Here is a 72,089-nt window from a genome sequence, read left to right on the forward strand (position 1 = left end):
GCGTGAACGGATCGTGCAGGCATCCCGGATCGTGCAGTGTCGTCGCTAAACAGAATTGTCTACTACGTCATTATGCGCATGCGTGAACGGATCGTGCAGGCATCCCGGATCGTGTACCGACAGACCCTAATATGCTATAGACCAATTTGGAGTCGACGTCACGGGTTACGTCACTGCCGGCTGCGCGCGCATACTGGTGGCAGAAAAACAGTGGAAACAAACGTAGGAGACAATTCCTTCAAAAATGTGTTTTTGTGTTATTGAATGTCAGAATAGGAATGGCAAAAATTATGGTATTATTTCCTATGGAATACCGTCGTTGAATATGACATTTTAAGCTAAACAAGCCATTAAACGAACAGGCTTGGACTGAAGAAATCATCCGGAATACTCGTTTCTCTGTGTTTATTTTATTTCAGGTAAGGTTTTCTATACTGTTTATCACACACAAATGCAAAATAAATTATGTAACGTTAGTTAAGAACCATAATTTAGATGCTTTCTGCCACCAGTTTGGCTCCGCCCACAGAATCGCGTCACACTGTTTGCAAACAAAAAATGGTCTATTGCCTTTAGGTTACAGGTCATCTTTTAACACTGCAATTGAACCTACTTGAAATCTGGGGAAGAACAACAAAAGAAAAAACAGTACAGAGAACAAATCAGGTCTTCGCCTTGGAATTATGATGATATCTGACATTTTTGTCAAAATCGAAGGGTTGTTCACATATTTATTATGTGACAAGTATGTGATGTGTTTTTTTTTTCATTACATTGTGTACAATTTGGGATTTTTAGAGCACAAAAAAGTTTTATCTACAGAGTCAAATAGAAAGCTTGTTATCTCAAAACTCAGAATGCAGATAGAACCTTTTAATTCCAAGGCGGCGAAATTCTCAATAATCGCACTGTTTAAAGTATACATGAGACAAACTTATTTTGACTGATGCATGCTTAATAATAGACAATTTAAGACGTCAGTATTGTGTCCGTAGGACCCTGAAGGCCCCATGCTTCTTTGCACTTTGCATGTTGTTTAAAAAATGTGATTCATGTCTGTCATTTTACATTAAAACGAAGTACTGAAATGAAGCTTAGCGTCCCATTCTCTGTGGCTGAAGTGTACTGTAATACATCTAATGAAACTATTGACAAAAGGAACCGTATGGTCAAAAGTTAACTGGCTATGGGAATAGACTTTGGAGGTACTTTATCTGGACCATAGTGTGCTGTAGATGGTCTGTCAATGTTTGGATCTCCATTGCTGGCTGTGTTGATTTGATTGAACTTGCCCAGGTTTTTGATAATGTTGAAATTAGTACGAGCTGTCGCCACAAAGCTGGTCTCCAGGAGCCACCCTTCGGACTCGCACTCGGGGTCCCCTCGGCGCCACACGTTCTCCAGGGCTGTCTGGAGGTACCTAACTCCCATAAGGACCGAGAGCTGTCAGATATAAGGAATAGATAAGTGTTTAGAAGACTTCGATGCCTCATTCATGAGGCTGTTTTGATTGAAATTAAGAATTTCCGCAAAAGAAGTTAAAACAAAATAGAGAGGGAAATGGCCTAAAAACAGTGTTGGGTAAGTTACTCATATTCAATGGTGTAATTAAATTATTGTACAAATTACTCTCTCGAAAAAGTATTTAATTACTTATTACTAATTACTTTCTATATCCTACATTTACCTTAATTAGAATTGATTCAAAGATAGACATGAAACATCTTATTTAATTCATTCAAATAAATAATAAATAACTACATAAATTATTCTTATTAACTGACCAAAGTATACAAATGTGAGAAGGATACATTAAAGCATACATTTTAAAGTTAGACTTATAATTTTGATGTCATTTCCACTATTGAATATATTACATCAGATGTAACTAATTAAATTACAGAAAAAATAAGAGTAATCCCTTACTTTACTTTTTCAAGGGAAAAGTAATTAAATTACAGTAACTAATTACTTAGTAACTAGTTACACCCAACACTGCCTAAAAAGTACCTATGAATATGTACAAAATGTTTAACTAACCATACAAATATTCACCTGCCACTACATAAATAACAGCACTTTCCAAGATCATTATTGGTTAATATATTACCAATAGTGTTGTAGTACTCGAGACCGGTCTCAGTCTCAAGACCATTTTTTGATGGTCTTGGTCTTGTCGATGTCTTTTTTTTTGTTTAGTAAAGTTTGTATATGTGAAAGCAATGACTTAACTTTGTGAAACTGATAAAATGGAATCTCAAAGCAATAAAAGCAACTAACCTCAAACAGCCAGATAATCAGAACTGTGAGGCCAACTGAATGCAAGATGTCTGTGTAGTAGTCTAGCAGAGCCTGGCGACAGCCTCTTATCCACAGGTTGAGCTCCTCTGTCTGATAGTCATAATTAAAGTGGGCGGAGTCATTGGTGATTTGATACTGAATGCATGGCCGAGGAGAGTTAACATTACAGCAGCTGAAAGGAACTCCATCCATTAGATATTTCCCCTCCACATTGCTACGTAAACGACTAGTAAGAGAAGGAAAAAACATTTTAGAACGTTTACATTTTGGAAAAAAAACTTCCCAAATAGAATTGCATAAAAGACGTTTGAACAAAATACAACCAACAGAAAATGTATAACTGATTTAAAATGTTGAACAAATACCTTTTAGATTTAATTATATATAAGACTTGTATAAACTGAAACTGCAAGTGCTTCTGGAACAGTGTTTACACCTTGCAAAGTGGTCTATAAAGTGGTTAGTTCTGGTCCTTGATTCTGTTTGGTTGTGCCGTGTTCTAAGCCATCGTAAAATTCGGAAAAAAAAACAGCGGACCGCATTATATAAGTATCACTATGTTACTTCATGTTGCTGCTTCTGTGTTGCTTAAATTCAAAATTCAATTAAATTGTGACATGGCTGGATCACTTACTCCACCCCTTTCGGTCGAGACATGTCCAGGTAGCGGTTGCTGATCCACTGAATTTGAAACCAGTCTCTATGACCTTCATTACCACAACACTGGAACTGGATCTGCATTAGATCCACTGTGCGTTTCAAGAAGCAACGCCCTGGTGTGTCTGTGTCCTTGTAGTAGCGCATAGCATCATGTAGCCCCAACGTGAGCGATTCCTCCAGCTGTCCGTGCAAGCTGTAGCACATCAGGCCGCCCACGAGGATGCTCAAAGTGAAGAAAAACGTACAAATGATGTACGGAAGCATCACCAACTTCCAGCGCAAGAACTTGCTTGTGTCCACACAGTCATAGCAGATCTTTCCTCCTAAGAAGTTGATTCCACAGGCTATTAGTCCCACGGCAATGAGCATGTTTGGCACAGACTGGAGCTGGCGTTCGGCCATAAGGTCCTGTCGTTTGTTGATCTCCACTTTCAGAAAGACTCCCAAACTAAAGAGGATGATTCCTGTTACCACAGAGACCCAGTTCAGCACCCATAGAAGCTGGGCCAGTTTGTCCCTCTTGGCTTTAGTGAACTTCACAGGTAACACGGCCATATCAGATCTCTGATACTTGCTTTAGTTTCATAAAAGCTTATGGTTGATTTGGTTTGATTTGATCATAGTATAAATGTGTTATTAATAAAAAATAAGTGAGGTGGTTGTACTGTATATATTCTTTAAATCAATGGCGTGCTGAATGGTCTAATAGAAAAACACATGAATAGATGAATTCTTCTTAACTATTAGCTTCTTATGCTTAGTATCTGTCAACCAATGTAACAACTGTAGCCAAACACTAAGAATGTAGCAAATTCATTCAAAAGACATTTAATTGTGAGATGACTGGATATTAGTGAAAAGACCTACATAATTTCTTTAAGATTTTTTCCTTTTTTAAAAAGAAACTATATAACTTGGTCAAATGGGCTAAACAAAGCCATTTTATTCTGGGTTGTCATGTCTGTGAAATTTGTTGACAATGCCATTTGAGGAGATAAAAAAAAACAGTTAAAGCTGAAATGTGCTCCATTTTTTTGCAATGTACACCTGAGAAAAATAAATAAATTAATGAATAAATTAATAAAATGAAAAATGTATATAGATTGAAAGCTATATAGAATGACTAAATGACTAAATGTAAAATGCAATATAGAAAGCAACCGTATACACGTTATTATTTGCAAACTGCGTATCTTTCCAAACGTGCATCACAAATATTATGCAAGATTTGGCAGATGTATAAAAAGCTTAAACTACTCATGTCCTAGATGCTGAAAGCTCAAAATAGCAGGCAAAACAAAGTTCACGTGGATGAACACGCACAGGGCTTGTCCTTAGCCAGACTTGGTGAGTAAAGATGATCCTTATAGGAATAGTATTAAAGGGGTTTTACTCACCAATCCACATCTCAAGCAACTTTGCTCTCATTACATCTCTCTCCATTTAAGGTTATTGGTCTCTTTTTCCATCAGATGTCCTTGTTTTTAGTCCAACAGTATGTATGCATTGATTGTTGATTAAAACAGGCGTGTGTGTGTGTGTGTGTGCGCGTGCGTGTGTGTGTGCGTGCCTGTGTGTGTGTGTATGTCTGGCAGGCTCAGCTGTGACCTCTCTCATAATTCCTTTTAATCAGTAATCAGCCCAGTTGGATTTGGAAGAGACGTTCTGCCACCAGCACAAATCTCACTGGGTGTGTTTGTGAGAGTGAGAGAGAGAGAGAGAATAATGAAGGAGAAAAAGTTACAGAAGACAGAAGATGCGCTACTTAAATGTTATGCAATATTTTGTCTTGTGATAAACAATGCATTCTTTTCATATTATCTTATTTTGTAACTGTCACGGAGAGGCCCCGTGACTATACATGAACTATGCACACTGATTCATTCTCACATACATTTACATACATATACATTAACACGGTCTGTTTGCCGGTACTGACCTGTGTAATATTGTAAGGAGATGTTGAATATTGTATGTTTAAATGTGAATTGTGTGTAGTGTAATGAAAGTGTATATTGTGTTCATGTTTGGCAAGTAGTTATAGCATTAGCTTTTGCAGGTTTTGAGTTTATGTATGGCATTATCCACCATTATTCATCATTCATTCAATCATTTAGTGCACATGTAATTTGTTTTCTTACCTGCTAAATGGTACATTCCAGGGGGCGTGGCCTTGGGTTGAAAATGGCTGCTAGATGCAGCATGGTCTCCAGTGCAGTGGTGTGCTAGTGAGTGGTATGCTAGTCAGTGTGGACTCACAGTTTGATCGCATGGTTGGGGCGATTGCCTCCATGTTAATTTACAACTCATAAATGCTTACTCCAGGTATGGGTTTGCAAATGTTTCTTGTTTTATTTTACTTTGAAGTTTTTTTGCACGTGTTTTTGTTTTCATCTGGGATTCTTGCACTGCTTGGATTAAAGCCTACTTTGAAACGGGACTTACTTTGTCTTGGACATTCTTATGCCTCCAGCTGCCCGAGCTATCGCTCACAGTAATGTTGTACTTTTACATTTTATATCATATTTTCATAACTTATTTTCCTTCTTTCAAATCACAGGTAATTTGTATATGTGTGTTTACCCTAACCCATCATGTGACTATATCTATAATAGCCTTTATGTGATATTAATAAGGCATACTTATGTCTATTTATAAGACATAAATTGCACAGGTCAAGATGACTGGCAGCAATGCCAATTTTATGTCTTATGTTTACAAATCATAATTTATTCATTTTCATCAACAAAATAAATTATAGGTTTATGGGGGAAAATATTTTAGGTCTTTTAGACTTATAAATGCATTCTATTGGTTTAAAGTTGCATTTTGCATTTTAAGGTTAAATATTACATGCTTAATAATATCTAGGGTCCCGATTCCCTACAAAGAAGCTGTTAGTATGACCAAGAGCACTGCACCAGAGCTAGGATACAAGCAAATTTAATAGCGAGATGATATCTAGTGTTTCGAGAAAACTCTTGACCATTCATTCAGTGTTTGTAGAACTAGCAGATCATCAGCTTTTTTACATCAATTGCAGCTATTAAGTAGATGTACTGTATCCCAATTGCACGCAACATGGACAGCTTACCTCTATCAAATTATATTTATGAACAAAGGTATTCTAGCTTTCCTGTTGCTCAGTGGTAAGAGCATTGCGTTAACAACGCAAGGTTGTGGGTTCGACCCAGGGGATTGCACATACCTATGTAAAAATGTATAGGATAATGCAATGCAAGTCGCTTTGGATAAAAGCGTCTGCCAAATGCATAAATGTAAATGTTAATGTATTCGCCTGATAATGCTAGACAAGAATTGCTACTTGGTATTAATAGTCAGAAACAGGTGATGTTACAGTTGGGGGTGGGGGTATTATAATTCTTAGTTTTATAAAAAATTTGGTCATCAGAGTCATCAGAAACTTTAACATAAGAGAATTTGTCCAGTTATTTCATTCTGTCCGAGCACTATGTCCTCGGTAAATATACACAGTACAATTTAGAAAAGGATGGTAAAAAGTCTTACAATTTTGTCATCTGACCACTCAGTGGCAGTATTAAACCAGTCTGACCAGTATTTCCTGCACACAGCACGTCAGCTCTTTTAAATTAGCCTGCTAAAATGCATATACTGTTTACATGTTTTTTCTTATTTCTACTGTTCAAAGACTGAGCACATCGAGAGTTTTCCTGATCAGTCTTACTATAGATGTCAAAACTATTGATTGGTATTGATTGGTAGTAATACATTATGCCCCGGTTTCACAGACAAGGTTCAAGACTAGTCCCAGGCTAAAATTAATTTTCAGCTATCTTAACAGAAAAATAACTTGCCCGGACAAATCTTAAAATATGTCAGTGCCATTATTTTGTCTCAAGATGCACATCAGTAATAGTTTCTTAAGGCATTTGAATAAAAGCGGCTTAAATAGCCTAAATTAACTAAGGCATAGTCCTGGTTTAGGCTAAGCTTTGTCTATGAAACCGGGCCTATATATGTCCAGTGCCTTAAACCTAAAGTAACTTTATGCACCTTGGTCTTTGAGATTTCTATATTGTTTGTCCCAGCTGGAGCTTTTTTGATGCAATACAATATGACTTAGTGTAGTTATTAATTCCTTACATTTATATAGCGCTTTGCTGGGTACCCAAAGCCATTTACATGAGGGAATCTCCTCAACCACCACCAATGTGCAGCATCCACCTGGATGATGCGACAGCAGCCATATTGCGCCAGAACGCCAGCTTATTGGTGGAGAGGAGACAGAGTTACGAAGCCAATTAGTACATATGGGGCGGATGCCGGGGTTACACTCCTACTCTTATTCGATGGACATCTTGGGATTTTTTTTGTGGCCACAGAGAGTCAGGACATCGGCTTGACGTCTCATCCAAAGGACGGTGCTTTTTACAGTATAGTGTCCCCGTCACTGTATTGGGGCATTAGGACCCACATGTGAGCACACCCAGCTGGTCTCACTAACACATTTTCCAGCAGCAACCTGTTTTTTCCCAGGAGGTCTCACATCCAGGTACTGACCAGGCTCTACCCTGCTTAGCTCCAGCGGGCAAACAGTCTTGGGCTATAGGGTTATATTGGGTGATATGACAGTTTTCCAGTGGTTATACCTAATGCATTGATGACATACAGATTACTGCTGATGTATGATACTGTATGATGTACAGCTGATGTTGAGGAGCTGTAAATTAAAAACATAGTGAATGAAGTTATGTCCACAATTTAACACCTCACCCCAATGCAAAAGCACTAGAGAAATTTAATCATGGGCTTTATTGGCTGTTTATTTATTTCTATTCCAGCCACAGGTTAGCTTTAGGATATTGGTTCTATCACTCCATCCAAACACACTTTGATGAGGTGAAGAGGAATATGACCTTTTATTTCATATTACATCCATACATCAACAGAAAGTTGAAGGTTTTAAGTTCCAGACAAAATCATCCACCACCCCTTTCCCTCAACAACTCTTTTCCCAATGTTTAAATGTACGAACAGGTGTTTACTGCGCATTTGTAGGCCTACTGTATATTCAGTGACTCCCGTTGACTCCCATGATTAGTGGACTTTACAAATGAAATGGCCTGGGATATAGGCCACCAGATGTTCCATGATTCCAAGATCTATACAATAACAAGAACATCTTGAATAATAGAACATCTCAATAATAAAGATCTCATAAATATCTTCTTTAGATCATCTCATGCACTTGTGATCTCAAACAGACCTTTTTAAAGGCTGTCACAGAGGAAGGCAGGTTGTCACATATGGTTTAATTTGTATTTATTTATTTTGCTTTATATTTTACAATACAAGTAAATAAAGCTAGAGTGTTTTATTAGCACAGGTTTCACCCTTTTCTATAAACTAAACTGATCTGTTAGGCATTAATTTAATTATATTTTAATACAATACATTAAAACATGGTGTAAATTTTTTGAAGCATCCGTCCGAAATAACTTAATAATCCACATAAACTGCAGATAGTTCGTGTTTTGAGTCAATACGTTTGTCATATAAATGCCATCAGGGCTTTGCTATGTTGTGCTGTGCGCCTCTGCTGTAGAGTCGAACTGCGCAGTGCCACAGCGCGAGGCGGACTGGCACTACAACCGAAATAAAAAATGGCAATGGGTAATTTTATATTTGCGCAATGCATCCTTTATTTTTTAGCCTTCTTGTTTGGCTTCGTAGCCATGGTACCTCTCTCAGAAAACACTGATGATTTTCGGGGTAAATGCTTGCTTTTTACACGAGGTATGTGGCAGAACGAGAACATCACGGTGTCAAAGCAGCGCTTCATCATTGAGGAATGGGGACCACAGTCCTCCTGCAGTTTCATCACTGCTGTCGGCATCGCGTCTCTCATCCTATCCGCTGTCCAAGCTTGGAGGTTGCTGTTCTTCATCTGTAAAGGCCTCGATGAGTGAGTGGCCATTTACATCATGTGTATGCTGTGTCTCACGTGTACAGTACAGACATGTGTCAGTGATGCTCTTTGACTGTGAATGGTTGCAGTTATGCCATACAGTACTACCACATTACAAATTTGTTACTTGTTCAGTAACATAATACAGGGTAATATAATGTCATTTGTTATCTTATAATGTGTGACGTGATTTACACAATGTTTTACAACCTAAAGTGGAATTGGGCTGGTACATTTTAATGGATTAGTCAAAGTTTCAAGTCATGGATCTCCCTCATGTCTAAATATTGCATACTGACTGGTGAGAATAGACTAAACTCCAATCGTTTGCCTTCTGTTCTTTCTGTTACTTTTAATGATAAGCGTTAATTTATCTAATTAAAACTAAACCTTAGGAATGAAAGCTTCTATAATTTCTTAAATGTAAAAAGGTTTTAAATGTAAATGTAATCAGCTGTTTACAATTTGTGTGCTCAAAACGTGGAGGGAACATGGGTTTTAAGTTAATTTATCCCAATTTCAGCAACACACTGTAAAACATATTTATTGTTTGAACATACAAATTAGGTTCCCAGGTGCCTTAAAATTTTGTAGTTAATTCAACTTAAAAATATTAGTTAAAATAACAATTTTGCATCGAATTCAGTAAACATTTATATTTTTACGTTGAATTAACAAAACATTTTAAGGCAGCCGGGTAACTTAACAACAAATCAATTTTTACAGTGTAGTCGATATTTTAAATAGTTTGAGTGACTAAAGTTCAGTTTAAAGTTCAATAAATTAAAGTGACTTCAGTTCAGCCAATTTGTTCAATGTTATATAGCCTACAGTATATGAGATATGATTGTTTTGTACATATATAACCGACTACAGTACCAGTCAGTAATCAGAACTTTTATAGGGTCATGTAACCATCCATACCCACTGCTAAGCCCATTACAACAGTGTGCCACCATCCATGTACAATATGTTAAAGAGCATCTTAAAGGTACAATGTGTAATTTTTTGGAGAATCTATTGACAGAATTGCAATTAACTATGTCTTCAGAGGTATATAAAGACCTTACACAATGAAATGTTGTGTTTTTATTACTTTAGAATGAGCTGTTTCATCTACATACACCACGGGTCCTTTAACATGGAATTCACCATGTTGCTTCTACAGTAGCCAAACAGACAATCTACTCTAAAGAGCCTGTTTTGTAAATACGTTATCTCTTTTGACAACATCTTAGTCTTGTGTCAGGCACCACAGTGCTTCGAAAGGGACAGATGGAGTGAGCCATTGGTTGCAATTTGCAACCTCACCGCTAGATGCCGCTAAATTTCATACACTGGACCTTTACAATTCGAAATTATTTTGTTTAATTCGTGAGAGATAGGCTGGTTTAGAACAACATGAGGATAATTCATCAGTAAATCATGACATAATGTCTAATGTTGTCTTTTAAATGTATAGAAGGCTTCATATTTAAGCTTTATATCCTCTTTGTGTTTATTTAATCCTCTTTATGTACAGTGGCTTGCAAAAGTGTTCAACCCCCTTCATTTTATTCACATTTTGTTATGCTGTTGCCTTATCTTAAACTACTTAAAAAAAATTTTTTTTTACATTAATCTACACTCCATGCACAATAATGACAAAACAAAAAAAATGATTTTTGACAGCTTTGCAAATTTATTAAAAATAAAAAACAAAAATAAGTACATTGCATAAGTATTCACACCCTTTTCTGGGACACTTGAAATTTTGCTCAGAAGCATTAGTTTAGCTTGTTAATGTTTATACACTTCGAGTGGAGTTAACCTGTGCCAAATTCAATTGAATAAGTATGATTTGGAGCGGCACATACCTCTCTATAAAGGGTGCAACAGCTGAAAATGCATATCAAAGTAAAAACCAAGACATGAGGTCAAAAAATTGCCAGTAGAGCTTTGAGACAGGATTGTATCAAGGCACAGATCTGGGGAAGACTTCTGAAAAAAATCTGCTGTATTGAAGGTTCACAGAAGCATGTAGCCTCCATTTATCCTCAATGAAAGAGGTTTGGAACCACCAGATCTCTTACTTGAGCTGACCTCCTGTCCAAACTGAGCCATCGATGAGGAAGGGTCTTGGTTAGAGCGGTGACCAAGAAGCTGATGATCACTCTGGTTGAGCTCCATGATCATATATGGAGATGGGAGAAACTTACAGAAGGACAAACATCACTGCAACACTCCACCAATCTGGGCTTTATGGCTTAGTGGCCAGACTCAAACCTTTGCTCAGTGAAGACACATGGAAACTTGAAATATGCAAAAACATACTTCAACGAATCTTTCAAACTGTCAGAAACAAGATATTCTGGTCTGATGAATCTCAGATTCATGCATCATGTCTGGAGAAAAACAAGCACTGCTCAACACCTGTACAATACCGTCTTAACAGTAAAGTGTAGTGGAAACAGCATCATGATGTGAGGGTGTTTTTCAGCTTCAGGGACTGTACACAAAATACGGAGATAATGATCATGAAAACCTAGCCCAGAACATTCAGAACCTCGGACAGGGCAGAAGGTTCATTCTCCAACATGACAATGATCCTAAGCACACAACTAAAACAATGCAAGAGTGGCTTATGGACAACTCTGTCTATGTCCTTGAGTGGCCCAGCTAGTGCTTGAACCCAACTGAACATCTCTGTAGAAACCTGAAAATGTTTGTCTACTGATGATCTCCATCCAACCTGACAGAGTTTGAGAGGATCTGAGGAGAAGAATGACAGAAAATTGCCAAATGCAGATGTGAAAAGCCTTTCACATCATACCCAAAAAGATTTGAGTTTGTAAAGGTGCTTTAACCATTTTCTGAGTTAAGGGTGTGAATACTTATGCAATGTACTTATTTTTGTTTTTTATTTTTAATAAATTTGCAAAACTGTCAAAAATCAGTTTTTTGTTTTGTTGTTATTGTGCATGGAGTGTAGATTAATGTAAAAAAATAATCATTTAAAGTAGTTTAAGATAAGGCAGCAGTATAACAAAACGTCAATAAAACGAAGGGGGTTGAACACTTTTGCAAGCCACTGTAGCTCAATCTTCAATGCCTACCTGAACCTGCTCATCAGCATATTCACAGTGTTCGAGGTGTTCCTGTCCAGCACAATAGTCAGTGTGGGCTTCAATCTATGGTGTGATGCCATCACAGAAGGAGGCAGTATGCAAAGCAGGTGAGCATGATGGTGAAATATTGAAGAGTTCAGGTACTGCAATACACTTAAAAAAAACATAATTTTACGGTCAAAACCCGTCAAATTACAGAAAATTACTACGCAGTCTATTTTTGAAATATGGTAAAAAAAATTGTTTGGGCCAGTCAGAGAAGTGTTTTGTGACACTGAAACTGATCAGGGTCTTCATGGTTCAGTTCACTACAATGACTGTTAAATTCACTGCTGCATTGAAATTTAGATGTCGGGAAAAAGTATTTGAATTATGTCTAATATGGATGACTGTTCATTTCTAGCTGTGAGGATCTTCAGGACACTGATCTTGAACTAGGATTGTACAACTCAGCTTTTTATGACCAGTTTGCCATAGCACAGGTTGGTCAGTTAAAATATGTATGATTCATTTTCAGCTGCATGAGCATTTTATGTTGGCTTGACAAATCCAAGACAAAATGCCTAAAAACTTGCCACAGACCTTTATACTGCTTCGGGTTGCAGAGCATTTTCTAACCGGGACTAAAAGTCTTCTCCAAACTGTTTAATTACGCAAGGCTTCAAAACCTTTAAACATCAAATATCTCTTCAAACTGTCTAAATATTCAAACTATATGAATTTCAAAGCTTTCTCAAGCCAACATTCAAACACTGATGAAGTTGAATAAACTTTTCCTCGTTTGGTTACTGTTGTCATGCTTCTCTTTAGTTTGGGTTATGGGCAGCCTGGCTAACCTGGCTCGGCATCACCGTCATGGCCTTTCTGAAGGTCTACCATAACTACCGTCAAGAAGATCTGGTTGACAGCTTGATCAATGAGAAAGAGTTTCTACTTGGATGCTTCTCTGATGCGGTAGACAGCAAAAGTGGCATGATATGATTGAAACAACATAGATGTTACTATTGATAATAACTGGAGTGTTACAGAGTGCTGATTCTAGACCAGGGGTCACCAACTAGCGGACGAATGCGGACCGCGAGATGCGTCCGTCAGGACCTCAAAGCCTTTTGACATAATAAATAAATGAACGCCACATTATATTCTAATGCAATCAAATTTATACCAGGCACATCAAGGTCCGCTCAGTAGCAGTTTGGGTCCTACGGCACCACGGACAGTTAACATATGCGGCGCGCACTGTTGCTACGTTCAGACGTCGATGAGTGAAGAGAGCCGAGACATAGAGACAGACTCGCTGCACAGCGTGCAGACGTAGCTCTCAGTGACTGAAAAACAATGTCCTTTTCAAAAGTTAGAAAAGTTGACGCCGAAAACCATGTTTTCTGAGATGAATGGCTCGAGAGCTTTGCATTTATTCTTACTGCATCGACATGCACGAGACTGGTTTGTGTCATTTGCTCGGAGTCTGTTGAGGTTGTCAAAAGCGGAAACCTTAAACGGCATTATGAAATTAGACAGAGACACTTTGAAGAAACATGCCCGCAGCAGTCCGAGGTAAGGACACGGAAAATATATTAGCTCAAAGCCCAGTAGTAGCGTTCTACACGGGTCCTCCCTCACTCACTTACCGCCCAACAACCAGCATATGAATGTTCACTAAAATACAGTGGATCTTAGGAAAACATAACAAGCCCTTTACTGATGGGAAAATAGTAAAAGAGTGCATGGAGGCTGCGTGTGAAACACTTTTAGAAGGAAAATAAAGACATGAACTAAAAGAAAATATTAAACAAACTTGCAAATTCAGCTGCAACAGCCACAAGAAGAGCTGAAATGTTATCAGAGGATGATCAGTCACAACTTGATGCTGCTATTTGTTCATCTCAGTTCAGCAGAAAACAACACTTTAGTTTTCTTTTAAAGTTGTTAATGTTGAAATGAATTTATATTAAGTGCAGGTTTAGAGATTAGGGCATTTTGCACATTTTCCTTGATTATATTGTTGTCAGACATTGTAATGCCATCGTATAGATATGAAAAGACATGTTTATTTCTTTGGTCTGCCAAAAACCATAAATTCATGTTTTTAGGTATTTAATTGTCCGGACCTCGGCTGGTAAGGAGGGTTCGTTTACTGGACCTCAAGCGATTTTAGTTGAAGACTCCTGTTCTAGACAAACGAGATGTTTCGTTGACATATAAATCACACCCGCACATCAGTTGAGCTCAACTCAAACCAAATGCTCCTAGAAATGCTACTTCTACATCTACAATAGCGAATATTTCTAGAAATGCATGTGCACTTGTTTTGAGATACACATTTACAAATAGAGGTTACCACAACATTTTTATTAAGATGCTGAAAACTACTGGTTTTACTCTATGGTGTGTCTACAGTACATACCTGTTAGAATGAATCCTTTGTGACATACAATCAAAGTCCATTATACTGTAATGTATTGACAATTGTGTATGTAACAAAATGACTCTCGTAAAGCCTTCTAAAAGAGAAAAAAGACAAGCTTCCAGTTTTCCTTTCCATTTGTACACATTAGCTGAGGAGTTAGACTCTGTACATTATAGAGCTCAGGTAACACCACAGACACATAAACTATTTCAGGTGATGTGTGTGATCCATGTATGAAATTATTTACTGTATGTTTCCTTTCTGTCATTTAGTTGAATAGCTGTTCCTTTCCAGTTTTGCTTCTTCATGTAAGAAAAAATATAACAATATTTCCCTTTCTGTCGGTCTCTCGACGTTGTGTCGAACCGACAGATTGGGGTCGTCTTGAGAACCTATCATCTTCTGAGTATTTTGAAAAGGCCAATGAAAATTGGCGAATGAAATTTGCATGCTGGACTCCTCCCCGGATGTCCAGGTATAAGAGGGAATCCGGCGTGCTCATTCATTCACCGTTTGTTCTTCAGAGCCTGTGCATCTGATGAGTGACACAGCGATCTTCAGTGATCAATATTCTGCTGGAATCTACGACGTGGTGCAGCGGACGGTCCCTTCCTGCAGTGACTCTCCCCTGGGCGTCTCGGCAGTTCCAGAGGTGTTCGAGCAAATTTCCTTTTCTAAAAGAGCAAATTTCTCCAGCGTGGCTTGTCCCGCTGTTCTCATGGGTGAAACACACTCATCGAGGAGGGGGACGGACACGATGCCTGCTTCCAGTACGCTGGGGCAGACGTTGTGGATGCGTCCTGCCCGCACTGCGGGCGGTGACGATTCAGACGTTGCGTCACGGGTGGCTGTGTTCCCACGGGACTCAGCCACTACCTCGTTTGCTACGGCTAGCAGCGAGGGTGATATGAGGATTACTGTGAGCGATAATCCGCCAGCCGCTGGCTCACGGACCGTTCGCACCTCGTCTCGCTCGTCTGATCGTCCCCCAGGAGACGGTCCCACCGTTTTACTCCTCAATCACATATTCGGACACGATGCGTGAAGATGAGGTCTTGCAGCATCGGGGGGGTGACGTACTGCCATCCAACTCCGACGATTCCTTGGGCTCCCTCCCTCGGGGGGTCGAGCCCAGGAAGAAGCGGGCATTGAAATGTCAGCCATGCTTTCCCGGGCCACCGTGAGTGTTGGGTTGCAGTGCACGCACTGCCTCTCCCAGCTCTCGCGGCTGGCTACATGGCGCCTTGGGTCTGAGCGCGGCTCCAAGCCGCGCCCGCCCCCAGTGCCATGTTTACCGGAGGTGCATGAGGAACTTAGTAAGACCTGGAAACGCCCCCTTTCCGGCACGTTTCACGTCAAACAAAGTTCTGTCACCCTCTCTTCCCTTGAGGTTGCGACAGCTAGAGGATACGTCGATGTCCCCCAGGTGGAGTGTGCCGCCGTGGTGCACCCGTGCCCGTAGGCGGCGGCTACCTGGGGGGGGGGCTCGACCTAGACTCCCGTCCAAAGCATGTGCGGTCTCGACATCTCTGGTGTCGGGAGCTTACATTGCGATGGACCAAGCTGTCTCCTCTCTCCACGCTATGGCTCCTGCCAGGCCAGGGCGTTGAGAGAACTCCACGGGGGTAAGACCGACCCAGCGCTTATGCAGGAACTCTGTGCCGCCACCGCCCTCGTTCTACGGGCGACCAAGGTGACCACGCGGGCCCTGGGTCGGACGATGTCCACATTTATGGTCCATGAGAAACTCCTCTGTCCGAACCTTGTGCAGATGAGTACGCCGAGAAGGTCCGCTTTCTCGACGCACCCGTCTCGCAAGGAGGGGGCTGGTTGGTGTTACTGTCGAGCCGCAGTTCTCGACAGTAAAGAAGCAGTCCTCCCGTGCCGCGATTCGGCTGCCTCGGCCGTCAAGTCCCGTGCACCGTCTGCTTCCCAGCAGCCCTGGTCCTCTTCAACGCCCTCAAGTTCTGGCGCCCCCCCCCACAGGCGGCCCCCTGGAGGAGACAGCGAAGAGGAGACCATCGCCTCATCAGCAGCGGCGGAAGTCGCCCTCATGGGAAGACCTCAGGGAGATTGAGGCTACTATTGGGCCCGACCCCAGCAACATCGCTGGGAAATCGGATAGGGACGGATCCTGCCCCGTCTCACCATCTGCTAGCGCCCACTTACTCTCAAAAGAGAGTCTCCTCTCTCTCTGGGTTATCACAGCTGCTCCCACCCTCGGCACAAGAGTGGATGGCAACTCGACGTTGCGTCACGGCGAAGCGCAATGTCGAGTATAAACACCAGCCCTCAGCACTCTCAGTCAGACAGTGCGTTGAGCTGCGTAGTCGCCAGGCAGGAAAAACAGCAGAGCCGATCTCCTCCCTGGGGGCCCTCCCCCGGCAAGGAATCCGTACTGCTAGCCATCGAACCTCCCCCCTGGGGGGACGATGAAGAAGATCAAACCTTTAGCCCCCCTGTCACAGTTCTGGGAGCCTGGCCGGGTTCCCAGACTGTCAGGCTGACTAGGGAAGACGATCCGTCTCGGCTACGCGATCCAGTCGCCCGCCCAAGTTCAGGGCATCGTATTTCCTCAGTCAGAGGCTAGGATGCTCCCGTACTTTGGGCCGAGGTCGCCACCCTTCTGGCGAAGGGAGCGATCGAGCCCGTCCACCAGCCGAGATGTTCAACGGGTGTTGCAGCCCGTACTTCATTGTCCCCAAGAAAGGCAGGGGGCTGCGCCCTATCTTGGATCTGTGTGTTCTGAAAAGGCACCTACACAAGCTGCCTTTCAGGATGATCACGCAGAACCGCATCCTGACGTCCGCCAGGTGTCAGGACTGGTTCATGGCAATCGATCTGAAGGACACGTACTTTCATGTCTCGATCCTCCCTCGACATTGGCCGTTTCTACGGTTCGCGTTCGAGGGACGGGCATATCAGTACAGGGTCCTCCCCTTTGGTCTGTCCCTGTCTTCACGAGTCTTTATGAAGGTCGTGGAAGCCACCCTCCTTCCCCTTAGGGAAGGAGGTGTGCGGGTACTAAACTATCTCAATGACTGGCTCAGCTTGGCGCACTCTCGAGATCTGTTGTGTACACACAGGGACCTGGTGCTCCGGCACCTAGATCGGTTGGGGCTACAGGTCAACTGAGAAGAGCAAGCTCTCCCCGGTGCAGAGCATTCTCTTTCTCGGTATGGATCTCGACTCTGTCCTCATGAGCGGCCCCGCCCATCGGGGGGCGCGAGACCCGCGACGAGGAAGCCCGCACCCACGCGGCCTCCCGGAGGCAGTTCGACTGACTTCAGAGCGCGCCCGATCAGTGTTGAACTGCCTGAATCTCTCAGGCAGTCAGTGGTCCCCCTGAAACTATTTCAGAGGCTCCCGGGATACATGGCATCCTCGGCGGGGGTGGTCCCCCTCGGGTAGATGCACATACGACCGCTCCAACACTGGCTACAGAGTCAGGTTCCTTGGAGAGCGTGGCACACCGGCAGCAGGCGTAGGGTCATCACGCTTTTCTGCCGACGCACCCTAACCCCTTGGTCTCCCATGACCTTCTTGCGGACAAGGGTCCCCTGAGGGCAGGGGCCAGGCACGTCATGGTGCGACGGATGCCTCCCTGCAGGGTTGGGGTGCCGTGTGCAACGGGCACGCAGTGTCGGGGCGGTGGACGGGCCCCCGCCTGCGTTGGCATATCAACTGCCTAGAGTTGTTGGCTGTGCTACTTGCACTGAGGAGGCTACTACCTCTTGTGCATGGACAAGCACGTGCTGGTCCGGTCGGAAAGCACAACTGCCGTGGCGTATATCTATCGCGCTCACGGCAGCTAACACGACTCGCCCGACGCCTCCTTCTTTGGAGTCAGCAGGCGATCAGCTCCCTGCGAGCCACACACATCCCAGGCATCCTGAACCAGACAGCCGATGCGCTCTCTCGTCAGTTGACGCCTCGCGGAGAGTGGCGACTCCATCCCCGCGCAGTCCGGCTCATTTGGGAGCAGTTCGGCCAGGCACAGGTGGTCCTGTTTGCCTCCCCGGACTCCACCCATTGTCCGCTTGGTACTCCCTGACCGAGGCACCCCTCGGCACAGATGCCCTTGCGCACAGCTGGCCGCGGGACAAGCGGAAGTATGCCTTCCCCCCAGTGAGCCTCATTGCACAGGTCCTGTGCAATGCCAGGGAAAAGGAGCATCAAGTGGTAAAAGTTACGCCCCATTGGCCTAACCAGGACTTGGTTCTCGGAGCTAAGGCTCTGACAACAACCCCCCCCTGGCCACTCCCCCTGGCAAAGATCCTGCTTCCCCAGGGGAAGGCACGTTACGGCATCCCAGGCAGAACCTGGACTCCATGTCTGGACGGGACGAGGAGATCCTGAGTCTGGTTGGGACGTCACTCAGGCTAGGGCCTCGGCCACTGGGCGGCTATACGCCCATAAGTGGCGCCTCTTCTCATCCTGGTGCTCTTCTCGGCGAGAAGACCCGCTGAGTTGCTCGATCGGGAACGGGCTGTCCCTTCCTCAAGAGAAACTGGGGAGTAACCTCTCCCCCTCCACACTGGGAGTGTATGTAGCCGCTACGGCCGCTCATAATGACCCAGTTGCTGGGTAGCCTCTGGGATGGCACGACCTGGTCATTAGGTTCCTAAGGGGCGCGAGAAGGCGACCACCTTATCCGTGCTCCGTACCCTCTTGCGACCTAGGAGCCCCTTCGAGCCTCTCGGAGCTGCCGCTCTTTCTCACTCTCGATAAAGACGGCTCTCTCCTGATGGCGCTCACCTCCAAGAGGGTAGGGGACCTGCAAGCACCCTCCGTGTCCACAGATTGCCTAGAACTCGGGCCCAGGGATTCTCACGTTATCTTGAGACCCCACCCCGGCTATGTGCCCAAAGTTCCCACCACTCTCCCGAGAGACCAGGTGGTGAACCTGCAAGCGCTCCCCACCGGGGAGGAAGACCCAACCTATCCGTGTTGTGTCCAGTACGCGCACTGCGCCTCTACTTGGACTGCACGCAGAGCCCAGAAGCTCTGAGCAGCTCTTTGTCTGTTTCGGAGGTCAGCAGAAGGGAGGGCTGTCTCCAAACAGAGGCTGGCGCACTGTGGATGCCGTTGTTATGGCATACCGATCTCAATTCGCCCCTGCCCGTTGGGAGTGAGGCACACTCCTCATGGGCACTGGCTCAGGGCGCCTCTCTAGCAGACATCTGCAGAGCTGCGGGTTGGGCTATGCCCAACAACTCTGTGAGGTTCTAATACCTACGCGCGGAACCAGTGTCAGCCCGCGTCCTGCATGGCAATGTGTAGGACCGGCAGCCGGTAGGGCGTACACCTGCGAAAGCCCTTCCCCCTTCCTCTAGGGGGATCAGCGGCTATTACGCCTCCCCTCTTTCCCCCACTGGGTAAAGAACAGGCATTTTATCCATCACTAGCACCTTCCTCGGGGCAGGCTGGGCAGAGCAGCCCTGCCCCCTTAGGCCGGGGAACACATAGCTCTAACCGGACCTACTGCTCCAGACATGGTAACCCCCCCTCCGTGGGCTGTTCCGTCTGATGTATCCTCATGAATGGTTCCCACCTCGGCAACCCATGACCTCCCTAGGTGGACTCCCACCTTGCGGTTAACTCCTGCAGTCCGCACATTTTCCCATGAGTTCTCCCCTGATGGTGAGACCATCTGGTGTCTCCACTAATTCCTCCCTACGGTAGGTAGTGGTCTCTGCAGCGTTTTTCCCCCAGGGGGGAATAATGCTTACCCAGTGGCCCTTACAGTGCCGGGCGGCTTCTCGCTGGTTAGAGAACTAAGGCCTCCGCCCATGACGACCGGTGGCAGGGGCTTCCCATCTTTTCACAAAAGCTCTGGGCCCCCTACAGTACCTCTCCACTGGACGGTCACAATTTCGTGTTAGCGCCTACGTCTGAATCGCCCAGGCCAGTCAACGTCGCTCCGCTAGAGATTGTGACGCCGCTCAGTGCTGTGGCATCTTCCATAGGAACCCCAATCTGTCGGTTCGACACAACGTCGAGAGACCAACAGAAAGGGAACGTCTTGGTTACGGATGCAACCTCAGTTCCCTGATGGAGGGAACGAGACGTTGTGTCCTTTACGCCGGCTTCCCTCTTATACCCAGACATCCGGGGAGGAGTCCGGCATGCAAATTTCATTCGCCAATTTTCATTGGCCTTTTCAAAATACTCAGAAGATGATAGGTTCTCAAGACGAACCCCAATCTGTCGGTTCGACACAACGTCTCGTTCCCTCCATCAGGGAACTGAGGTTACATCCGTAACCAAGACGTTATGACTGTGATCCTTCCTACTCTACATGTAAAGGAACTTCTATATTCTTGCATGCACATTTATGTTAAAACTGACAGAAAAAATTCTCTAAAGCTATTCAAGTAAGATAAATCTCCACATTAACAGCAAACTTAAATTAAATTTCCCTTTCAAAAATGTACTGTGATATGGCACTGAAATCATGTACCATGGTATTAATCGGGTATGATAGTACTTTTTTATCAATGGTGTAAGATTTCCAATGTAATAATATGATTTGCTGAGTTTACTTGCTGCTCTAGATAGAATCATCAATGAGGTCTATGATTTTTTCATTTTTTAAACAAATGTTGCGCATGCTGCAATAGAATTTGATGTATGTCTCTTTGGTTAAAGCATCATCTGCTAACTTATGTTCCAATGCTAATGAATATTTGTGTGTAAATCATACTGTATACAGTATATCCTGTTTCTGTAACACACAAGCTGACATCTTTCTCTGATCGTACATTTTTTGTGCATAATTTTATTTTTGTGGTGTGAACACATCACACATCACAAGTTTTGGTATTATGAGTTATTCATTTATTTGTGATAAGCGCTTTTATTACAGCAGCTTAAACGGTAATGATGATGATAATGAAACAAAACAAGGAATAAAATTATATTTATTGATCATAAAATGAAATGCAAAAAAAGTGTTTAAGTTAGTCATCATTTATGTAACATAAACGTGTTACTTGGTGTGCCTGTGGATTGTATTGATAGACATTTCTTTTAAATCAAGAAAATAGTTATAATAAAATTTCTAAAAGAACCTCTATTAAATGTTAACAAATAGAACAAAAAGTGTGGCGATATCTCCACCCAGTGTAATTTTATTGCTTTAAGGATCAGCTATTCCCGACCATCAGAATTGCAACATATTGCAATAGTGAATTGTTTCACTAATTTCAGTGTGCTATACAGACAAAGACTGTGAATGATGAGATGTACAATAAACTGTCACACATTCTGGCCATATAACAAGATATTTGTTATGTGTCTGACATATTCAATTGATTTTAGCTACCAAGTAGCTCAAAGTGTTTTAATGCAGGCCACAGCAGGTTTGTTACTCAAAGTGTGCACAAATCCACAATTTAGAAACACATCAGATGTGAAGTTCAGTTTAACAGTTGTTGAAAATAAAATCTTAAGGGTGCACTTTATAGTGTATTTGAACAATACTTTAAAATAATGTATTTTTTTATTAAAAATGATGGTTTATGCCATGATTAGATCACATGCACAGCTGATCTTTTTATTTAAATATAGTCTTTGGTGAGAGTATAAAGTCCAAGACGACTGTTACTATACATGACAGAAACAAACAGTCTCAAAATGTAACCTTAACAGTATTTACAGTTCCTCTTTAACCCTTTTAAATGGGATTTCATATGTTTTCTAATTCTTATGTAACAAAATATTACAGAGCTGGAGATTATGAGACAGCCATAAAGTTTAGTATTTTTGCAAATCACTTAAAACTTTAATGTGATTAATGTACAAGATTAAGCACATGTCAACTTAAATGTGTGCATCTATAGAAATTATAAACGTATGAACACAATAATACAAAAATCAAAGACCAGATGTTGTTTCATAGAAAATGCTCGCCTGAAGACTACAAAAATAGCAATAAGTGCTGATATCAAGAATAAAAAATGAAAGAGTAAAAAAGATAAAGAAAATTCTTATAAAACATAGTTCAACAAAAGAGCGTACCATTATGTACTTATATGCTTGTACGGGTTCATGTAAAATAGAAACTTATATTGCGAGCACAAAAAGCAGTCAACTTTTTTAAATGGCATTCTTTCTTTTGCCAGTTAATCTGGCAGTGCATGACACAAAATATGGCCAACTCATCCTTGAAACAGTTTTTATCTCTGTTGAGAGATGATTGAAAAGATGAAAACATTTGTGCTTAAAGTTATAGCTTTGCCCTTCATTTAAACTTGTGTAGATACATGTTAAAGGTGTAGTCATTGTGCCACTTCTTCTCTTTTTTACATATGAATATACTCATTAACAATGTTTGGTGTCATTCTGTACATACGTACATATTTTATAAGTGCATAAAATGCATATTTGTATTCAAAAACGGATTACTAGTAAAATAAATAGCATTGTCTTGCATTCCACAGAGACATTCAACATCATTATGTATGTACAGAAAAATGCATTAAAAGCAAAGCGGGAGTGAATGAATATTATATATAATGTATGTATAAAAAAATCTTACAAATACATTAGTTCCTACATAGAGAATGCAGAATGCATATATAAAGCCCGGCTGATTTTGGGGTTCAGTAAAGTGCTGATTTTTTGTGTACATAGAGAAGACTAATGCGGATGTGATTCTGAACTCCTCCGTGAGTTTCTCTCACAATATATTATTAAATCTAGTTTTGAAATAACTTTTTAATCCTGTAATTGAATTGTAAAAGGTTCATTACGCATGTTTCATTAGTGTATCAGTAAAGAACTAAAAACAGCCCTTCCGGCTTAGCTATTTATATAAATAACAAACAAAGTCACTGTGGTACATGGAAAGTGTGCCTTTGAAATCAACCACTTTTTAATATAAAAAATTCTTTGCAGTAAGGTTAATAGGCCCCTTTTTTTCTAGCATTCATTTTAGGAATTGTGCAAAAATGAGAAGAACAGCATTTGCCACTGTAGGTGTTGCAACCATGCACCTATACATTCTATCAGCACATGCGATGTCTATGTGTCCAAATGGCTTTTTTGGCCTTAATACTGAACTATTAATGACTTTACACATGGAAATATGCATGAAAGCACTGTTACATGTATAATACATGCATATGCTGTCTACAGCGGGGGTGTCAAGCAAGGTTTGGATTGAAACACTGCAGGACAGGGGCCCTAAAGTAGCAGGGTCTGACATCTCTGTACTACAGTATTTTTTATTATACATTTCTTTTCACATTTAATTATTAAAGGGAATTTTTTCTTCCAAAACTGATCCACCAATATATCAGTCGGGCTCTAATTCAGATGAACCTAAATCAGAAGTATGTTATGTTATGTATCCACAGTAAAGCCTATTATATAATTCTGGGAGTGATGAAGGTTTCCATTAATATTCCTGCACATTCTATGGACGACGACTAAGAAATGCATTCTGAATGCCCAGAACTGCTACAAAGACAGAGATCTGGAAATATACATACGATTTGGTATAATGAGGATGTGACATTAGCTATGCCACCATAAACTCGACCTGATTTTGCCAAGTGGTTGATGTCCTCAGGGCAACACATTTTTTTGACCTAAGGACAATATTTTTATAAATAAAACCTAAACCCACACCAAACCCCAACCCTAACCATAACTTACCCCTAAAATCAGAGGGAAACGATAAGTGAAAGACAATGGTCTAGAAGCACCTAATCCTGGTTGTAAGATTAAATTTAAAATAAACTGTACATTTATTTCTCAAATCTGATTGGTTGATTTAAATGTTGTCCCAGGGTCAACATGATGTTGCCCTAAGGACATCAACCACTTGGCAAAATCAGGATAGCCACCACCATAAAGGGTAAAAATGCGCACCAGTTTAATGGTGCTGAAAAGCAACAAAAGAGTTGGATGTTAAACATCCTTACGGAAATGGACTGATGGCCAGTCTTATAATAACATTGAAAATGATAATCAGGAGCAATACAAAAACAAGCAGTTGTCCTCACCTATTATGTTTTTGCTGTCACAAAGTGACAATTTCGATACTAAGCCTGCGTTTAGAGTGGCTGCTGCCCCTGTGGTCAGTTATGGTCATTGCATGGTCAACCAGATCCAGCAGCCCCAGACTATCTGCTTGAATTGCAGCAGGTACACAGCCAGTGCTGTCTGCAGCTCCTCGCAGGCACGCTGTGGTCTCCGCCGATCTGTGCAGTACAGCGCAAGACCCAGTGCAGAGAGCATAAGGAAAAGGCCGGTGAGCAGGGCCAGGTGCAGGTGGTTCTGGGGGGTGTCATACACTGTGAAACACAAAGTCCAAAAACACTAAAGATCTGATGACTGGAAAATGACTGGAAATAATCACAAAAAAATGCGGACAGATTTTTCTTGTTTTGAATAAGAGAAAGTTAAAAGCATACTACAAATGTAAACTGCAGCAAAATACTATAATGCAGTATCTCAAGCTACATGCAAAATAAATGAATAAAATTCATGGCTTCATGATTAAAAAATACTAAAGGGAAGTTCACCAAGGAATGAAAATCCTGTCATGAATTATTTACCCTCATGTTGTACCACAGCCATAAAACGTTTCTGAGATAACATGGACAACAACACAACTACAAGTGTGCAAATTTTTTGGAGGATCTATTGACAGATATGCAATATAGGCCTATGCAATATACTGTAATATATATTACTATGTCTTCAGATGTGTATAAAGACTTTACACAATGAAGCGTTATGTTTTTATTGCCTTAGAATAAGCCATTTCCATCTACATACACCGAGGGTCCCCTTATATAATGCAGAATTTTGCTTACATGTTGTTTCTACGGTAGCCCTAAAAATGGACAAACTACTCAACAGAGTGCGTTTCGTAAATACATTATCTCCTTTGGCAACGAAGTGAAAACGTGACAACATCTTAGTCCTGTGCAGCCACCCAGAGTCGGCACCAGGGTGCACAAAGTGAGGGGGCTGCTATGTTTAGTGGGGGGGGGGGGCAGGGTTTAGGGGTTTAGAATGGGCTGGTGTCCCGAAATTTCATCCTACCCGTCCGATTATCCTACCAGGTATGCGCACATCAATGTTACGTCATTTTCTTGCGCTATAAAATCATCCTACTTGTTTATTTTATACTGCTACAGGAATCTGATTGAATCATTGTTAAATGAACGTCATATGCCCATCCCCAACTAGAGATTACGCCAGCTACATCGGAAAATCCCGTGCCATCCTCCTGCGAGAGCCTGCGGACTGACTGACCATCCCAGCTCCATCCAAGGCAATTCCATCACCACCCAAGAAAAAGGCGACCATCTGACCGGCCCAGCTCAGACAATTCCATCCCCAACCAAGAGCAAAGACGGACTACTTGTCACATTAATGCTAAATTTACAATACTTTGTATTTAATGCTAAATTTACATCAAAATGACAGCAGTTTGAAGTTATAGCTGCACTCAGTGACTTTGATTGGAGGTTGCTGGGTGGGTGTTTGTAGGGAGTGGGGGGGCTTTGGGGCGTTTCATTTGTTGGGACTGTGTGGGTCTGGTCTGGTTGGTCTTGTTTTGTGGTCGATGTCAGACAACAGAGGAGTAAAGTTAATTATGCCATTACTATTTATCCCTGGTTGTTCCTCTGTTGTCTGTTGTTGATCGCGGAATGGGACCGGGTTGGACCTGTGCGGTTTCGGCGGGTGGGGCTTCCTGGGTCGCGGCTCGTGGGCTCTCCCTGTTCTTCGTGGACGTTGCTCGGTGGCTTTGGTCGGGGTCACTGAGTCCAGCTATGACACGTCAGAGGAGATCTGGCCCTCCCTGCTGAACCTGGTTTCTCCCGAGGTTTTTTTCTCTCCATTTATTCATCATTGGAGTTTGGGTTCCTCGCCACAGCAGTGCAGTGTTGGCTTGCTCACCGGGAGACTGCATTTATTTATTTATTATTTATTTATTAGATATTATTTATTATAATGATCTTGCTTGGTCTATAAACACCATGCACTGCGCTGTGTTTTACCTTTCTGTGTTTTTCTTATTTGCTCCTGTAAAGCTGCTTTGGAACAATGCACATTGTGAAAAGCGCTATATAAATAAAATTGAATTGAATTAAATCATTCTAGGCCTACATATTTATTTAGTACTTGTAGTACAATTATAGGGTATTGCGCTGTAAATTAATCATACATGTTTCTTTTATGCTGGTAGGATAATCTGACAGGGTATTTACGATGTAAATTTATTTAATGTGTTCATTTTCAACTGGTAGGACTATCTGACAGGGTATTTTGCATTGTAAAATCATCATACCTGTTTATTTTGTCGATGTGGTTTAGATTATAGTAGAGATGCACCGATTGCAATTTTCTTTGCTGATTCCGATTTTATTACAAGCGAAACCTGCCGATTCCGATTTTTGCCGATCCCGATTTTCTATCCACAAACTATAATTGACAGTGTACTGTATATAAAACCATATTAACTTTTCTTCAATACACATTTTTTTTATTTTCATTGAATAAATGATTGAACATTACAATGAATTTTTTAATAATTGTAATAATTTTTTAATAATTTTTTAATATCAACTTGGAGGAGAGCAAATGTTGTATGACATTTTGACAAAAAGAACTAGAAATACACCGATCATAGCCTACATAAATTCAGCGGAAGTTAATAAATGAAGATTATTAATTTAGATGTATATAGAGAAAAAAAATATAGAAAAATGTCAAAAGCAGGCTTTAAAGAAAAAGTGACAGAAAAAGTATACAGGGGACTGTTCCCCAGTAGAGCTTTATGTCTAACAAAACGATCGCATCATTATAACAACACTAAAGAGCGAGCTCTTGCTTTCTGATAGACAGACTGTATCTCCACTTGTCACCGTCTGCATAATAATGCCCGTTTCTTGTTAAGCAAAACGTTGCCGCTGGACGCAAGCAGCCCTTTAGCTTGTGGTTTAACAACACATGAAAGTACAGCACAAGACAATGTCTTTAAATCTGTTAACGAATAAATACATTATTTTTTACCCTCTGCTCTTGTTGTTTCTTTAATAAATATAAACCAAATTCATTCTCCAAATGTTTTTTTAAAATGATTTCGTCTTTTATCATTTTAAAATGAGGGGGCACAGTGACAGTGAGTGAGCCATTGGTTGCAATTCGGAACCTCACTGCTAGATGGCGCTAAATTTCACTGTCCTTTACATTTTTATGAAGTGATGAGAATACTTTTTGTGCACAAAAAAAACGACTTTATTCAACAATCTTCTCTCTAGTCTCTTCCATGTCAGTCTCCAACATGCATTCACAAGAGCACACAATGCACGTTGATGTCCATGGGAGGGTCAAAAAGCTGTCGGATTTTATTTAAAATATCTTAATTTGTTTTCTGAAGATGAACAATAGTCTTATGGGTGTGGAACTACTAACTTTTAAACTGATAAAACAATAATTCAGTAATATGGGTTTTACATGGCAAGTAATAAATATAATCTTTGTAAATTCTTAGCACCACTTATAAACCTTTCTGTGTCCCATATTGCATGCAAAAGAATTAAAAAAAAATGTTTCATGCATTTTAGTGACACACCACACTGTTCAACACATTTCTCGTTAAATTGACTTACCTCCTAAACAGTCATAGTACGGAATGTCTAGAAACCCACATAAAAAAGTAAATAATGAGGTTCCGGTTTAACATTTCACTTTTCTTTCAATTACATCAGAAAGAAGCTTCAATGATTGAACTTGATAAATTTGTGTAAAAATTGGCTTTCAAATCCAAATTGTATGTTGGAGAAAAGCTGATTTAAAATATCTTATAGTTTTTACTCCAAAAACTCCAAAGAGCACAGACATTTTGATTGTTTAAAAACACCCGTTTTGGAACACCGGGAACACTGCGCCACTTTTCTTGGGAAAAAGACAGGAAAATAGACTATAAGAGTATGAATTTTTATTGATATTGGGTTTGGTAAAGGCCTTTCAGCAGAAAGTTAACAACTCCAGAGGGAAAGACAAAGTGCACTGATGCATACTGTATAAACAGAAGCGGACAGACATCCTAAATTACCTTCCTTAAATTCCTTAAATTAAATTCCTTGTTTCATTAACATAACAGTCTTGTTGGCACAGACTGCACACTGCCTTATTTGCATGTATAATTAATCTGGCGAGTAAATCACTTAGGCATGTTTGTGCATCTTAGTTTTTGTGCATGTTTCAACAGACCTCAATGGGAACATCTTATACAAGCCACTCCAGTTTAATTAACTTTTTTTTTAAGCGCATGCTCTTAATAATGCAAAAATCCGCTTTACAGAAGTGTTAAAGACACCCGGGCGGTTTGAGAGACTGCTAAAGCATACTGTTTAACTCTCACCATGAACAGTGATCTCCGGCTCCCTGAAGCGAACTCGCCTCTCAGATTTTCGTCTACGCAGGGATTCTGACTCTACATTGCTCACGCTGGACCTTTTCAGGATAGAGGTGGGCGGCTTTTCAGGTATGATCTAAAAGAAGCCGCAGACAAGAAAAAAGATTTTGGCTTTTAGAATGTTTAACAGAGACCATATTAAGTAATACTGCAGATACTAAACTTATGGTCCCTAAATTAAAAAAAAATACGAGAGAATTTTCATTTTCCTCAAAAGCACTTACCTTGGTTTTAGCAGTGTCGTGTTGTATGTACGCTTCTTTTCTGTGTTGCAGCTCAGAGTGTCTGTCCTTATGGCTATGAGAGATGCCACTCAGAGCATCGCTGAACGATTCAGTGGCAGAGAATCTCTTTGAAAGAGTCGACACACACTCACCCAACGAATCTGGAAAAGAAACATCGCTCAACAATCTGCCAAACAACACACCTGACATTATATCATGTCAGCAAAAATAGTTTTAGCAACACAAATATAAAGAAACTACTGGAAGAATAATTTAACCCTGAAACCATGACGTCCTTTCAGAATGCAGACTCAGCAGATGAGTTCAACATTCCTGACACAGTGCTGCCCCATACACAACATTTTTCATAATCCGGTAATATAAAAGATGATGCAGAGCAGTCCCTCCTTACAGAACACTAGCAAAGCATTTCTGCTCACAAAAATGCCATGGCCTCAAACTGCCAAAGTAACGATATTGCTTTTCTGCCTAAGATCTAAATATGCAATAATCGGTGGACAGAAAGATTGCACTAGGAATATATGCTTACTCATTCATGGGCATTTTACTTAGTGGGCAAAAATATTCTACAGAAATATGTACAGCTATGCTTAAAGGTGAAGCAATTGGGTTCAGGATGCTTTACTTCTTCGGTGAGTGTAGGCTGCTAAAGAAACATTCACTGGAAAGCTGCAAGTGAGTATATTGATATGATATGATCATAACATAAAAGACTATCAAATGTGGCTGGCGTGTAAAGATTGGATGTGAACTGCAATGCAGTATATAGACAAATCAACAAAAGTTAAAGGAAATCTGATTTACTTTTCAGACATGCCCCAATTGTCTAAAATTAATGTTAATATCACTATTTTAAATTACATTGAGGACTATACACAAGGAGAATGTTTTTGTACTGAATAACAGCACAGTTATAATCACTTACACCCGAATCCCAGCCAATATTCACTTGTTCATGTGATTTTTTTAATGTCATAAATGGAAAATGTATTTTTTCAAGTAATTAAGACTGTGAGTAAAAGAAAACATTATATGAATGCCCATTGTGTCATTTGTTGTGTAGTTTAAATGGTAAAGCACTAATACCACCAAGGGTTTGATTTGCAAGAACTGCAGGTGCTGATAAAAAAAGTACAAAAAGTTCTTGAAATAAAAGCTTCTAAAAATTGTGTCTTACTTGTATATTCTGTTTTGCCAATCTCTGCATAGACGGTGGCTAGCAGCTCCAGACTCTGGACTGTGATGGGATGATCATTCCCAAAAGCCCGCTGGTGGATTTTAGTGGCCTAAATAAAAACAATTGGAAAAGATTACACATGTTCAATTAATTTTCTTACACTGCTTTGTTAAAAAACAACATGTAGCATAAATACTTAAAAAAACGTGAACATACCTTACCACTGTATTCTAATGCAAGGTGGGGTCTGAAAACAATGAAGAGTGACAAAGATGTTAGGAATGACACTTCGTTCATCTAAACATTTTTTTTAAATCATTGGTTGTAATGCAATAAAAAATTTCACATGTTATTATTAGCATAATTATTATACATTTGTATATTTTTATGATTTTGTATATTTATATGTTTTATAAGCATAACCACTTCACATTAAATTCAGACAAAAATGACTTATTTTAACAATGTGGTCAAAAGTCGTGAACATTTTTTTTATTATAGATATTGGTTCTGGTTGTGTGTGTAACACTGGAAATGTAAGGTCAATTTCAGAGCTTTCAGGTAATTTAACACATTTTGGGTAAGGTAAAGTTCAATGTAGTGTTTATCACATTCAGAATTGGTTTGACCACTATGACATTATGAATAAAACCAATATGCCTGCTGCACAATATTTAGTGTACATGTGTTAGAGAAACGCATGCAAGTGTTGTACATTATTATCAGCAAATCTATATAATTGATTGTGCCCTGGGGACACAGTTGACCATTTTCCATTACCAGGAAGAATGAAAGCGTGGGAGTATGTATTTTTAGAACAAATCCCAGGATCACATTTGTCCACATAATATACTAGATTAATATTTAATATTGATATTGTCTGATCAAAAGTAATCTATCTTTCGAAATTGATAAAAAACAGGTGTTTTTGCCAATCTAACTTTAATTTCAAAATTATAATATAGGCTGTGATAATAATAAATCCTCAGAATAATTCATTAAAGTAAAGTATGTAAAATGGTTCTCTAAAACACTTCACTGAATGAACTCGAATTGGTCAATAGTGTCATGGCTGTCCGCTATTACTCAATAACTACCACACAACCAGGGATTACATGACATCAAACTGCTCACACGGGTTCCACATAATAAAATAATAACAAATTATGAATATTTTGTGTCCATTGACTTACTTGGCAAGAAGCCATCAACAAAATATTGTACAGTCAGCTGCCCGTTATCGCAAAACAAACCTTTTCAAGCCCTGTTCAGCCCATGAGGGTTTATTTTGTGATAGCAATCGGCTGACCTTCATAACCATTGAGCTGGTATCAGTCAGATTGTTTGTTATATAATGTCAAATTTTCTCATCATGTGGCAGGTGATGTGTAAAATAGTCATGCCCGGATATCTAAACCTCTGTTAAAAACCTTTTGTAGTTTGACTTTGAAGAAATGGTCTGTGGAATGTGGTCTATAAATTATAATTCAGCATAAAGTCAGCATGGTGTTCTGTGCATACGTAAAATTAAAACTCCACAAATAGTAGGCCCTATATGTGTAATATGGTAGTGTGTTAATGTGAACAAATCCTTCCTCTCATAAGTCATGCCACATCTTGCCAACTGTCACAGAAGCTATAAAGCAAATCCACAATTGTAATAGACAAAAGCATGTCGAATCACGTCGACTCCAGAAGTAATACATGCTTTATCTAAATAATTTGTGACTCACAGTATCATAGTTTATTCTGTCCTGTTGTAAAAGTACTATTTTTGCTGCATTTTCTTATATGTTGTAAAAAGTAGAGCACATAGCATAAAGCCACATTTGATCCCACTAGCCTGGCACCTTTGCTTAATTTGAACACACAGAAATAGTTTGTGATATAGTCCTTTCAGAATGCACCAGCAATAGACCACTTCAGCCAGGCTCAGTGAGGCATACCGATACATTACAGTGCCCATCATGACAAATCTAGGCACACGTGTGCTGTGATTTCAACTGAGGTGCCTAATGGAGGTAATGGAAATGTGTCGCCCATGCCAAAGATATGGCTTTGTGATCAGCTCACTTCTGTTTGGCTGGAGTTGTTGGCATGTGGATGAATATGATGCCATTTGGTGAGGGGTGCTTAATGAGAATTTGCATAGCCATTTCAGAATTAATTTTAGTCACTGTGTGGTCTGTAAGACCAATTACAACAGCGATAATTTGGATAAAATTATTATTGGACAGAAGAGGACACAAAATTTACATGAATATTGTTGCGATAAAACACAAAATATAAAAAATTACAGACACTGCAGACAGCACAATTTTCAAGTCAAACATTAAGCAAAATTAAATCTGCATTACATGCATTATGGATGTGACAAAACCGGACACAGTTTTTGAGAGATGTCATACTTTGTAGGATTTCTGTGAATTAAAATTCACAAACAAAGAAGCAATATACCCAACAAATGGAGAGTGGACAGCTCTTCATACATCAGAACATAAAATAGTTAGAAAAATGAACCATCCACAAAAATACCCTTTGCTACATTTGATTACATGTATTAGTACATAAAAATTATATTGCTTACATTACAATGATGACACCTATATTATAATTTTATGTAATTTTGTCGCTTGAATAGATCATGTTGTATTAGTCAAAACATGTCAGTGTTGTTATAATGGTTCTGTTTTAATTAATAATGACGAGGTGTTGGTTTTCACTGTTTGGTACTGTCCTCAGTGGACATCTGATCAGACACGACATGATAAAGCTCTCAGCTACAAGAACGCTTCCTGTTCCAACACTAAAAGATTTAAGATGCAAAACCACTTCCTACAGTGTGAAGCATGAAATACATTTTATGTAAAAATATCAGACTTCTCAAATTAAATATACGTTCACACTTATTCATTTAGCAGATGCTTTATATCCATGGATTTAATCCCTACAATTTGTATCTAAATTTCAATCAACTAACTATATTCAGTTTCATGATTATTGAATGGACAATGCATTTGTTCTTAAATATATGTTGAAAGCTTTCTGTTTCTTTCAGCCTAATAATTGTAAAATAGATCATCATCAAAAAGCATCAAAAAATGCTTTCCTTTACAAAACGTCAAAAGGAATTTATACTGGCATCCTATGGTATGTTATTAAAGAGATTTTTGGCAACAGCTCTTTTGAATCATGTTAACAAGGGGTTGAATGTGCAATAAATTAAACCGTGACTGACCGCTGTCCTAGTTGGATGACAGATGTTGAAGAACTACCCTCTTCAGGTTTCCAGAGTTACTTGACCCGAAGACTTTAAATGATTACATGCAAATAGTGTGGCTACCACCACAATGCATTGTTCGCCGAAACATTATCTTATTAGGGCAGCAATAAAACAATCTCGTTCTCATTCAAGTTTAATATCCCCCTCTTTCCCGTGGCACCAACAAGCGGTCTCCTTCTCTGAGACAATCAGGTTAAATGCTTTAAGTTCCCAACCAATGCCAACAGATGAACATAAATGTTCTCAAGTGTATGCGGTAGTGGTCTCATCATGTTAAGCCCCTGGAGGAAAGACAACACCTGAGTCAGAGTGTCCCAATAACACATGACACCTTGAAACTCACGTACTGTAACACAAGTCACCTTTCCCTAACTCTCTTTTTATCGGAGTGCCGACTGGTTCAGGATGTAAATTCCTATAATGCAGCAATACAAAACCTTACAATTTCATAATACCCAGAAAATTCAATGATTGTAATTAATAAAACCTACAATGTAAATTGAAAACCTGCAGTTGTTACCTTAGGAACTGATCTGACTATGCTGGTGTACACCTATTGTAATAAAACGTTCATTCAATCAGGTTCATTAAAATAATATAAACTGATATTTAATATTACTTTAAATACAAAAATAGCCCAATATAGATAAAAAAAACATATAAATGTCAGCACGAATGTTCTGTATAGACCCCCTGTATATTATTTGCCAAATCACACAAGAGTGTCATAACATGCACTTGTTAGTTGTCCTAACAATTGTTTCCCCTTATTTCTAACATTTTGTTAAGTTCATTAAATGAGTTTCTCCTATATAGGCTTATTTCTTACATGTACATACCATTTGTTTGGCCAACTGAAATAGTTTTAAAGGACAAATAAAATGTGACAAAACAACAAGTAAGATTTACTTACTACTTTTTTTGTGTAAATTTGCATTTTTTTACTTTAAAGTAAATTTTACTATAAAAAACTGTGTGCAAAAACTTGACACAAAAAATCAAGTAAAATTGTTTACCTAAAATCTAGATTCATTGAATAGTTGACTTTTGTCTGGATGTATGCTAGTGCGTGTACTCAACATCTATACTGTATGTGGTGGAATATTGAGGATAGAAAAAAAATAATTAAATAATAAATTAATAAATGTAATAAAAAAGCCAATTTAAGACTGTTTTAAACAATGTGTTTAAAACCAATATTAAAAATAATTCTGTGCAATTGTACATTTTGTGTTCATTTTGACTTAACTGAGATACTGTATACTGTAGTTCTTCTAACAAATTCCCTGTGTCACAACTACATTGCAGTACACTTTGATACTAAAATTAGCATAAATAACAACATACTTCTTTAATTTAAGCAAACAACTTAGTAAAAACAGCATGCAGTGCCACATGTTGGCAACGTATAGTCGTTTTCACAGTCAATACCTCTTGCTCATAATGCAGAGCTGAGCCAGTCTCTCAAGGTCCTGGGCCTGTGAAGTCTGTTCTGATAACTCATCTTGAGACAAACATCCTGATGTGCCCAGAGCTCCGTCTTCATGAGACCCTGATTCAAGTAAAGTCTGTCAGAAACTTCACAGGTAGAGACTCATATACAGACAGAAAATAAAAGAGAGAGAGAGAGAGGGAGGGAGAGGGAGAGAGGGAGAGAGAGGGGGAGGTTCAGAGAGAACAAAAGACAGGTGACCATTGCTGCCACGCCCTTAAATTCAAATACTCATACAAGAAAATGCAAACATATGAAAAGCAGAAGCTTTGCTACACCATAATCCTTTAACTAAAAACTTAAGGTACAAACAAAGCACTCAACAACAACCTAGAATACAGGTTACAATCGATATCAAAAGCTAAATGTAAACCAATATTTTTATACATATTTAAATGATATACAGCAGTTTTCACAGAAATTTTACAGCACCATCAGACAGAAAAGCTTACCTTAAAATATTATGTATAAATAGTGTCATTCTGAATATTAAAAATATTAAAATTGTGCAGCACGATAACAAAACCACACTTTCAAACACAACCTTTCAATAAATAATACAGTAGATTGTTATGTTTTAAAGAGCTAATAATATTTATTAAAAGTGCATTTTGGAAATGTTTATGTTTCACATGTAAGCAGAATATGTTATTGATATGAACTACTGTATGCAATCTACATACAGTATACTGTATATATCGTACTGATATATACCATGGTTAACGGCAGAAATTGGTTTAAAGTCACTTCATATTGACTCAGTAAAGCTTTATCATCATTTGTTTTCTGAACATAATACATTCTTCTGTTGCAATGCTATACAATATTACTCAACTTGGCATATCCCAAGTGCATTCTGGGAAGAGTATGGTTTCAGGCATGAGGGAGAAAATCACGCCAGCATTCTAGCAAAGCGCTGAATCAGTCAGCGTTTCCATGGTACTCAACAGCTCTTTAATGGGGTAATGTATAGCGTGGTCATTTATCTCCCTGAGCCCTGTTTTCTCTGCCCATGCTAGAGCACTGTGCTACCTAGGCAAAATGTAGACAGCCAGAGGTACGGCAGACGTCTGCCACGCAGTAGATTGATGTGTCTTCATCTATGGATACTGGTGCATGTCAGGGCAAATAAAGATGGACCTCTGTTACAGTAAATAGATCACTGCTCCCGCAGCCCTAAACCCTTGCAAAATATTTTACTTGTGGTATTATTTGTCTTTGTCTGTATTAAATGTGAATAGTGCCTGTTTAGGTCGCTTGGATGTTCTAGATGTTGCTCAATTTCCAAGTTGCTGTTTTTACTCAATGTGTTGATACAGTAGGTGTTGCGAGGATGTTATCTATACATTCCTGTTCCGTATCAAGTCTGAATACTTGTTTACAAATTATTGGTTTCAAAGAATGTGTGATATGATGCATGGCTTGTGAGACAAAGTTTAGTCCTTTAATAAATTTGGAAAATACTTTAAACGGATAGTGTACGCAAACGTCATTCCACACCATTCCAAACATTTGTATTTTCTTCATCATTGATGGACCCCCAAAATACATTCTACTGACTATAAATAACTTTGCAACTACATTTACTCTCCTAACCCTATACCCAACCTCAATCCAAACCTTATAATCTATTTATACTGAAACAATGACAAAAGGACAACCACTGTCAAAAAAATATTTCAACAATGTACCCAAGCTGTCACTGGGGCAGTAACCTTTCAAAATGTACAGTATCATTTAGATACAGATATGTATACATTTGGTACCAATATGTCCTCTGAAGTACAGGTGCAGAGGTTTACGTTTTGAAAGGGTACTGCCCCAGTGAAAGCTTGGGTACATTTTTGACCATTTTGTCTGACTGTAATAATGGATGACTAAGCAACCAACACTCTAATTATAAGCTTACATATTAATATATTTCCTCAAACTCAAAGTACTAAGTTCTATCATTTCAACCATTTTTACATATTGTATTCAACACAGATCTGATGAAAAAGCCTTTTTGATAAGAATTTTGAGTGTAATTTGTCCTTGTGAAAGACAAACAACTTTGCTACCTAAGGGTTCAACTTTGTTCATCCATAAAACAGCAAATGTCCCAGGGATCCACAGACAACTTTTAAACTTCAACTTCAAATTGTAATACACTTTGATCAAAGGGACATGTGTCCACTGAAACGCACCATAAAACGAAGCATGTAGGTAAAGCCATAAAAAGTGGACCTGCCTGTGCTGCCCTGCAGCGAGGTGAGCTCAATCAATGCCACTTCGTAGAACATCTTCTCCGCCTGAATGAACTGCAGCGCTTTCCCATCTGATTTTATATGGGTGAAGGATTAGACATGCTTGTCACCAGAAATAGCCTCTTGTTATGATCACAACACCATTCAAGCTCAGTGAAATTCTGATTTGTTCAGCTGCTAAGCATCACCCGATATAACAGAAAATAAGATACTAAAGTAGAGATGCACCGATTGCAATTTTCTTTGCCGATTTTATTACAAGTGAAACCTGCCGATTCCGATTTTCTATCCACAAACTATAATTGACAGTATACTGTATATAAAACCATATTAACTTTTCTTAAATACACATTTTTTTTATTTTCATTCAATAAATGATTAAACATTACAATTTCCCCAAATTTCCCTAAATGCAGTTCTCCAAGCTGCATTAAATTACAGAATCTTCTCTTTCCCAAACAACTCTTAAATTGAAGAACTCTATGACTGAAAATAAGTACAAATAATAAAATATAACTAAACATGTCACTTAATTTACCTTTTTCATTTTTGTACTCATCTCACAAAAGTCTAAGATAACAATAAAATACTTCAACTTTATTCTCGTCTGTTTCCGTTTATGAAACTAACATTGCTTTATTTCATTTTTTCTGAAATGTAAAATAAATTGTCTTTATCTTGTGTCTGTAGTATTAAAAGAAGTGGGTTGATTTTTGCTGCAACTTCAATAAAAGAGTTAAAAATCTTATGAGTGAATTCTACTCTAAAGATGTATATGTATTTGCAGTTTTTTGTGTTAGTAAAGAACTCAATCAGATATATATCACATATATTGGTTGATTTATTCATTTTTTTATATTTTGGATTTTTAAAAACAAGTAGAAGTCGTGTTGAATGTCATTTTACCTAGGTGAAATGACCACAGTTTTACCGTAAGACAAGCAATCAGGTTGAGGAATTTACGTTTGTTTTACACAGAGTGAACGACTTCTACATAAGTTTAGCATGTTTCAGAGTTTAGCATGATGCTAATAGCATCACTGTTCGCATACATACCCCATGTAGACGGAGCAGCGAGAGATGAACTAGTCTGTACAGTACACGATGCGAGTACACGATGCGTGTGCACGCGCGTGCAGTCAGCGGATGAGAGATGCGCGTCAGTCAGCAGAGAATCGCGGTCCGGTGGACCCACATGCGAGTATAAACGAGCCGTGAAAGACAGGCTGTGCGCGCGAACGTTTACATGTTACCTTGCGGCTTTGAGTGTACTGACGGCTGTGACGTTCTTGCCCGCATCACGGGAAACAGAAGATCGGCTTGGAATCTGCGAGACGTGAGAGTGACCGGCCGGTCACCGGTCGGGCCGATCATACGAAAAACCGGCCGATTCCGATCTCTGGCCGGTCAATTGGTGCACCTCTATACTAAAGGTGTTCACTGAACATTTAATGTATCGCCTGAACAGAAAACAAGGGAAGGTTCAAATCCATATAACAGCTTAAGGCCTGTGTGCTATTTTGATTGCTTTGTGTCTGTGTCACCCTCTCATATTTATCTCTATAGAAAGACACAAAGCTTGTGGTGGTGCTATAAATAGACGTCAACTATTTTTTTACACGTGTCATTACAGAACCTTGGTCAGAAAGGAAATGTGCTTAAAATAGACAATGGCATACATAAATTTTTTATATGCAGTGGCTCTATTTTGGAAACATAAAGCTCACCTGGAACCCATTTGAAAAGATGTGACAAATGTGCTTTACATGAACTCATAACAGAAACGTAATATTTATATGTCGACTGTGATATTATTTCCAGCTGCTTTGTTTTATTTGTGCGCTTTTGTACGTTGGACTGTAGCTTTTAAACTTGCAAACTTTCCCTCGAATGAGCAGCTTATTCCCAGGAGTCCTGGGCTTATTTTTAGATCTCAGCTGGGTGAGGAACATATGAATTTGCTGACTAACAGGATCAGATGGAAAGTTATAAATCTGTTTGTGGTGCATGCGATAAGAACCCTTGAATAAATATGGTAGGAAAAATGCATCCTGCATTGATTTTGTAATAAATTTCGTCTTTTAATGCAGCCTTTCCTTCCTCTCTCTACTCAATTTGATTAAACGCCACTGTGCTTGTGCTTCACATTCTAGAAATATTGTTTAATATATTCATGATACCAGAAACTCTCTTACTGCTGAGTGAGGTCAGCAAACTCAAAACTGTCCACTCCACGTGTGCGAATGAGGCGTGTTCATAAAATACCGTCCAACAATGTAATTTATATCAGTTTTAATATAAAGTATGACCTTTGAGGACCATGATACATAAAATGTATTCTCTGTTAAAATACAGTTTTGTTATGTAACATGATCCCTACACGTTTCTGCTGATTGTTTTCTTATGTTAGCAAACATTAATCCAATCATCGCAAAAAATTATGAAAGTAACATACATTACAGGTAGGGGAACGTGGTTTTGCAATGCATTGTGGAACATTTTTATTAATTATGTTATAATAATTATTCCTCAGTCGCATTATAGGACAACAAAACATGTTAAATATAAAGGACTATAACCCCAGGTAATGGGTAATACAGACACATTTGTAAGGTAATTTTTTCTTACACTTACAGTATAATGACGGAAAAGGTTGTACTGTATTTTAATAGTTTACACTTTACAAACTCTAAAAGGTGCAGTGGCTATTTCACATTAACTGTAAAAAACTAATTTCACAGAATTTTCACATGTTTTTGAAACGCGGTAAATGTTAAATTACAGAAATAAACTGCAAATTTACAAGTTGGGTGTAAAATAATTTTTTTTTAGAGTATATTTACAGTGTTGTGTCTGTACATACATTTTGATTTGGTCCTCTTGTAAACCAAAGCAAATTTTGTATTTGTAAACTGCTGTGAATGTAGATTTTGAAATTGGGTCATCACAAAAACAATATTATGCTCAATATTTATTTATACACATTTTTGACAGTCCTTTTATTCCAAATGGAGCTGAACACAAAAAAAGTATTGTGTGTGTAAAAATGTGTTTTGTGGATGAACATTGCCTTTGTAAGTGATGTTAACATGTTAACAAAGTATGACGTTAAGTCTCTATACTTTTGATATAATGACTGGCGCTTTCATTTCCCTTGCACTTCCTGCCATCACATCCGTAAGGCAACCATGTTCTTTTCTAAATGGATTTTTTATAATCCCAAAAAATCCATTTCATTGAGCTAAATTTATTTTAAACATTTAATTAAACATGCTTGACATGTATTTTCCGAGTATCATCCACGTAAATGTTTTTCTTGTTCATCTTTCCAGTTCATGAGTATGTCAATCACAGTATAATCACAGACAGTTTATTCCCAAACTGTATTCTGAGAAAAAAGACAGGATGAATGTATTCTTTTGATCTTTTTAGCACTGAAGTGCGCACCGACTGATAAATTATGATATACTGTATATGCAATTTTAGAAATATGAAATATTATTGTGGCTTTACAGACGATTATTTGTTCCAAGATTGTGTGCACCGGGTATGGGATAGAGGGTAGTTTTAGAAAAATACTGAAAGTGAGCTGGTTGACAGCTTTAAATCGGGCTACATTGAGCTACTTATGGTTCACCCAAAAATGAAAATTCTGTCATCATTTACTTAACCTCATGTCATTTCATACCTGCATGACTTACTTTTTTCTGCAGAACACAGCAGAAGATATGCTGAAGAATGACCATACCCCAACAACAGTCCCCACTGACTTCCAATGTACGGACACAAAACTACTGAGACAAATATTCTATAGTATTCCAAAGAGAAAAGAGTCATATACAGGTTTTGAATGACATGAGGGTGAATAAAAGATAACAGAATCACATTGTTTCGCCTGACCTACTACTTTAAGATATTAAGATTGGTGCTTAACCTAATTCAACATGCAGAAATAGTTTATTTGCATACATTTTCAGATTACCTCATGGCTGAAGGGAAGCTAAAACATTCCATTCCTTTTGATTTCATACATTCAATTTGCTTTAGTTTGTATTACCCCCATTCAAATAACTCATTCTAATGTCTTCTCTCATGCATTGATAAAACAGACGTAATTAAATTGCTTTTTTAATTAAATGATAAAATCTACACACATTATTTCTCTTTCATGTAATTACAAAGAAATCACATTTTTCTTAAGGCCCACCGCTATTTACCAGCACACTCTCAGTGTAGATATCAGAGAAAACATGCTTAAACCAATTCACATGTAATTGGCTTTTAACTGAAAAAGAGGTCACCAATGATCTTGGTTAATGGCTAAGGTTGGGTAAATGACCCATTTTACGTGGAGCTAAACCCATTTTGAACCCATTTAAACGCTACACCTTTGTAATTGAGAGGCCCGTTCTTTAAGGTTGTATGTATGTCATGTAACACTAGCCTTGTTGTTAACTGTAGTCTACGGTATAGATGAGTAATGACAGTGGGGCACATGCTGGATCTATACAGGATAATTAAATGTGACGCTCCTCAGTCGACTTAATATACAGTAAATGCCTACAAATCCTCTTAGCAGAATGACCACACACGTACTATAAGGCTTCAGCTGTATAGTCCCTGCAAACTTTCCAGAGCCTAACTTTGATATAAAAAAACTGTTGTTCATTTTTCCTACTTGTAAACATAGCTTTGTAGACCACTTATTGTTAACACATTAGACATAATGCTAATGTTCTCTCATTGTAAGTGTCTGCTAAATGAATACATGTAATGCAAATATTCATTACATATAGGGAGCAAAAGTTGAAAGGATACAATTCTTCTCATCAATGTAGAGTTCAGCAATCTGTACAGAGAAAATAAAAAATCAGACAAAACCAAACCTGAATGGCTACACAGAGAAGATAATTAAGCTAAATGATTTGCAAAATGCACATTTCAATTCATCTTATACATATTGCACAGAAATACATTCATTTCAAGAGAGTTTTCAATCTGTCTCTAAGATATTTCAGTGAGTGCACATAGGTTTATATGGACGTTAAAGTTGTGTTGACAAATTTTGCTGTTTTGTTGCACTGTCTATGGACATTTTAACACCATTTTATTGTTGTGGTACAATAAATCTGGGTAGGTGGGGTTTTTTAAAGTAGACTTCATGGGTTGTTCATGATTCTTGTCAGAGTCAAAGGTTTGGCTATGTGAAACTGCTTTTATCATTCATTATAATGCTAACGATTTTTTCTACTGACATTATTTCATAGTTTTTCATCTTAAATATGGGAAGTTGACAAATAAACCGTGTCCTATGGTGTGACATAGTAAAAGTTGAGACAAAAATGGCAATTTATGCTTTTTAATATTATACATATTATGTAAAATAATATATTATTTTTATTATTTATTTATTTTTTCCTGTCACACCATTGGACACATGGTACAGTTTATTTGTCAATTACCCATATGTGACCCTGGACAACAAAACCAGTCTTATGGGTCAATTTTTCGAAATTGAGATTTGTACATCATCTGAAATCTGAATTAAGCTTTCTATTGATGTATGGGTTGTTAGGATGGGACAATATCTGGCGGAGATACAACCGTTTAAAACTCTGGAATCTGAGGGTGCAAAAAATAAAATAATTGAGAAAATTGCCCTTGAAGTTGTTAATCAGGGGCACTGTAGCAGGCCATCCACTCACAAAAATAAAGTTTTTATATATTTACGGTTTGAAATTTACAAAATATCCTCATGCAACATTAGGATACTTAATATCCTAATGATTTTTGGCATAAAAGAAAAATCGATAATTTTGACCCGTACAATGTTATTTTTGGCTTTTACTAAAAATGTTCCCGTGCTGCTTAAGACTTGTTTTGTGATCCAGGGTCACATATTATATAATATAGCTGAATGCTTGTGATAAATATGAGTGAATTCGAAATATATTTTTTTGGCGGCTAATTTCGAAACAGCTCTGTCTGGCCATTTTCATACCACACATTCCAATACTCTTGTGTAAGAGCCACTGTTTATGTTCTTGACAATTCCTGGGACACTTGAGGGTTTTGGAGAAAGTGCAGAGATACCCACAGTGTGTAATCCGAGCCAAGAGTTTTTTATATGACTTACTTTCAACAAGTTACAATCATGATGAGACCTGAAAAGGAACTATTTATGGAAACACTAAGAGAAAGCAAGATGTATTGGGGTTCAGAGTTTTATGATAAACTGATCTGATGTTTTACGGAAACAGACATCAACACCAGTCAACACAACAGTAAACAAAAGTGTAAGCCCACATTAACTCAAGCAGATCTCATGCTCTGCACTGGCAAACGAATGCAGGGCTCTAGAGTGCACATGCGACCTTATTTCTCAATGGTGCGACTAAAAAAAATCTGAGGTCGCACCGGTGCAACCAGCCGTTCGAGGGAGAAAAAAAGTCTCCGCAACTCTGAAAGTCTCCCTGTGATTCAACAACAGACACACATTAGGCCCATATCGTGGTCTAAACCAATCAGAGATAGTGAAGGGCGGACCCCCCTCTGATTGGCCGTGGTCCAGATTTTCCTGAGGTCGCGTTAAACGAAAATTCCCCGTCACTGACTGATTTTTTTACCAGTGACGGAAAAATCTGAAGGCCGTCCGTCCGTCATTTTTACGGATTACAATGAGGGCAATTTGTAACTCCCCGTTTCCCTTCATTAGAGCGTGATATGCTCGCGAAGGGGCGTGCGTGTTTTTACCTGTCATTGTTACCCACTAGACATATGTGAGGCGATCTGGGAAAACCCGTCGGATGTCGCGCTGGGACGCGGGAAAGACAGTTCACCTATCAAAGTAAACTACATAACATGAAGAATGAAGGAATATCAATGTACATTTCCCGCCAGTCCTGTGTAAACTACGGCATGCAAAGTTTTTTATACAATGTTTTCGTGAGATGACAGAGCTCCCCGTCTGCAGCACCGGGAGTTATCCGATCGCAAAACATACAAGGGATGATCAAAAGTCCAGACACTATGCACATGATAAACCAGGTAAAACTTGCTTCACTGCTTATTAGTTGTTATCCGTAATGTTTGCTTTCCTTGTGTAGTGATAATGGCAGAGCTCTCGTTCTTTAAGTGTGCCCGCACCATTTTCCTTACTTTCGTTTTATTCAAACGGTTTTGTACAGTATTTTTATAGACTTCAACACTGGGAAATGTTTTTTTTATGAAATTGTTATTAGAGTAAGACTTTTACTACTCTAAAGTGACGTTTACTTGTGATACTGGAGTGCTATTTTATTTTCATCACTTAACTTTAAACCCGTTTTCCTCCAAATTCCGTTCCTGAAAATCATAGCGCTTCAGCCGACCTCAGCCATAACTTTTGTTACATACACAAGGTATGAGCAAAATAAAAACTGATTTGGAAAGGGCTTGAATATGGTATCGAAAACTGTAATATATAAATTTGCACCATGTGTTGGGTTTTCCCAGATCGAATCACATATGTACATAAACTTTAAAACATTATATATATAGATTAATATAATCAACAACGGCTTTATTGGGCATTCAGTTGTATTAAAATACAACAAGTTCCGAGTCGCAAGTACAGCGTGATGACGTCATGAACATACTAATTACCACTTAATGCCACCTTGCACCATAGTGATTGGTAATATTTTTTTTTTTTGTTTTTTTACGAGCCTGTCATTCAAAATGACGGACAATAAAAAAGTCTAGCGCAACCTCTGGTGTGTACGTGTGAAAATGCGTGTGCTGCAGTCAGACAGAGAGGGGAGGAGCCTATAGGCCCGTCAGTTAAACAGAGTGGATGTAGCCGCGGATGATGAGAGAAGATGAAAAGAACGATTCACAACTTTTTCGTGAATAATGTTAAGTTAAGGCCTGATCCGTCCGATAATCATAAGCAATGCTCTGACACGGAGCCATCAACCTCCCAGGTTATGTCAAGCCCTGGTCCATTTATCTTGAGATGTTTTAAGTTTAAATTTCAGTTCATTGAAGCTCTTTAAGCACCAACACTTTTTCAGTAAGTTACCTTTCTTGTAGAATTGTGCTTCAAATAAAGAACTTTATGTTGACCAGATTGTTAGTTAATCATTTACAAGTCAATTTTGCCTATATGGACAGCGATAAAAAAAAAGTGAACTGGTAAAACTGCGGTGTTAAATGCGCTGCGGTCGAAAATTTGGGTGCACCTAACTTTTGTGCCGGTGCACCTAAGAAAAAAAGTTAGGCGCACCAGTGCAACCAGTGTAAAAAGTTAGTCTAGAGCCCTGGAATGTGCTAATCTGTTTTAACCCACAATCTTTGCATAAAGGTGGACGTGTGTTTGATCTGTCTGCTCAGGAACAGATACGCTATAAATGTTTGAGAATACATTTACCAGCGTAAAATATGCATTAACTGAATCAGGCTGGTTTTAGGTTAGTATGTCACTGCATCATTAAGAACACACATGCATGACTGAGAAATGCATGCAGATCTTTCTGCAAGAGTATCTCTAGCCTAGTGATCACCAACCCTGCTCCTGGAGATCGACCGTCCTGCAGACTGCAGCTCCAACCCTGCTTCAGCACACCTGTTTGTAATTATCAAGCAAACCTGAACACCTTGATTAGATAGTTCAGGTGTGTTTGATTGGGGTTGGAGCTGAAATCTTCAGGACGGTCGATCTCCAGGAGCAGGGTTGGTGACCACTGCCCGGGGTCTAGCCGAATGTATGCAACACATTCATATTGCACATGCAGATACAAAAAATGACATTTAAAGGCCATTGTAATCATTATTATGCCATAATGCATCTTTATGGAGCTCCATCCTGCAGATTCAGGGCTCACCTGATGCAGGCAGTTGGGTAGTGAGTGGAAGCTCTCCACATGTGTGAGGCCCAGCAGAGAGCTCAGAAAGCAGTGCAGAGCAGCTTGGGAGTCTCCTTCCTGCTGGAGCTGCCTGCCTAATTCAAACAAACCCTCGCGGCTCCCGTTCAGCATCCCGCGCCTGGGATGGCCCGCCAGAGAGACCCGCTCAGCGTGTTCACGTGCCAGACAGCCACAGCACTTACGTCTCCCATCTGAGCTGCAGTACAGGTATTAAGAAGTAGTCGGTCCGGAGAGATGGAGCACCACAGAGAATGTTAAAAACGACAGTGGGGGTGTGGAGAAAGGGCAAAAATAGAGATCCGTCGCTGCAACATCAAAACAGGAAAAGCTCACAGCTTCTCCTCTCACGTGCTGTAAGAGTCAGAGAGGGATTGTGGGGGGAGCATAGGAGACTGCATCGCTCAGTCCCCGCCCACACAGCGTCGCAAAGAGCAGAGGAGGAAGTCGGGATTTACTCTTTGAGTGACACTGTTCACAGCCAATTGTTTTGATGCTAATTTTCAGAAGGATAAACGAGAATTTATTAGCTTGGTTTAATAAGAAATAGAACTGGTAGATAGAAGATTAGAAGATAATACTCTGGATGTTATTTTATTGGTGCTTGTAGGGTTTTTGTTTATACTGTATGCATTCAAAACATTCATTATGCATTGTATTACTCAGTCTTCTGTTACATAGGCCTATAGCCTGTTATCAATAATATTTGACACACACACAATGGGATCAGAAAATGTCATTTTGCCACTATAGATTTTAAATAAAGTGGCAATAGATTGTTTTAGAAAAGTACTTGTTTTTGGACACTTCAGTTTTTATTTGGAAACAATAGTTTCATAATGTGATGAACTACATGTGCTTTGATAGCACTAGTAAGAAATTTGGAGTAAATCACTTGATATGTTTACAAAAAAATCTGTAAAGGTATGGCAATTTCCGAAATAGAAAATAGATTCAGGTCTAAAAAGACCATTTATCATATATGATAAACCTTTAACGTGTAGCCACAATTTACTCTAATTATGCGATTTCCAGTTATTTATGATATTATACTATTATAGTTTTAAATACTTCAAAGAATGCGATTGAAGAGTTGAAAAGTTAAACATTATATATCTTTTAAAATGAACATCACCTACCAGGGCTACATGTCTAAACATACTTTTACTGTCTAAACAAGGACATCTAATATTTATTTGAAGGGTGCGGTGACTTCACATGTTTGCTGTTCTCTCATTCTCTAGTTATAAACGTTGTGCTTGAGTCATTATGTCCCTAAAACTGAAGCTGTTTATTACACTTGTGCCCACAAACTTGATTTGCTTCCCTTGTATCTAATAGATACAAACCAGTTCACAACGTCACCAAAATAATTTAGTTGCCATGATTTTACTTAAAAAATGTTTGGTCAACTATGCAAACTATCTAATTTGTGACGTAAATTGTGTAAATTCTTTTGAAGAGTACATTACATTTGTTAGCACATAACACAAATAACACTTACTCCATGTGAGCTGTTATTTACATTTTAATGGTCCCCTTCTTTTCACGTACTAATATTTACATGTTTTGGAAAGGCATTTCAATAATTTGGTTTAACCTAGTTACACTGTAGTTTCTTTTATGTTTGCCGTGTGTGAACTTTCAGATTTTTAGGTAGAATTCTAGAATTGCTAAACACTTAATATTGTTTAGCACTGGGGATGTACTGTACTCAGGGTCGCAACTAGAATGGCCATGGACAAATTTTACCCAGCCCCCATATACTGAGCACAGGACTGTCCACCCCAACAATGGCCCTGACACATAAGCCCTTTAACTGACTGCAAAATAATAACTGCAAAATAATTGTGTGTGCTTGGTTATAGACAGGTAGTGTAAGTAAAGTATATTTAGCATATGTTTTAGCTCTAGTAATATACAAATAAAATGAATCTCATTTTGGAACTTATCTATTTGACTTTTTTAAATTAAATGTAGCCTTATAATGATGATTCATGCATAGATTGTTGTTGCATATGTCTGTGAAGTGCCTATCTTCAAAATGATAGTCTTAACATCTGAAAAAAATCTATGTTTAGCAATCAAAGAACTCTTTTAATCAAGAAACCCATATTTTCAAATTAAAATTTTAATATGTAATTTTCTAAAGAAATATTGTGACTTACCTTAATGTTTTACGTCTGTCTTTACATTTTAAATGCTTGGCTTCAGTCAATACATGTAAAGTTACCAATTTCCTGAACTGTTGTACCCTCTGGTGGATATCATAAAAATCACACGTACATTAACAAATACAAATAAATAATAAAATGAAACGCATTATTTAAGATCATGACACACCTGTCTTAAAATCATCAAAAATGCCTTTTTCATGTAGATTAAAAAGTTTACATAATAAAATATAAGTTTTGGCAAGATATTTGCAAGATTCTCATACAAGGCACAAGGAAATGACCAATTAGCATACTAGAGGTCAAATATGACATTACAGATGCATCACTGTAGAAAATAAAGTACCATTTGGGAATTGGTTCTGTTTAAGATCAAATTCTACACAGTTTAGCTGGCACGTGTAGTGCCCAACCTAAAGACACATCAGCGATATCTTCAAAAACTCTCTTAAAGGAAAGGAAACACATGTGAGAGGCAAAAAATCATTTGTAATTGTTATTTTCCTATGAATCTTTCTTTTCTACCACTGTGTGGTGTCTCCATTAGGTCTGTCTCTTTGATTTAGAAAGCAAAAAAGTGGAACACAGCTGTCCACCAGCATCAGTCATATCATGTCACGCATATCATCAACCACCAGAACTAAATGGTAGCAAAAACAAATTTGTTTCCCTATTTGACTACATCAGATGCAAAATCATTATTGTCTGACACCTGGTGCTTGTCTTGTCTTTTCATTCTTTCACAGGCGGCCTAAACTGCATGAAATCATTAGGCCGATTATGTGAACTACACGCTTGGATTACTTTTAAAAAGTAATCCGATTAACGCAATGTTGAGCTGCTTGACTGAAAAATACTTTTTTGGCATAGCTGCTTGAGATGCATAAAACTTCACATTCACAGAGCACTTACACTTATACAGAGCCTGCAGTGTAAGCAGATTATGGCTTTACCAAGTGCTAATGTGGCTGTAATTAACTAATTGTTAACTAATAGCACCTTAAAGTGTAAACTGTAAAGTGTTGTAAAGTGTTACCGATTTTGCTTAAAAAACTTTGGAACATTTAGAAGTGAAGACTTTGACCACACCAGCAGACTTTGACCACACCAGCATAAGCCTTATTATTTATTTTTTTATTAACTTTTACATTTGACAAACACTATACATTTAAGAAAATAAAAATAAACCAAAGCTAATATATTTTGCTATAAGAACAATTAAATGAGATTAAATTGGATCATTTAATGGAAAGCCAATGCATATTATAGAACTATTAGAACTCATTTGATGTGACCTTATTTATCAGTCGTTTAATCTCTGATGAGTTTTAACAAAGAAACACCTGCAGCCTTGTTCACATTCTCCTTTTTTAATCATTCCCGCCTCCTTCATTCATTTGCGTCATTTTGCAGGTGGACTGACCCAGCATTTCAGATTTTGTCTTGTAAAACTGACCAAGTGGAAATTTAATGATGTCGATATAAAAGGCTGGATTTGTAGCAATTTGTGGATTTACAGAAAGGAACTCTGTAATGAATCCAAAGAGGAGTCTGCCAGGATATACAGGTGCATTTACAGTATAAAGACCAGATTCAACAAATTCAACCCAGCTGAGCGGCTCGTTCCTTTTATAATAGAGAACAAGTTCTTTTCACTGGCTGGATCACATATTGTCATTTATTGGCAAACGGTGAATGCATCGTTGAATGCATTACTTACAAATGAGTGTATTCGTGTTTAATTATCATGGTCTTACTGACAAGGTTTGGCACACCATGTCCACACCGAATCTCTATCTGAAACCGACACAGGTGAGCCAATCATTTTATCAACATAGTTCCCCATGTGTTCCGTTGAGCATCTCCCAACATAGCCATATTATTAAGGTGTGGTATCCGATCACACATTTTTTCATATTAACAGACTATATGTTATTTTCTTAAAGTGATAGTTTACCCCAAAATTAAAATTCTGTCATAATTTACTCACCCTGAGGGTGTTCCAAGAAAGATATTTGGAAGAATGTCAGTAACCAAACAGATCTCATTCTCCATTGACTCCCATAGTATTTATTTTCCCTACCATGGAGGACGAGATCTGTTTGGTTATTGACATTCTTCCAAATATCTTTATTTGTGTTCAGCAGAACAAATAAATATATACAGGTTTGGAACAACCTGAGGGTGAGTAAACGATGTCAGAATTTAAATTTTTGGTTGAAATATCCCTTTAACATCTCTGTTCCCCTATGAACAATCAATCATCAATCTTGTATTGCCATAGCTGTATGGGATCAGAATTGTTGCAATATTCTGAATAAATAAACTATGATCCGCAAATAAATATAGAGAGTTTCACAAACATTTTTAAAATCCACATATGCACAAAAAGTGAACCATAAATATATGTTAGACGTTCCACAAAAAGAAATGGAATTCACAAATAAATACAATGAGATTTGCAAATAAAAAATATTTACTAATTTATTTCAATGGCATTTATTTGTAGATCACTTTCTGCACATTTGTGGATCGCTTTCTGCACATTCGTGGATCGCTTTCTGTGCATTTGTGAATCGCTGCACGCATTTGTGGATCAGTGCACGCATTTGTGGATGGCTCTCTGTGCATTTGTGGATTTTGAAACATTTCTAACGTCAAAACGCGCACACAATCCACAAATAGGTGGACTCCGCCCACTATCTACGCAAGCCAATCGGGTAACTTCCGCCTTCGTTGTCCAATAGGGCACGTTCTAACTTCAGCCAATCACGTTTTGTTCTGCACTAAGATTCAGGGAGCTAACATGGCGTCTAGTGGCGGTCTAAAATGCGTGATATACTAAGAAATGTGAATGGCCTCTTCTTTATACTACTCAGTAATGATTGTTTGTGTTTATATGCATTGTCCTTATGTTAGTAACAAACGACTGAAATGTTTATGACTTGATAACAGCGTGCACGGACTGGGGTGGACAATCCCGGTGACTGGGGACTGATTTGGTCTGCTGCAAGCCAGCCGTTTTATTGTCTTTATGTATCAAAGTGATAAATTACGATTTTGGCATTCGAGAAAATATAATGTGTTTCCCCGATACTGCATGGGTAAGCAGCTCGCGCCGCACACTCAGCGTGGCGTGGAGTTTCAAGGTGCGCAGCGTTTGCATTGCAATGCGCACTGCAGCTGTCGGTGTAGGCTACTACCAGTATAACGATGGCAGAATTAACGTGGGGGGATATCATCAGCACTGTGAATTTCTGTGTCATTCATAATTCAAAATAAAACGTAATTTAATCAGTCATCTCTGTTTATCCCATTCCTTTATGATCTCTACTGCTGTGGCTAAACTGTTCTGTATAGGCTACTGTCTAACTCTTTGCCATGACAAAAATGATCACTGTAAGAAACACTACCCATAACATTAACAATAGTAAGCGTTGTCTTTATAGTGGTAGCAGCGTAAGTAGGCTATATTGCAAGATGACCATGTGGGACAATTCTGTCCACAATTCCCCACACAGAAATACTGTAGTAGTATAATACATTTACTATCATATGAACAGCTCATATAAAGTTTCCCATAATAACGCAAAGAACATACATCAGAATTAGAAGGAGCTTTATTGCCCAAATGTGCTCTACGCACGAGGAATTTGTCTTAGTGACAGAAGCTGCCAGTGCACATACAGTTGAAAGTGACAAGTGACGAGACACAGGTAACAAAATATAAAAAAATAAATATGTAATAGACATTACACATATGAAAAAAAACAATATATGTCAAAAGAGCAGCGGATGCTATATTGTGTGCATGTGCTACATACTGTATATACAAGTTATAAGGTGCTTTATACAAATTGTGTAAGGGAATGGGATTGCTGTATGATATATTAAATCAGTAACACATGTATAATAAATAAATATGAGTATAAGTGAGTAGTTTAGTATTGCACATATTTATTGAACAGTGGGGAGAACATAACTGTTCAACTGATCATGGGGTAGATGGCCTGAGGGAAGAAACTTTATTTGGATGTTTTGGTGCTCAGTGCTCTGTAGCGCCCAGACGGCAGCAGTTCAAAGAGAAAGTGTGCTGGGTGTGAGGGGTCCAGAGAGATTTTGCGAGCCCTTTTACTCGCTCACTCTGGATGAGTACAGTTCTTGCAGTGGGAAGGGTAGTACCAGCGATTCGCTCAACAGTCCGAAATATCCGCTGTAGTCTTCGGAGGTCTCGGGTGTTTGTATGTGTCCCGAGCATGTAAACTGAAATTGAGAGAGAATATGTCGCCTCTAAATGCAGCAAGTTTTAAATGACTTCATCGATCAATACAAAGTTACAATGGTAGAGAACTTTAATAAACTTGATCGCTTAGCAACCTTCAAAACAAGTCTTGTACGTCTCTTGATGTACACGACGTGGAGGAGCGATTTTTTTATTAACAGACTGATTTGACCCTACCTGAGCATGCTTGTTTTTTCTAAACAAAAACATGTAAAACAAAATAATTGCCTTTTGTATTGCAGTTAAAGTAGCCTAGTAAAAACAGGCTACTGACACATTTTTTATTAAAACAGCGCATCGTTCTGTTATAATTTTTATTAAGGTGAACAAAAAAAAGTGGACTGTGAAATTAACGGTAAAAACTGGTAGCTATGTGACAGAAATCTACTGTAAAAAATACAGAGAAAATGTTATTTGGTTTACGGAACACAAAAAAGTGGACTGTGAAATTAACGGTAAAAACTGGTAGCTATGTGACAGAAATCTACTGTAAAAAATACAGAGAAAATGTTATTTGGTTTACGGAACACAAAAAAGTGGACTGTGAAATTAACGGTAAAAACTGGTAGCTATATGACAGAAATCTACTGTAAAAAATACAGAGAAAATGTTATTTGGTTTACGGAACACAAAAAAGTGGACTGTGAAATTAACGGTAAAAACTGGTAGCTATGTGACAGAAATCTACTGTAAAAAATACGGTAGAAATGTTTATCAGTTCACGGCACATTTAAGAGTGAGCTGTATAATATACGGTAAAGAACTGGCAGCTGTGGTTGCCAGAAATCCACTGTAAAAAATACAGTAGAAATGTTTACGACAAATTACAACACACTTAAAGTGAACTGTAAAATGTATCATATTTGCATCCGGACTGGTATAAAAGTCTCTCAAACCTTAAATCCCAGAATAACAACAAACAATTAGGACACTTTTTGCAAGGCTACAATTTTATTTAAATATCAAAAAAGTTGTAAAGACACATTTTAACCAACCATATTTCTCCTTCTTAAACAGTTCAAGACTTGCCAACCAAACATTTTGAATAATTAACAGCAGAGCATTTTATTATTTGTTGGAGAATGTTAATGCAAAACATAAAAATCGAATGCATACGGATAAAGTATACAAATATGAAAAAGCATTCCAATTTTAACTTTTTTACAGCATAAAGAACTTTCTGTTTTTATTATAGGCACACATGCAATAGTTTGTTGGCTGCTTAAACAGGTGAAGTACCATATAAACTAAAAGCACAGAAACGTATTCAAGCCTTAAAATAGATTCATAAGATGAATCAACACTTAAATTATATTCAACACAAAGTTTGAGCATCAAGCCAGTGACTATTAGCATTGTACTGCAAAACAAATCTGCACAACTTGAAGTGAACTGAAATACTGTAAACATCAAAAAGGAAAAAGGCCAAAGTCCTACCAGGTTAAGGTAGTAAAACATTGTCAGTATCAATGTAATCTTTAGGCATCCAACTGTCAAAAAAGGTTTTTTCCAACCTTAATCTGCTCTCTATTCATAGTCCGCAAGGTCTGCTATGAGTGTAAGAACTCTGGGATTCACTGGAAGCTGTTTTTTGTTTTTCCTCCATTCAACTTTGGTGCCCTTCTCTGGGTTTATGCCAAAGAAGCACCTTACAAAGAGAAGTAAATGAATGCCATTGTTGCTCACAAACAAAACAGCATTGCAAAATTCAGACTTTTAACAAGTAACACAGCCTATGAATCTTGCATTTATAATGCATTGTAAGGACATAGTTAATGCATTCCATTGCAGCCATAATGCCTTATTAAAAACCTATGTTGTATAATTTGATAAGTAACTGCAACAACAGTTAAAATACATTTTAATAGCTATTTGTGTTTTAACTTTTAAGAGTATAATATGATAACACAAGATGAACATAGTTATATTTTAATATAAGTTTCTTGTACTTTGAGCAACAAAAGAAGATAGACAATGTCAAATTGTGATGCTTTTAATGCACAACTATGGAGTTTATCATTTTAAATTATAATTACCATATTGCTCAAAGGTATAACAACAAGTAGGTATCATAATCTATTTTAACTGTTGTTATAATTATTCTTCACTGACTATTTATAAGTTTTTTAGTAAGGCAATATGCCTGTATTGTATTGTTTTAAAACTATGCTTATAATGAATTATAAATGCAGGGTTTGTGGAAAGCGTTTAGAGTAATAAGGTGGTAAGCAAATAATGGTAATGTTTAATTTTTTGGGTGAACTTTTAAACAATTTCATACTAAGACATAGTTTGGTGGCTACCTTTGCAGGAACTCCAGAGTAGAACCCAGCTCCAAAGGATAATGAATGTTAAAGCAGTAGTAACTGCCAAACATTATGCAGATTGCTGAGATGAATGTAGAAATGTGTGCAGTTGTAATCCGTTGGTCGATGCTTAACATTAACAGCTTTGATGTGTAGCACGAAGAGCCTAAAGACAAAAATAAATAAAAATTATTTTTAAGGTTTAATCTCAGTGTGTTGGCATTCATTTTATGTACTTTATTGAGCTAATCCTTTAAAAAGTCATTCAGACATTGCAACTGTAAATGAACTTTAACGATAACCTTCTTTATTAAAGTTATAATTTGAAACAAAATGTTATTCATTCAAACTTACCACAGACAATGATGCAGGGTGTTGCTGGTAACTTGTCTAGCTCTACATCTTCGACAGAGCAACACTCTTCCACATAATGAAACATCATCTCCTCCTTATCATCAAAGTAGGCAAGCAGGAGCAGCACCATGTCTTTGAAATCTTCAGAACAGCCCTCAATTTGACCCCTCATAACTTCAAGCTTTGCAGAAGCTTGCAGTACTTGCTTCTTCCTGTCTCCACCAACAGTTTTAAGAAAGTTTAGGAGCCGCTGTCCCTTTTTATCCAAGCTGTTGAGGAACATCTCCTTCAGATCAATTCCAGTTAGCTGCTTGAAGTGTGCACACATACCAAACTCTTGGAATAAAAAAGGCCAGTTCTCACAAAGCTGTTGCATGCTTGTACCCTTGTTTATGTCTTGGCGTTGTGTGTAGTATGTTGCTTTTAAAAGGGTGCCAACTACTTCTGGGTCAACAGTTGTTGTTTTAGACATCATCTTCATTTGTTGTCGTTTATCCAACTGGCTCTCTTCAGTCTCATTGAGCGGCAAAAATTTCAATTCCCAACTCACACATCCGTAAGTGTCTTGAACGGCTGCCTTTTTTTCAGCAGGAATCTCATCTGTGTCAGAGTCTTCGGTTCTGCTGCGTTTCTTGACTTTTGGCACATAGGATCTTTTTACATTTTCTACACGATTCTGAAACTGTTTCACCAGCGAATGATACCCTGTACCAACTATATCACCTTCGATAACATCCTGCAACGATGTTGGGTATTTTGCCACCATCTTCTTGGCAATGGCTGTTGAACTTTGTTTACTGGGACAGTCACATATCTTCAACATTTCAGAAACCACAATTCTGACCATCTCTCTTCGTAACCGAGGACTTAGTCTCTTCTTTCTTTCTAAACATTGAGAGATTTCTTCTGGAAGCTTCTGCCATGGAATTTTGAAATTGTCTGCCCAGTCTGAAGCAACTTTGGAAGCCGTGACAAGAAGTGATGAGGATGAGGAACACAAAGTTACATGATTGCCACTGCTTTCTGCAGAACTTGATGGGCTGTCAGTACTTTGGTCTACAGAGACAGAGGACAATATGTACCCTTAATTGAACACTTATGAAACTAGATTAAAAACTCATACATTATAAAGTCATGTGATGAAATGTACTTACTATTCTGGCTCCAGACAGATACCAGTCTTCTGGCCTGAATGGGTCGTAATACTGGAAGGAGATCGGTTTCTTGAACATACTGAAAATCTGCAGGTGTTGTTACTCCAAGCGAGTTCAGCGTCTCCACAACTGATTGCAGCACCGAAGATGAAAGATCCTTCAGTACCTCAGCAACTGCACTGGTTACAATCCTTTGCTGTGATTCATCCATGACTAAAAATGAAATACAAAATGAATTTGCTACATCACAAATGCATTAATATGTGTGCTGTTTAGTTACACAAATAAACAGTGAAATATTGTGAATCACAAATATCACATTTAGATTTGTATGACTTTCATTTTAACATTGATTATAAACACAATCTAATGCTACAACAATGCTGAACTTGTAATGAGCTAATGTGACACTACACTGTGTTTCAGTGGAACTACTCTACATCCTTGCATCATGTAAGATGTCAGTGGGTAAGAGTCAGGCAAGTCCTCAAAGTTCAAACACTCCACCCTTTCACTGGTGTCTCTTAGCGAGTACAAATGATACTCAGAAAGAAAGTCTGCAATGAAAACTTTTGTCAGTAAATCAACTCGCTCTCCTGTGATAAACATGAGCAAAAGTTCACCAAATTCCACTATGTCATCATTTTTAATGACAACCAGTTGGCCTTTCTTGAATACAGTTCCTTTATACTGTATTTCTACAGAAACCTTTGTTTGTGTTTCACTGAAGCTGAACTGACTAACGGCATTTTTGACTGCTTCACTGTAAAGCTCAGAACAAAATGGAGAACTCCCTTTCATTTGCAATACTGGGGGACAAGACCCAGCTGTCAAATAGGCCTGATACAACTGATGTCTCTCTGAAAGGGTGTGACACAAGTTCTTGAAATTCTTTAAATGTCTGGTACATCTTTTGAAGTAACTATGCTTACTTTCAAATCTGATTGTCCATAATCTGATCAATGGACCAAATTTGAGTATCAGACCTGGATAGTGTCTCAGATAATGATGTTTGGGTCTCAGATTCACTTCTGGAAAGGCTGCTTTTCTGGACTCCAAGTATTCTTGGATTAGAACATCCAAATAAGCAACCTGTGACACTGATATTTTCTGAGCGCAAATCAGTTCTACAATGTCCTTTAGCTGAAGTGTTAGTTGCCAAACTTCATCTGCAGGATCCAACACTCTGTCACCAAGTATAACTGGTAGAAGCCTTAAAAAATTCCAATTTTGAATGGCCTGACCTGTCAGCTTAAGTCCATGGGGACTGACCTCGCAAGGTTTTGAGGAAGCATCAGAGCCACTATATTTGAACTGACTAATTCGGCGGTTAAGAATTGGGTAAGTAAACCACTTTTTCTTAACAAAATACTTGAGGTAAAGGGCAACATCATAAGACAACACGCCTTCAAAAAGATCGTGGCCAAGGCAAGGTGGCAAGCCAGGTTGGCACACTTTAAAGTTATTCAAAGAATTAAAAACTGAATTGAACTTTACACCTTGAACTTCTGTAGCACCTTCTGTCTGTAACTGCTTAACGGCAGAATCATATCTCTCAACAGTGCGTAGTGGACCACAAAAATTTGGGTCAACACTCTGAAATTCCTCTTTCGTAACCAGACAGTACCTGCAAAAATACTTGGACTGACTAAAGTTTTCCAAGAATCCACCAATGGAGTGTGATCCTAAATTATCTCCAGCAATGGAGTAAAGACTGCCTTTTATAACAGACTGATCTGACAACGCAATCCTGTTTTCCTCAAGATCTTTCAGGTCTGCTATTAGCTGTGAGAAAACACTTTCACTGCCAAAGTCTTTAAAGTTCTTCTCTCTGCACAGCATAACCAGCTGCATATGATCTGTGTTTGACCTAAGGTGAGCTGGCAAATTAACAAGAGAGAAGTAAACGGCCAGAATTTTGTGCTTCTTACGTGCAGAGCCTAAAGGGTTAACCACCTCAAAGGCATCCTGATAGAGCAGTAGCTGAAGGCTTGGGTTGCCTTGAGAGAGGTCTCTGCATTTGAGTATTTGGCCATCTGTGCAATCACAAAGAATGTCAGTGGAATTTCTTTCAGACAGGTGCATTGAAATGTAATTCTTCCCAAAATCTGAATTTAACAAACTCTTCAATGTCTGTTTCACAGGTACATAGTATGCAAATTGCTCTTTCCGATTCTCATCTCTACCTAAAAGTATTCTTTTTGGTTCAACATAGCTGAATACTTTTTTAAAGGCCTGACTCCTTGAGTACTCTGTTCGCATAGGCCCCTTATGACACATAGAAAACAAGTCTGATTCTTTCACAGTAGCAAATATTTTAGAAATAGTTTCCTCAGGTAATGACAAATCATCCTGCAAAAGTGAATGAAGTTTACTAAAAGTATATGTTTGTCCCAATTCGTGAATATTTTGCATCTCACCTACAATATTCTGGATTGTAGAAGCTGGGAGAAGAAACTGTCCTTGTAATTTCAGATAAAATAAGCTTACATTTCTTAAATACAAGTCATCAAAATTTTGACATGTGCCTAATTCAATTTCTGACTCACCTGTATTTGCAGCCATGTCAGAAGCTGTAGGACATTGTTCAGTTGAAACCGATGTAATCTCTGGTGCAGAATGTCGATGCAAATGATCGATGCTGTCAAATGAACAGTTCCTGTGCTTCCTAGACATATGGGAGGTAAAAGAAGACATGATCTGAAAAACCCTTTTGCACCCTTTCACTGGACAGTTAACTGCACGACCTTCCTTCATATGTTTCTTTAAATGAGCAACAAGACCAGGCACATCACTACACTGATGACCACAAAGTGCAAAATTGTATGTCAAGGCTGTATCAGTTACTCCATATGCAGGCACAGTAGATGTAGAGGTGTTATGGCAACGATAAAAGTGACTCTTAAATACTTCATATTTGGAAAACGACTGTTTGCAATCAACTGCTGCACATTTGAAAATTGCATGTGGTTCATTGCGATGCAGTCTGCTGTGCAAAACATAGTCTCTCAGACTTTGCACTGTTAAGCTGCAAAAGCTGCAAGTGTACATTTTAATGCATATTACAGGGTGATTCACACTTAACTGAACTCTGAGCTTAAACTGTCCCTTAAAAATGCAGGCTATCTGTTTGACAAGAAATCTTCTCCTCCATTGTTACAGCAACACAGACTGCTATTTTGCATCCCAAAATGTTTCAAAATAAAGAACACAACCAAAGACTGCATTGACTTAGTTAACAAATAAGTAATACAATTATTACACTTACAAAATGTGTTTTTATGTGCTCAATGAGATTTCGTGTGGTTCATATTTAAATTTCAGCAGATAACAGCAATATATTATTTTGCTTTCATGTGACTGTTTCAGAAAGACCGCCAAAACAGCAAGGCAGCTGGCTGATAGAAAATAAGCGCCGATTGGACAACTGACCAAGGAAATAAAAATTGAACTTTGCAATGTGAATCTACGCTTTTTAAAATAGTTTTATATGATACAACATCATATAAACAGTAACAAAAATTGTATATAAAAAAAACTAAACGCTTTAAAACACAACAGAGTATACAAATATCTACGACAATTATTGCACAAAATATGTTTTCATGTGCTCACCTACGAGATTTCGCGTGGAACACTTTTTAATTTAAGCAGTTAACAGCGGCATATTATTTTTCTTCCCTGTGACTGTTCCAGAAAGACCGCCAAATCAACAAGCCTGCCCGCGCACGCCATGCAACGTCCTGAGCACTGATTGGACACGTCAAAAAGGACAAGATATTACACTATAAAAAAATATTATTCGAAATAAAACTCCTCTATATTATTCAATGTCGTTGCACCGAGTGACAACTGAAAGGCCAAAGACATAAAGTATGATGCAACGTCATGTATGATGCACAAGCACAACTTGACCAGTAAGTTAACCTCCGACGTTAATGTAAATTTAGCCTCAAATAGACTTTTGCAGCACAACAGACTGCTAAATTGTGTCCCAGAACGTTTAAAAACCAAGCGAATTACTGCACAATTAATGTGTAAGGTTACATATCAAAAGGGTAAAACGTTACAAACTACAAAGCCAACAGATACACGTTTTAACGACATGAAAAATACCAAATGGTTTAAAACAAAACAGCATATTAAATTAACCAAGACAATTATTAGACTTTTACCTTATATGTGCCCTCCAGAGAGATTTCGCATGGATAATTTTTAAATTTAAGCAGTTAACAGCGGCATATCATTCTTCTTCCCTGTGACTGTTCCAGAAAGACCGCCAAATCAACAAGCCTGCCCGTGCACGCCATGCAACGTCCTGAGCACTGATTGGACATGGACACGTCAAACATCAATAACGGAAGGACAAGATATTCAATTATAAGAATATTCCTATTCGAAATAAACTCCTCTATATTATTCAATGTCGTTGCACCGAGTGGACAACTGAAAGGCCAAAGACATAAAAGTATGATGCAACTTCATATATGACGCACAAGCACAACTTGAACAATAACCTTAGACGTTAATATAAATTTAGCCTCAAATACACTGTTGCAGCACAACATGTGTAAGGTTAGGCCATATATTAAAAGGGTAACGTTAAAACGCTATAAACTACAAAGCCAACAGGCACATAAGACTTCAGGACAGAAACAAACAAAAAAACGCTTTTCTGAAATAAAGCGTATTAATTTTATGCAAAGTCGTGGCACTGATTGGACAACCATAGTAGTTTCTTTCTGTAAATAGAAACAAAAATGCTTACTTGTTACACTTGAATTGCCCTTTTTAAGTACAATAAAAGTATCAAAGGCTGTACATTTTAATTGTTGAATTTAATAACGATCATTAAAGATCATTTTAAAACATTAATGAGGAGTCTGAATCTAAAGAAGTAATTACAATTTAAATAATGTAATCATTTAATGTTAAGGGAGAGACTGGAGTTTGTGTTGATTGTACAAAAACATACTTCTAACAGCATACATCTGTAGAAAACATGGTGATTTTCTGTTTATTCTGTTTGTGTTCGTCACTGTTGTTTTAAGGAGTTTTTACGGTATAATAACATTTTATTTACAAAGCAATCATGTAAAACCTATCAAGTGTTCTTGTATTTACGTGAACAGCATTTAACTGTTAATTAAATGGTAATTTCATGTATTATAATTTACAGTTTTTTACCTTCGCAATTTTACATTTTTTCACCGTTAAATCCACTGACATTTTTTACAGTGCGCAATGCATGCTTTTGTTTTCATATGTTCATGTTTTCTTATATTTAACTTCAGCTGATGGGCTATACCTTGGTTCTTGCGTCTCATTCTTCAGTGTTCTGCATTTACCAATAAATAGACTAAAAGCACTTTTTCAGTTTTAAATTTAGATCTTTATCATTTAAAAACCAACAATGTATGCTAACCCCATTTAGGAGATTTTTTAGGCCTATTTGGCACTGAATATAGAAGGAATGCGTTTATAATATAGCAAACCGCGCTATTGAACTATAAAAAAGCCAATATCACTGCAAGGAAAATTCCTTCATCGTGACAGCGCTACGTTCCCGACTACATTACAGTACATTACACGTCACATGTCTTTGGGATGTGTGTGAACGCACGCACAGGTTCCAGGAAATCACTGGCAGTGTGAACCAAAATCAACCGATCCCGTCATCCCGGGACAAATCTTCCGCATATTTTCCGGGATCTCTGTATGAAAAGGGCTTTACTGAAATGCCATGTAATATCCAGTGCCTTTTGTGCATTTGCATGGAGAACCCATTAATTTGTACAATTAGCTTCAATTCATTTTTATTTGGCAATTTCATATTTTGCTTCATACTTTTTTCATCGAAGAGAAAAGTTGTGTTGCCTCCCTTGCGTTCTTATTGCCCCCGTTGTTTTTTATTTGCCAATAAATAAATGAAATAAACAGTATTTTAAAGATGTCCTATGTGTCATTTAAAAGGCAGCAATATATACATAATTATAACCCAACAATATTGATTTATTTAGCACCAGGAAAAATGGAGACTTATATCGTAACATGCTATAAGAGCACTGCCACAACCCTTTTTATTAACTACAGTAAATTGATTATCTGCAGTTGTATACCAATATTTACTATGGTAAGGTTCGAAAACACAAATTTTACTAGGCCTACGTCGTTTACTTTTGGGGTTGCTGTGTGAATTTGAGAATATATTGTGTGCACAAGATCATAGTCAAAGGATCGACAACCTTTGTTGTGGCAAGAGTTAAGACAGTATACAGAACAGTTTAACCACAGCAGAGATCATTCAGGAATGGGATAAACAGAGATGACTGATTAAATTACGTTTTATTTTGAATTATGAATGACATAGAAATTCACAGTGCTGATGATTTCCGCAAGGTTAATTCTGCCATCGTTATACTGGTAGTAGCCTACACCGACAGCTGCAGTGCGCATTGCAATGCAAACGCTGCGCACCTTGAAACTCCACGCCACGCTGAGTGTGCGGCGCGAACTAGCTGCTTACCCATGCAGTATCGGGGAAACAGATAATATTTTATCGAATGCCAAAATCGGAATTTATCACTTTGGTACATAAAGACAATAAAACGGCTGGCTTGCAGCAGACCAAATCAGTCACCGGGATTGTCCACCCCAGTCCGTGCACGCTGTTATCAAGTCATAAACATTTCAGTCGTTTGTTACTAACATACGGACAATGCATATAAACACAAACAATCATTACTGAGTATAGTATAAAGAAGAGGCCATTCACATTTCTTAGTTTATCACGCATTTTAGGCCGCCATGTTAGCTCCCTGAATCTTAGTGCAGAACAAAACGTGATTGGCTGAAGTTAGAACGTTGCCCTATTGGACAACGAAGGCGGAAGTTACCCGATTGGCTTGCGTAGATAGTGGGCGGAGTCCACCTATTTGTGGATTGTGTGCGCGTTTTGACGTTAGAAATGTTTCAAAATCCACAAATGCACAGAGAGCCATCCACAAATGCGTGCACTGATCCACAAATGCGTGCAGCGATTCACAAATGCACAGAAAGCGATCCACAAATGTGCAGAAAGTGATCTACAAATAAATGCCATTGAAATAAATTTGTAAATATTTTTTATTTCCAAATCTCATTGTATTTATTTGTGAATTCCATTTCTTTTTGTGGAACATCTAACATATATTTATGGTTCGCTTTTTGTGCATATGTGGATTTAAAAAATGTTTGTGAAACTCTCTATATTTATTTGCGGATCATAGTTTATTTATTCAGAATATTGCAACAATTCTGATCCCATGTAGCTGGTATTCAAATACATGTACTGTAGGTACTTTAAATGTAAGTACAACTTAACATACACCTAATATGAAGTAGCACCCCGTGGCTTTTAAATCCAACCCTTACATCCCTACTTTTTAGTGTGATGTACAGTGAGTATAAAAATAATTTATCCCCTTTGACTTTTTACTGTGTTCAAACCTAGAAGCTTGACTTATTACATTGAGGATTTTATCTCCTTATCAGACATTTTACTAAATGCATTAAACAAAATGACAGAGAGTAATTGAATAGGATGTTTCAGACCCTGAAGGTAACACCATATTTGTAATCAACTAAAGTACCAATTCGCTGTCATTTTCCTTGTTTTTCTTAGCAAAATTGCATTTTAGAATCAAATGTGCTCAAGACTGGACCACTTTAAGACATTAAGCTTTTATATTTTAAGCCACATAGCATAGTGACTTCTGAATGTCATGCTCTGCTGGAACAGAAAGCATTTCTAAGTCCCTGTACACTTTTCCTCCAGGAGTTTCTGCATCCATCAATGTTCCCTTCTATCTCAATGATTTCTTCAGTCCTTATTGTAAACACGTATCCCCAAAGCACAATACTGCACCACCATGCTTCAAATGTAAAATCTGTGTGATGAGTTAGTTTCAAGGGGTTTCATACCCCACAAGATTTGGGAGTACTGTGAAAACTGTGTGTGTATCATGTTGTATGTTCCATCTTTTGCCATATCAAAGAACATTTTCACAGTAGCCAAAGGCATCCTGGTGGTCTAACACAGATGGACTGTTCTGATAAATTTATGGTTGTTTCACATTTTTTACTGTTTATTTATGCACAGGTGCATGTGCATTCCAGTCAAGTACCAAGAGCTGTATCTGAAATCAAAGAGAGATTTTGGTGCTCACTGCTCAGTTAGCCAGTCAGTCAGTCAATAACTTGGTATTAATAATAAGTTGGTATAAAAGAGATCTCTGGTATAATTGCCTACCTTGTTTTTAACATTGAAAGAAATGGGTTGAGTACATATGCATTTAAGTTTGATTATATTTTTTATTAGTGTGTATTTTTGTAGTTCATGTTAAGCACGTGGTATTTTGAGATTCCAAACCTCACCAGTCCTCAGTAGAGAAGAATGAACTTCAAAGCTGAGTGACACATCCAGTATTGCTTTCAACTGGGACATCTTTTACCAGAGAAAACCCTGTTAAAAGTGATGAATCAAATAAACTAAATTACTACAGCCCTCATATGCTGGTTTTGCTTTGATCAATGAATCCTAAATGGAGGACAAATTAGATAACACTCAAACAACTTATTTTCTTTAAAGTGGCTCATACATCGGAAAGCCTTTCAATTGCTGCGGGAATTAACTCTCACTGCAATTGGGTTGTAATAATGTTTTTTTTTAGCTTGAGGGAAATTTCATAATCTTATTGGATGACATTCAAAAGCAATCTGAGTTTAATCAAAATTACCCACCTGCCTACTCAATTACCATTAAGCAGAATCAATAAAAAAAAACATGTTGTCATATTGCACAGGAATCGTTCTGCGATCATTGTGCATACATGAACAGATTTGTAGATTTTTTTGTCAAACTGAAACAGGCATGTCGTAATTCATAATTCAACCAGGAGGGTGTAATAGGTAAAGACTGTAGCGTTTGATTCTATGGGCAGGGATATCACCCTGTAAACTTTCACAGGCTTTTTTGGTTCTTTTTTAATCATGTGAGGATGGGTGGATGTTAAATTTAATTAAGCAGAAAATTTGGTCAGAGCTTTCTCTGTCTAAAATGGTGCTTCTGGATTTAACAACCTAGAAAAAGTCTTGCTCAGTCATTATACATGTGAGCAGTTCAGCTCTGCGCCCAGGCCAACAGGACAGCTTCAAGCCAATGAGTAAACAGTTGAAAACAGTGTGTTTATTGATCCTGCAGGGCTTGCCATTTCATTTCCTCCAACCTTTTTAATGGTTTAAAACACAAGAGATGGAAACTTTATAGATCTGCATTGTAGAAAAGTCATCAGGTCAATAAATTGAGCTGATCAAGCAATATATGCATTATGTTTTAGATTACTTGAGGTAAAAAGAAATTGTGTTTACAATTTTGTTGGTGTGGATTAGTGCTGTAAAATACAGTGTGTTTGTTTTGCATTATTCTTTTATTTTAATTTAAATAGTAAAACTCAACTTGTAAAACTGTTACTGACCTTTTCAAGGCAGCTTTTAAATTATCAATAAAAGAACTCATTTGGAGGAAAAGGGTAGCATGACCTCATTGTAACACGTTTCATCTTCATGTTCGTTCAGATATTTAGTTTTACAGTCTTAGATGTGCACTGCTGACTTTTGACCCCAAAACAAAGGCTGACATTCTCCTCTTGCTCGCTTTATTTTTTCCCAAAAAAGCAGGGGAAATGCATACTGATAACTATCATGTTACTAAAATGTTACTGTCAGATAATGTTCCTTTATGTTCTGTAAAGGAAACACAGACTAGCAGGCTGGCAAAGCTTGAACAAAAAAACCTGACAAGACCAATAGGGAACATCATCACAGCCCTTTAATTTGTACCCTTCAATTTGTCATCATAACAGGGGAAACATATTCTGATGGCTGTGGATGTTACTGTAGGATACTGTTTTCCATGTGTTCCATTAGAATGAAAGTTTTATCAAAAGGCTAACAGCGTCCTTCTGTTTCCTTGTTGAGACATAACCCAGCATCTAATGGTCGGCTGATGTGGCAGGTCTGTTAATCATGGCTAAATTAAATTAAAGGTTTATGGTGAGGTCCACTGTGCAGCCCTGATTTAATTAGAAAACAATGTTTAGGGAATACCCTTGGGAAAAACAGTAATTTGGCACATTATACAGTACAGCATACATCCCTATATTTTTAAAACTGTGGTGTATTTATTTATTTTTTTATGTTTATTTATTTGTCTTGTGTGTATGCTAAGCTTTATTGTAAAAGTTATGGAAGCTAAATAGAAGGTACTAAAGAAAAACAAAATATCAAATGCAAGTAACCCATTTAATCACTTTATGACATACCTTAAAAATATTGTTCCTTATCTGGAGAAATCCAGAAGCTACAATGCTCTTCATGAAAGAAAATGAACCAGTAACCTTTCATTGTTTAGATGTCTTGCAAACTCATTATCCCCATTTTGTCTCTTTCCAGTATTTTCCCTGAACTCTAGTTGCCAGAATCTGTCCCCGCCTATTATGGTAGATGTTGCACAGGTCCCCCTTGGGAAATATAGAGCTCTGGGTGTTGAGGGACCAAGATGTAAACTCATGGAGGGGGTGGCTGGATGAAATTCTAATGACATACAGTACATCTAGAATTCTGGCAACCTCTTGGCTCAAATCTGACATTAGCAAGAATTATCACGTTAAAACATGATTTAGAACTTTTCACTAAAACATTTTCCATTCTTTATCATCCATTGACCTGAAAGGGTCATTACTCTTTACTTTATGCTTTATATTATTTATGAAATATATATTTCTCACTTTGTTAAATACTGATAATTCCTACCTCAGGGCCTACTGGACGTATAAATGACATTCATCCTGTTTACAGTGCATGATACATACTGTATCACACTTCGGTCCTTTTTATGTTATCATCTACCATTGCTTAAGCTACAATTAAAACTTATTTGGCAACTGCCAGACCATTGGCTGGCAACTGCCAAACTAACACAGAGCAACCAGAACTCCATATAGAAACCACCTATAGTATCATCCACTCAACACGTGTAGCAACACATTACCCAACCTGCCAGAACAAGGAGCTGCTTAGTAACACCCTAGTAACCAGTAGTGTAGTCCTAACAAAAATGGTGTACTATACTATACAACCATAATCCCGACCTCAAATGGCCAAAAGACACGGGTCAGTGTGTTTGTTTGTTTTGACAATTTTTTCAGCATAATAGGCCTTTTTCACGCTTCCGGGTTTTTGACTTCCGCATCGTTCGACGCAGGGTAAACGATGTTCTGGATACAGCAGTATCCAAGTCTAACAAGAGTGTCTGGATTAAATGTCTTCCTACAAATAATGTAAACAACCTTAATACCTTATTACCGCCTGTTTAAAGTTAAGATCTTAATTTAAATACACCTTGCAGCTAAGGGGGCTCTAGTACTACTGTTTCAGTCTTAACCAAAGGTTTGTAACTTACTGTTTACGGGACAGCAACCTGAGGCAAGTACTTGCTGATTTTAACTACTGAACTGCATATAATAAATCCAGTGATGATGTTATCTGTCTCATTTTATTCTTTGTCTGTCTGGTTTGGTTCTGCATTATATCGATAATATACGGAAGACCATGATTATTCAGGAAAATTAGAATCTTATGTGCAGAATTGAAAGCGACCCATTAAAAGATTGGAGAAGGACAATACAGCTGTTTATGGTAAGCATTTTATAATAAGGTCTAATTTATTCAAATTGGTTACAGCGCAATGTAATAGTTTGTATTTCTTAACCTTGGTTAATTTTAAAGTTCTACATGTATTTCACAATTTAAGTTTTAACATTTTACATTCGGTATTATGAATGAACAAAGAATCGTATTTTAATTACAATTAAAAAAAGAAACCACCTTAGCAGTATATGATATCTTATTTACAAACAAATATTAATGAGTTACACTCTATGTTAACAGTGTACCAGCATTTTAAAGTAATTTCTACAGTGACGCTATCACGTTTAAGTAACACGTGAGCTAGGGTGTATAAACTCAAAACACTTAAATGAAAATTAGCAGTCTGAGTGCACAAAAGAGATAAATGCACAGGTATTATTTTCTTTGTTTAATGTATATTAAAGTCGCAAAACAAGACAGTACAGATAAGTGTAAGTAGCTTTAAATAACACAAGCCCATTCTATTACAATGGGATTTAATCTGTAGGGGAAATTACTTACCCTGCGGTGACGTAGTTTCTGATTCATGTGAAAAAGGCTTATTCTTCACTTATGCTTTGAATATGAAGTTATAGAATTGGAAAAAAAATAAGTTGGTGGAAAAAGGTTGGAAAAAACGGGTCTATGACAGTACTGTTGACCACAATACAATATTTTTTATGCAATAAAATATGCAATATTTTACAGAATACAGATGTAACTTTGTCATCACTGCAATCTCTGTGTCAATACTTGTTAATAATTTAAGGGGAAAATATTAATGTATGAAGTAAACGTTGTGGTAAAAACAGACTACATGATTTTAAATGTAGAATAAATGTAACAAGGAGGTTTAAACCTCTGTAATGGGAATTAGGATACAGAAAATTGTAAGTGAAAGTGACCTATTAGTCAGATATGGTGACCTCTGCATTTAACCCATTCAGAGAGTAGTGAACACACGTACACCCAGAGCAGTGGGCAGCTATCACTGCAGCGCCCGGGGAGCAAGTAGGGGTAGGGTGCCTTGCTCAAGGGCACCTCAGTCGTTACCCGCCGTCTCTGGGAATCGAACCAGCAACCTTCTGGTCACGAGTCCAACTCTCTAACCATTAGGCCATGACTTAAGGATTCTGACTTGTGCGATTTTAAACAGTATAGGGCTATGGGAGTGTTTGTTTCATTTAATTGCGTGTCATTTAAAGAAAGCTAGTATTAAAAGTTGTGACAGAGAGGTGAATTGCCCTAAAGTGGGACATTTTTTGCATTTCAGATTTTGTGAAATATTGAGATATGTAGCCAAAACATTACATACACAACCAATACCATTGTAAAATACCCAGGATGTGTCCTAATCAAATAAAAAAGAAAATGCAGATAACACATTCATAAAATAAATTATAGACATATTAGTGCTCTTAGTGCCAATCATCTGAGAAAATGAGCAGTTTCCTAATGTGGGACAGTTGTTTTCCTAATGTGGGACACTGAAAAGTCTATGATAAAAGGCCAATCTCTCCTTGATTTAATAGTAAAATGCTCTTTGTTATGGATGGTTGAAACATGGAAAATTGAACATCATCAGACAAATAATACAATATGATGCATTTATTATAAAGACATTAAGCAACTATTATGATAGGCCTATGTTGTTATGATAGAAATAAGTTGCACAGAAAATGCAGGGATCCCACCATCCTCAACGATCTGCCTATACTCCTCTATGGCTCCTTTCATCCTGTCCTGCCTCCACTGATTTAGTTTCCTTCTCTTATCCTTTCCCTGAATCTGCCTCTCTCTCTGCATCTCACAATCTTTCCCTGTCTTTCACCCCTTTGCCATTGTGATCTGAAATACATTTTTATTGAATTAATCATTAGATGCATAAAATAATTTGGAATGGCTTTATTGGCTTTCCAAACTGTATGTTCTGTCCTCTTACCTTAACCCTACACATAAGAACCACAAAAAGCCTTCAAACCATCCCCCAAGAATAAAAAATTCCCATGACCGTAAAGGAGTAGTGCACCTTTTGTTACCAAAATGTTGGTAACAGAACATCACAGCCCACCATTCACTTCTATTGTAACCAATGCAAGTGAATGGGGGGTTGTTAACAACATTCTTCAAAATATCTACTTTTGTATTCTGCAGAAGAAAAAAGTTGTACAGGTTTGAAATGACAAGACGGTAAGTAAATAATGACAGAATTTTATTTTTGAAGGTGAACTACTCCTTTAAACATCTGCAGTAATAGTATTCTAATATTGCAAATATATATATATAATATATAAACCCACAAACCATACCCCACCACACATTTTTGATTGACTCAAGTACTGTCCCACATTAGGATAATCGTACTGTCCCACTTTTTTAAACCACATGTCCTAAACTGAGACACTAGGAAATTTGATAAAAAAAGAAAATATAAAGTTTATACACAGCAAAATTGCCAGTGTTAAAAAGGGTCAAATTAACTCTCACAGTGTTTATATAATCCACACTTTGAGAGTATGGATTTTATATACACCGCGAGTGTTAATTTGACCTTTTTTAACACTGGCGATTTTATTGTGTACATACAAAGTTATACTACATTTTGATGGACAGACATGTCAAGCACATTAGACCAAAAAGTAGCAGGACTGCTTTGTTTAAAATTAATTTATACTCCTTAATATCAAATTTGTCAAAACTCTATGTCACTGACCTTTGGGCGGTCTTCACACCATGTGCTTCTTGTTTGTTGATTGCTCCGCCCTCAAATATGACTGGACAACTGAGAGGTCATGTGATTTTGATCACAAGACACCACAGCTTTGACTAACCAATACTGTGTCATTCATTTATTTAGGGGGGAGCTACAAACATTACACCTTAAGTGTCCCACATTAGGCAGTGTCCCACTTCAGGGCAATTTACCCTATCAAAGACTCGCGATGCACTGCAATATCATAAAGAGATAAAGCAGTGCAAGAGAACCCGTGAATTCAGTGCCAATCTCTCTCGAGCCGGAGGCCCGGAACAGATGAGAGTAGCCACTGCCAGTGAGCACCCTTTAAACCAGATTTGACTAAAAGTGAACGGTTTTATCAATAAAACTCTTTCAGTCAATGACAAACTCCTCGCCGGCGCGTTGACAACACTAAAAATTATGCGCTTGATGTGGTTGTCGGAGGCGGGGCTGCAAGAAATACTTAAGAAACGCACCAAATGTATGAACGAATTGTGAACGCGATACAGTTAAAGGGAAAGCAACTACAAAAGCAGCTTGGAGATGTTAAACAGGAGAACAAGTGGGTATACGCAAACAACGCTGTGGAAAAAGTAAGCATGTACAGCGTATGCGTGCATATGGCCCCACCTACACCACTGCTAGTAACCATTCAACCCTTTGGAAAACTGCTTATAGTAAACCTTAGCATAGCTACATAGTAACACTAGTTATCTCTGTGTATACCTTACTAATGCACACTCAGGACATCATATAAGCCTGTAGAAGTGGTCTACTTAATAGTAGCCAAGTCTCCCCAACAACCATTCAGAGCACCTTAGCAACAGGACATATAATGTAAAACAAAATTCTTTCTTCAAACTGCATAAGAACTCAAACTAAAAGGCCTTCAAAGATCAACGCTTGGCCAGCCAACTTCAAAATATTGTCTTGTCAACCTCTTTTAGTTAAGAAACAACCGGTCTTTCTGTATATGCACTTGATTGTGTTTGTGCGTTTTTGTTCATTTAATCACGGTTGTGTTATTGTGACCCTTGAATAAATGTTTTTTAAAGAAAACTGATAAGACTAATATTATGGACAATGCTGTAAAAAATAACCATAATTAGAGATCACGCCATTGTGGAAACAACTG

The 72,089-nt window shown here is 38.3% G+C and overlaps 3 protein-coding genes across 4 annotated transcripts; 1 reads left to right on the plus strand and 2 right to left on the minus strand.

Annotated features, from left to right (window-relative positions):
* Window positions 1-1,161: 1,161 nt before the first annotated feature.
* Window positions 1,162-3,627, minus strand: prph2la (peripherin 2-like a). Its single transcript, XM_057343494.1, has 3 exons — window positions 2,936-3,627; window positions 2,281-2,527; window positions 1,162-1,443 (listed from the first exon to the last, which is right to left on the minus strand). The coding sequence occupies exons 1-3, from the start codon at window positions 3,514-3,516 to the stop codon at window positions 1,177-1,179; spliced, it is 1,095 nt and encodes a 364-aa protein (XP_057199477.1). The 5' UTR covers window positions 3,517-3,627; the 3' UTR covers window positions 1,162-1,176.
* A 4,893-nt stretch (window positions 3,628-8,520) lies between these two features.
* Window positions 8,521-21,209, plus strand: LOC130559795 (transmembrane protein 179). The gene is made up of 4 exons (XM_057343073.1): window positions 8,521-8,908; window positions 11,988-12,125; window positions 12,422-12,500; window positions 12,829-21,209. Exons 1-4 carry the CDS (start codon window positions 8,607-8,609, stop codon window positions 12,997-12,999), a joined length of 690 nt encoding a protein of 229 aa, XP_057199056.1. The 5' UTR covers window positions 8,521-8,606; the 3' UTR covers window positions 13,000-21,209.
* A 125-nt stretch (window positions 21,210-21,334) lies between these two features.
* On the minus strand, window positions 21,335-46,600 carry lg10h14orf180 (linkage group 10 C14orf180 homolog). 2 transcript variants are annotated; one of them, XM_057343069.1, is made up of 10 exons: window positions 46,182-46,600; window positions 42,136-42,166; window positions 37,302-37,388; window positions 35,011-35,131; window positions 30,513-30,543; window positions 30,297-30,405; window positions 29,099-29,259; window positions 28,821-28,950; window positions 28,066-28,092; window positions 21,335-24,732 (listed from the first exon to the last, which is right to left on the minus strand). In XM_057343069.1, the coding sequence occupies exons 1-10, from the start codon at window positions 46,332-46,334 to the stop codon at window positions 24,527-24,529; spliced, it is 1,056 nt and encodes a 351-aa protein (XP_057199052.1). In that variant the 5' UTR covers window positions 46,335-46,600; the 3' UTR covers window positions 21,335-24,526. The 2 variants fall into 2 exon arrangements, with proteins under 2 accessions (XP_057199052.1, XP_057199053.1); XM_057343070.1 differs by lacking the exon at window positions 28,066-28,092 and having other exon boundaries at window positions 46,182-46,599.
* Window positions 46,601-72,089: the final 25,489 nt, after the last annotated feature.

This window comes from Triplophysa rosa, linkage group LG10 (genome assembly GCF_024868665.1).
Source record: "Triplophysa rosa linkage group LG10, Trosa_1v2, whole genome shotgun sequence".
NCBI classification, from domain to species: Eukaryota; Metazoa; Chordata; class Actinopteri; order Cypriniformes; family Nemacheilidae; genus Triplophysa; species Triplophysa rosa.

Bases quoted from the DNA above. Each gene is read 5' to 3' on its own strand.
- LOC130559795 (XM_057343073.1), top strand. From the start codon at position 8,607: ATGGCAATGGGTAATTTTATATTTGCGCAATGCATCCTTTATTTTTTA. The intron at 8,909-11,987 runs GTGAGTGGCCAT...AAGCCACTGTAG, and splicing joins ATCTGTAAAGGCCTCGATGA to CTCAATCTTCAATGCCTACC. The intron at 12,501-12,828 runs GTTGGTCAGTTA...GCTTCTCTTTAG, and splicing joins ACCAGTTTGCCATAGCACAG to TTTGGGTTATGGGCAGCCTG.
- prph2la (XM_057343494.1), bottom strand. From the start codon at position 3,516: ATGGCCGTGTTACCTGTGAAGTTCACTAAAGCCAAGAGGGACAAACTG. The intron at 2,528-2,935 runs GTAAGTGATCCA...TTCTCTTACTAG, and splicing joins TCTCGACCGAAAGGGGTGGA to TCGTTTACGTAGCAATGTGG. The intron at 1,444-2,280 runs GTTAGTTGCTTT...TATATCTGACAG, and splicing joins TGATTATCTGGCTGTTTGAG to CTCTCGGTCCTTATGGGAGT.
- lg10h14orf180 (XM_057343069.1), bottom strand. From the start codon at position 46,334: ATGCTGAACGGGAGCCGCGAGGGTTTGTTTGAATTAGGCAGGCAGCTC. The intron at 30,406-30,512 runs GTATGTTCACGT...GTTTTTATTTAG, and splicing joins CATTAGAATACAGTGGTAAG to GCCACTAAAATCCACCAGCG. The intron at 29,260-30,296 runs GTAAGACACAAT...TTTCTTTTCCAG, and splicing joins TGGCAAAACAGAATATACAA to ATTCGTTGGGTGAGTGTGTG.